General features: G+C 34.0%; 1 long non-coding RNA gene and 1 pseudogene across 1 annotated transcript; both read right to left on the bottom strand.

Moving 5' to 3' along the window:
• Positions 1-13,738: 13,738 nt before the first annotated feature.
• On the bottom strand, positions 13,739-15,692 carry LOC125752180 (elongation factor 1-alpha 1-like; annotated as a pseudogene).
• An 8,779-nt stretch (positions 15,693-24,471) lies between these two features.
• On the bottom strand, positions 24,472-46,941 carry LOC118350266 (uncharacterized). Its single transcript, XR_007414099.1, has 3 exons — positions 46,890-46,941; positions 27,420-27,566; positions 24,472-24,813 (listed from the first exon to the last, which is right to left on the bottom strand). It is a non-coding gene; the product is annotated as an uncharacterized LOC118350266 (long non-coding RNA).
• Positions 46,942-72,089: the final 25,148 nt, after the last annotated feature.

Genomic DNA, 72,089 nt, shown 5'->3' with positions numbered 1-72,089 from the left:
GTAGTTTTCCAATTACAACTACTATCCCAAATGTACTTTCCTTACTAAAGCAAATCAATACAGCCCCTGGCATCCATCTGGTAGGCTGTTATTGATTCAGAGATAACGTTTCCCCCTCTGAACCAGTAAACAGCAAACATAAAAAGCTTTCTGCTTTCACCTGGCAGGGACAGCAGCTCAGTAGGGTACTTCCAAATCTTAAGCCACCATCAAGTTTTTTTTAAAAATCTTGAAAACAGGAAATAGTTCTCTTTATTAAAGAAAAGTTCTTATCTAAGAATATGTGACAGGTGATGAAAATACAGAGATTTTCTCCCTGCCAAACTTTCTTCAAGTACAGTGATTTGCAGCATACTGGGATATCCCCTTCAAAGGTACAGATAAATGCATCGTAGAACCAGTTTCAGTAAAAATGAGTTATAACACCTGGTGAGTTTAGTAAACATTTGGATATAATGGGGATGCAATGTACAGCATGACAGCTATAGTTAATAATTCTGTATTGTATATGTGAAAGTTGTTAGGAGTAACAACTTAGAAGTTCTTAAAAGTTCTCATCACAGAAAAAAATTGTGACTATATATATGTTAACTAGACTTACGGCTTTGATCAATTTACAATATTTGTAAATATCAAATTGGGTTAGATACCCAAAACTAATGTATTGTTGCATTTTCTGTTATACTTTTATAAAACAAGAATGAAAAAAAAATAGATGCAATTCAAATTGCTTTCGAATATGCTACTCCATTTAGCTGTTATTGAAAAGCTTTAACATTTAATTCCTTTACCTGTTATGTTTCAGATTGAGCAATTTGGTGTTCAGCTTTATGATTCAGCAGATCTACTGATGCTCACAATTCCTGTAGCAGAAGGGGGTGTTTTATTTAAACTATGACAAAACCTAATCAGAGAGACTCACCTTAATGGCCCTAGTTTCTTTCTTTCATTAAAGTCATTCCCTCTTTAATAGTGATTCTCCTTTTAAGAAAGGCCTTTTATCTGCTACTAAACCCTTGAAGTTTGAACATCTGACCCTGGGACAAGAGAACCTTCCCCCTACCAAGCCATCCATTATCAAGGAGATGGTATCTGTCTGCTTGGCCTTAAGGCAGTTGTGCCTTGAAGCATTCCTTTCTTCAAGTGAGCGTACTTTTTATGACACCAGACCCAAGGATGTTCTGAAAGCATAAATTAGTTGAGGGTAAAAAAACTTCTTATATCTCCAACACTTTGCCTTCACTTTTCCTCTGCCCTTAACTTACAGTAAAGGATTCATGTGGATGACTTATAAATAATTGAATGAGTTAGAAAATATGAGCCTGATTTATAAATGACTTTATTGATTGTAACAGCAAAAAGTTCACTGCTGTGCCATTAGAATCTCATCCAGAAGTGTCCTAAACATATACAAGGAAGTTCTTTTATTTGTGAAAAAAAAAAAAAAAAAAAAAACAAACAAACAAAAAAACCTTTAAGCAGGAAATAGCATTGCCTCTGCCTAGAAGATGAGATGGCTTGTAATAAGAATCTTCAGGAATTCATGGACAATAAGTAGTTTTTTGAGCTGATGATCAGAGATTTGGGAGGAACAAAACTGGAGAATTAGTGATAAAGATGTTTCAAAAAAGAAGTCTTTGTGACTGGACCTCACAAAAATTGTAAAATATGTGTTTTATATACATATTCATTAAATGTCCTACTCTGGAAGTGGTTCTTAATGTTAGATGGATAAGAACATCTGCTTGTATAAATATCCATATCTGAGTAGCTTAAAATCAAGTATTGCTCCATATAACAGAAAAAAATAAAAGACCAGAAATTAAAAAAAAAAAAAAAGAATTGTATTTTTCTCAAACAGAAAACACCTTGAGCTATGCAGTCCATGACTTATGGGGGCTTCATTTTCATGAGTGAACTACTTTCCGTCTATTTTCTGCCTCACTGTCTTATTAATGTTTCTTCCACTTTAAGGTTCAGCTCATGGTGAAGAATTGTTACTTGAGGGATCCCTGGGTGGCGCAGTGGTTAGGCGCCTGCCTTTGGCCCAGGGTGCGATCCTGGAGACCCGGAATCGAATCCCACATCGGGCTCCCTGTGCATGGAGCCTGCTTCTCCCTCTGCCTGTGTCTCTGCCTCTCTCTCTCTCTCTCTCTATGTGACTATCATGAATAAATAAATTAAAAAAAAATTGTTACTTGAGCTCTCGCCATCAATTTTTGCATGCCAAGGGACAGGAATGAGGGTCAGCTGGAGTACAAAAGGACCCAAATATCAACTAAGGCATGTTTTGGAAATCTTTCACAGTACTTTTATTTTTATATTCCTGATCAGATATTAAGCATGTACTTTTACCTGGATGAGGGACAAAGAAAGTCTTTCAGCGAGTGTTTTGCTGCTCTAGATAAAATACGGATTCTATTCTTAAGGATGAAAAAGCAAAGGTATAGTCAGTGGAAAACAGCAGTCCTGTGACAACCTGTTTTGTTTGCCATCCTTTGGCTTGATTAGTACCTTGAAAAAAAAAAGAACTATTTTGGCAGAGACAGATATATGTGTAGAATCAACAACATGGATACACCCATTGCAAAGGCTTGCTTATCCTACACTATAGTTATGTCTTATAGCAGTTTGTAAGAATAAGATGATTAAGGTAACATCAGTATTAAGATATATGCTCTTATTCATCTGTTCATATATAACTTATTTCTTCCCTTAGCCAAAGTACTCAGGTCTGGGAACCATGAGGCTAACAGACTTGGATGACTTCTGTTACCATTGTATCCAATCACTTATACATAAGTTTCTAACCTATACTTTCTGGAGTCTATTTTTTTTCTTTTATTTAAATTCAATTTCCAACATATAGTATAACACCCAGGACTCATGTCATCGTGTGCCCTCCTTAGTGCCTGTCATCCACTTACCTCAGCTCCCACCCTCTTCCCCTTCTGCAACCCTTTGTTTGTTTCCCAGAGTTAGGAGTCTTTCATGGTTTGTCCTCTCTAATTTTTTGACACTTAGTCCCACCCTTCCCTTATGGCATCTTTTACTATTTCTTATATTGCACATATGAGTGAAATCGTAAGATAATTATCTTTTTCTGGTTGACTTATTTCACTCACCATAATACTCTCCAGTTCCAGCCACATCAATGTAAATAGTAGGTATTCATCCTTTCTGATGGCTGAGTAATATTCCATTGTATATATATACTACATCTTCTTTATCCATTCGTCTGTTGACAGACATCATGGCTCCTTCCACAGTTTGGCTATTGTGGACATTAGCTCTATGAACATTGGGATACAATGTTGTTGTTTCACTACCTCTGTATCTTTGGGGGTAAATACTCAATAGTGAAATTTCTGAGTCTCTTCAATAAATGGTGCTGGGAAAATTGGACAGCCACATGCAGAAGAATGAAACTGGACCATTCTCTTACACCATATAAAAATATAAACTCAAAATGATTGAAAGATCTAAATGTGAGAAAAGAACCCATCAAAATTCTAGAAGAGAGCACAGGCAGCAGCCTTTTTGAACTCAGCCACAGAAGCTTCTTGTAAGACATATCTGTAAAGGCAAGGGAAACAAAAGCAATGATGAACTATTGGGACTTCATCAAGATAAAAAGATTCTGCACAGCAAAGGAAACAGTCAACAAAACTCAAAGGAGTTTTACAGAATGGGATAAGATGTTTGCAAATAATATAACAGATAAAGGGCTAGTATCCAAGATCTACAAATAACTTAATCAAACTCAACACCCAAAAAACAAACAATCCAGTCAAGAAATGGGCAGAAGACATGAACAGACATTTCTCCAAGGAACACCTATACATGACCAATAGCATGTGAAAAAATGCTCCACATCACTTGCCATCAGGGAACAATAAATCAAAACCACAATGAGATATCACTTTACTCCAGTGAGAATGACTAAAATTGACAAGTCAGGAAACAATAAATTTTGAAGAGAATGTGGAGAAAGGGGAATCCTCTTTCACTATTGGTGGGGATGCAAACTGGTGCAGCCACTCTGGAAAACAGTGTGGAGGTTTCTCAAGAAGTTAAAAATAGAGCTACCCTATGACCCAGCAATTGCACTCTGGAGTCTATTGATTAACTTAACAGAAGAAATAATTCTACCAAGGGATACAAAAAAGTTTCAAATAAATTGGAGATGTTACTTCTATATATCAAACTGTGTGACTGGGCTTGATAGTGGGCCAGGGGCGGAGTAGAGATGGAACATAGAAAATCATTCCATGGTTTTCTTCTAATACTGCCACAGCTGAGGTAAATGTTAACAGAGACTACTAAAACTATTTTAAAATACAGGGACAAAAAAAAAATAGGTCTGTACACAGGAATGCAGATTTGGTTTAATCTTATGGAAGGTATAATAATGGTCCCCCCAATATGTCACATGCTAATTCTCAGACTCTGTAATTATTTACCTCCAAAAAGTACATTACAGGTGCTGTTAAGGTAAGGAATACCCAGGTTTTCCCAAGATAATCATGGGTGTCCTTTAAAAGAGAGGTAGGAGCGTAAGAGAGAGTTTTGAAGATGTTCTAAACCTGACTTTAAGATTGAAGAAAGGGAACACAAGCCAAGGAATCAAGATTCCTCTAGAAAATAAATAAAATAAATAAAATAAAATAAAATAAAATAAAATAAAATAAAATAATAAAAACAGAATTGGCTGTCTCCTAAAGTCTACCTAAGAAATGCACCTTGATTTTATTACAGTAAGACATATTTAAGGACTATAAAAGAATGTTTATGCGTGTTGTTTTAAGCCACAAAGTTATATCAACAATAGAAAACCAAAGCATGCTATTTGGTTGAAAACTTTAAAACTGATATTGGTTGAAGGGAAAGGAAACTTGGAATGCCAACAAAAAAAAGAAACGTTTGGAGGTGATGGGTATGTTTATGGCATAGGTTGTGGTGATGGTCTCACATTATGTACTTAACTCCAAACTCAACAGGTTGTATACATCAGATTTGTACAGCTTTTTATATTAAAAAAAAAAACAAATTGTTGGATTAAAAAAAAAGGAATTTGAAATACGAATTACAAGCATGTAGCTAGTTGTAAAAATGAATACTGCAGCCTCTATCTAGCTCTTTTTATTTGGGGAATCATACATATAATTTATTAGAACTGATTTTATGTCTAGTTTCCTATTCTTTTGCTTCTTTTTTAAATAGGGACTCGTGGTAGTGAAATGTGTGTGTGTGTGTGTGTGTGTGTGTGTGTGTGTGTGTCTATATGTCATGGGATATGAAAGTAGAAGGTGCTCAAACTAGAGAAAGTATTTATTTCACCTGGAGAGCTTGGCTTGGAACTGGTCAATGTAGTTAACAAACGAGATTTTGGGTAAGGTCTCCAGGAATATGGATGATTTCATTTTCTGTCTCCATGATGCTGTTTGAGGACAGACTAAATCAATAGAGGCAAATAACCACATGGGGCAAGGACATCTAAATTAAACTTGATCAATCTGAAGCTCCCATTTGGAATTTTTAACTTGGAGTGAAAGACACAAAAGAACCAGGGTGTTTGAGAGCTTATTCGTGTTGGAAAAGAAAGATATCACTACCAGAGGCAATATTCTTTCTTCCGCGGCAATAGTATCTTAACCACATTGTTTGTGTTCATGCTTGGCACCATACCTTCCTTTTAGGATTTTACATTTATATCAGTACTGTTTCTCCAGTCTTTCCATAGATGCTGTTAATCCTGTGGTATTCTTTCAATAAAATATGTGGGTTTTTTTTGTTTTATATTATGCAGAGTCTTTTATATGGGTAGAGGTAAATTTAATTTAAATAACATGACAATTGTTAGGTTATATTTTGCCCCAGGTCCATATTTCCAAAAGTTTTACCATGACTTAAGCAAAGCATATCATAATATATTTCAGATCACTTTGCTCTAATCCTGTGCACTTTGGATGAGCGGTATGGCTAAGATCGTCCTTCAGGTTCCTGAGTGTAGAAAAAGGAACTCCTCAGATAAATGGCATGGTTCATTCACAGGGATAGCCATCATAATTTACATAAAAATTGAGATTTTGATTTATTTTATTTTATGCACATTTCTGCATAGGTACATTTATCGGTAACTGAAACACTGTTCAGCTCTGAATCTACTGAAAGCAGTCACTTTCTAGAAAAGTAAGATGAGGACCATATTTAGGCTGTGATAGTTCAATCTGATAATTATTTCCTGGAAGGTTTTTAGATAGTTTTTGTCTTACTGAAATGTTTTCTTTCTCCTTTCTTTATGATTTCATTTATTTGAGAGAGAGAGAGAGCATGAGTGGGGAGAGGGGCAGAGGGTAAGGGAAAGGGGAGGGTGGGAGAGAGAATCTCAAGCAGACTGTGCTGAGCTTGGAACCTGTGGTGGGGCTTGATCTCACGACCCAGAGATCATGAGCTGAGCCAAAACCAAAAGTCAGTGCCTAACTGACTAAGCCACATAGGCACCCCTTGAAACGTTTGTTTTCAGATTTTAAGGGTAGAAGATTAAAATCATCTAGGATTTTATTTTTCTGAGATCATTATGGCCTAAATTACTGTGGTACTCAGTATATCTCTATGGCAACATTTCTCAAATTTTTGATATCAGGACATTTACAAATTATTGAGGAACACATGAGACTTTATATGTGTGGGTTATATCTATCAATATTTATCATATTAGAAGTTAAATCTGATAAATACTTAAAATACAATACTATACAAATAAATATTCCATTAGTTTCCAGGGTGATAATATCACATATCATATAACCTCTGGAAATCTCTTTTGTCCATGTATGAGAGAAAAAGATTAGAAAAGACAAACCATGCCTTAGTATTATGAAAAAAGTTTTAATGACAAGAACTTCTTTGTCCTAGACACTCACAAGAGTCTACAGACCACATTTTGAAAAATGGTATTGTAGGCATTTATAAATATGTCTGCATGTTTCCAAGATTTCATAGAGGCTCAATTTTTAAAAAGATTTCTATTTATTTATTTGACACAGAGAGAGAGCATGTGAGAGAGTTAGAGCACACAAACAGGTAGAGGGAGTAGGAGGCTTTGTGGGGAGCCCAGTGGGGGGCTCAGTCCCAGGACCCCAGGATCATGACCTGAGCCAAAGGTAAATGTTTAACCAACTGAGCCACCCAGGTGCCCCAAAGTTCAAATATTTTATTTAAGCATTGACACGCATCTGAGTGTACTTGCTATGTCTCAATTTTGTAATAAGTGCTTTTTGTATAATATTTAGCCTTATTTTATAGATAAAGGATTGAAACTCAGAAAGGCAAATAGTTGGTCTGGAATGATAGTGTTGGTGGATTTTATTTTATTTTTTTAATACTACATTTATTTTTTATTGGTGTTCAATTTGCCAATATACAGAATAACACCCAGTGCTCATCCCGTCAAGTGGCCCCCTCAGTGCCCAACACCCATTCCCCCCCACCCCCCACCCTCCTCCCCTTCCACCACCCCTAGTTCGTTTCCCAGAGTTAGGAGTCTTTATGTTCTATCTCCCTTTCTGATATTTCCCACACATTTCTTCTCCCTTCCCTTCTATTCCCTTTCACTATTATTTATATTCCCCAAATGAATGAGAACATACACTGTTTGTCCTTCTCCGATTGACTTACTTCACTCAGCATAATACTCTCCAGTTCCATCCACGTTGAAGCAAATGGTGGGTATTTGTCGTTTCTAATGGCTGAGGAATATTCCATTGTATACATAAACCACATCTTCTTTATCCATTCATCTTTCGATGGACACCGAGGCTCCTTCCACAGTTGGGCTATTGTGGACATTGCTGCCATAAACATCGGGGTGCAGGTGTCCCGGCGTTTCATTGCATCTGTATCTTTGGGGTAAATCCCCAACAGTGCAATTGCTGGGTCGTAGGGCAGGTCTATTTTTAACTCTTTGAGGAACCTCCACACAGTTTTCCAGAGTGGCTGCACCAGTTCACATTCCCACCAACAGTGTAAGAGGGTTCCCTTTTCTCCGCATCCTCTCCAACACTTGTTGTTTCCTGCCTTGTTAATTTTCCCCATTCTCACTGGTGTGAGGTGGGATCTCATTGTGGTTTTGATTTGTATTTCCCTGATGGCAAGTGATGCAGAGCATTTTCTCATGTGCATGTTGGCCATGTCTATGTCTTCCTCTGTGAGATTTCTGTTCATGTCTTTTGCCCATTTCATGATTGGATTGTTTGTTTCTTTGGTGTTGAGTTTAATAAGTTCTTTATAGATCTTGGAAACTAGCCCTTTATCTGATATGTCATTTGCAATTATCTTCTCCCATTCTGTAGGTTGTCTTTGAGTTTTGTTGACTGTATCCTTTGCTGTGCAAAAGCTTCTTATCTTGATGAAGTCCCAATAGTTCATTTTTGCTTTTGTTTCTTTTGCCTTCGTGGATGTATCTTGCAAGAAGTTACTGTGGCCGAGTTCAAAAAGGGTGTTGCCTGGTTCTCCTCTAGGATTTTGATGGAATCTTATATCAAATTTAGATCTTTCATCCATTTTGAGTTTATCTTTGTGTATGGTGCAAGAGAGTGGTCTAGTTTCATTCTTCTGCACGTGGATGTCCAATTTTCCCAGCACCATTTATTGAAGAGACTGCCTTTCTTCCAGTGGATAGTCTTTCCTCCTTTATCAAATATTAGTTGACCATAAAGTTCAGGGTCCACTTCTGGGTTCTCTATTCTGTTCCATTGATCTATGTGTCTGTTTTTGTGCCAGTACCACACGGTCTTGATGACCACAGCTTTGTAGTACAACCTGAAATCTGGCATTGTGATGCCCCCAGATATGGTTTTCTTTCTTAAAATTCCCCTGGCTATTCGGGATCTTTTCTGATTCCACACAAATCTTAAAATAATTTGTTCTAACTCTCTGAAGAAAGTCCATGGTATTTTGATAGGGATTGCATTAAACGTGTAAATTGCCCTGGGTAACATTGACATTTTCACAATATTAATTCTGCCAATCCATGAGCATGGAATATTTTTCCATCTCTTTGTGTCTTCCTCAATTTCTTTCAGAAGTGTTTGATAGTTTTTAGGGTATAGATCCTTTACCTCTAGGTTATAGATCCTAACCTCTTTGGTTAGGTTTATTCCTAGGTATCTTATGCTTTTGGGTGCAATTGTAAATGGGATTGACTCCTTAATTTCTCTTTCTTCAGTCTCATTGTTAGTGTATAGAAATGCCACTGATTTCTGGGTATTGATTTTGTATCCTGCCATGCTACCAAATTGCTGTATGAGTTCTAGCAATCTTGGGGTGGAGGCTTTTGGGTTTTCTATGTAGAGTATCATGTCATCGGCAAAGAGGGAGAGTTTGACTTCTTCTTTGCCAATTTGAATGCCTTTAATGTCTTTTTGTTGCCTGATTGCTGAGGCTAGGACTTCCAGTACTATGTTGAATAGTAGTGGTGATAGTGGACATCCCTGTCTTGTTGCTGATCTTAGGGGAAAGGCTCCCAGTGCTTCCCCATTGAGAATGACACTCGCTGTGTGCTTTTCGTAGATGGCTTCTAAGATGTTGAGGAATGTTCCCTCTATCCCTACACTCTGAAGAGTTTTGATCAGGAATGGATGCTGTTTTTTGTCAAAAGCTTTCTCTGCATCTAATGAGAGGATCATATGGTTCTTGGTTTTTCTCTTGCTGATATGATGAATCACATTGATTGTTTTACGAGTGTTGAACCAGCCTTGTTTCCCGGGGATAAATCCTACTTGGTCATGGTGAATAATTGTCTTAATGTATTGTTGGATCCTATTTGCTAGTATCTTGTTGAGAATTTTTGCATCCATGTTCATCAGGGATATTGGTCTGTAATTCTCCTTTTTTGTGGGATCTTTGTCTGGTTTTGGAATTAAGGTGATGCTGGCCTCATAGAATGAATTTGGAAGTACTCCATCTCTTTCTATCTTTCCAAACAGCTTTAGTAGAAAACGTTCTTTAAACGTTTGATAGAATTCCTCTGGGAAGCCATCTGGCCCTGGACTTTTGTGTCTTGGGAGGTTTTTGATGACTGCTTCAATTTCCTCCCTGGTTATTGGCCTGTTCAGGTTCTATTTCTTCCTGTTCCAGTTTTGGTAGTTTGTAGCTTTCCAGAAATACGTCCATTTCTTCAAGATTGCCTAATATATTGGCATAAAGTTGTTCATAATATGTTTTTAAAATCGTTTGTATTTCCTTGGTGTTGGCAGTGATCTCTCCTCTCTCATTCATGATTTTATTAATTTGAGTCTTCTCTCTCCTTTTTAATAAGGCTGGCTAGTGGTTTATCTATCTTATTAATTCTTTCAAAGAACCTGTTGGTGGATTTTATTTTTATTTTATTTTATTTTTTTTTAATTTTTATTTGTGATAGTCACAGAGACAGAGAGAATGAGGCAGAGACACAGGCAGAGGGAGAAGCAGGCTCCATGCACTGGGAGCCCGATGTGGGATTCAATCTCGGGTCTCCAGGATCGCGCCCTGGGCCAAAGGCAGGCGCCAAACCGCTGCGCCACCCAGGGATCCCTTTTTTTTTTTTTTTTTTTTTAATTTTTATCTGTTGGTGGATTTTAAATTTAATCTCCCTAATTCCTTCTAACAGAGGTATTGCTAGTTTCACTACATCATCCTTTACCATTCTTGAAGGAATAGGTGACATCTACAATTAAAGTTCAACAATGTGTACTGGATTATCATTTTCAAGAAATTTAATAATGATTTAAAATATATATTAAATTAGAATGTAGATTATTTTTGTTACCAACTCACTGTACCATCAAAAGCACTTTTTTTTTTATTTGTCTTTGAGAATTTTGACTGATGCCCTAAAAATTCTAGTGGCAAATTTTTGAATTTGTATTGTGTAGAATGATCTTTCCATGAATGATAGAATGAAATGAGCATTCCGGTTTTGATTTTCATTCTCTTATTTTATAATGAAATCTGAGGTTTATCTTTTTTAAAAGGATCATCTTTGGTAAAAAAGAGAGAGAGAGAGATTGAGAGAGAGAGGAAAGCTATTTTGTCCTTTAGGTGTGTTTGTTTGTTTGTGTGTTTTATCCTTTAGGTTTTTTGTAGAGTTATATAATCACCAAGGGTTTCTGTCAGGAAAAAAAAAAAATTCATGCAAATGGTCATTTAGATAAAAAGTTTCTACTTTCTCTGGATTTTTGAAGCATCTCTGACCCTCCAAGAAAATGGGAACATTATTGGCACCTGATATTTCCACTGTTACAGATCAAACCACTAAAACTTTTGACTTTATCACACTGTATGCTCACAGTGTGTGGTGCTTCTTGCTGAAAAGGTCACTTTGATTGCCTTTCTTTTTTGTTAGTGCAGTAAATAAATTCACATTGGAAATATCTTGAACTCAATCAGAACTGAAGTTAGAGGGGCGCCTAGGTGGCTCAGTCCGGACTTCGGTTCAGGTCAAGATCTCAGGGTCCGGTGATCAAGCCCCACTTCCAGCTACCTACTCAGCAAGGAGTCAGCTTCTCCCTCTCCCACTGCTCCTCCCCACCCCCACCTACACTCCTGCTTGTGCTCTCTTTCTCTTTTTCTCAAATAAATAAATAAAATCTTAAAAAAAAAAGAAGTCAGAATTCCACTTCTAATGCTTAATGGCTAGGTTATCTTGGTTGCATTTTCTTTGTAAAATTCAAGTCAATTCAACAAACACCAATTGGAGTGTTATCATGGTATTTTTGTGATTATAAGCACAGGATGTCCTCTTCTTTGTTGTTATTTTGGTTTCAGTGTTGCTGTTGTGGGTTCAAAGAAAGGACATACATAGAAAACCTTGCACCATAATTGCCTCATATTTTTAATTAGTCATCCGTAATAGTTAATTACATTTTCCTTTAGGAGCTAATGCATTTTTCATGGTTAATACATTGTTTTTCTGCATGTCTGTTAGGAAAATAGATATGATAACCACTAAAGTTCACTTTAACCTTACTATTTCATTTATGTTGAAAATTTGTTGTATGAAAATTCAAGATAATAATGAGCGCTATCTATATATATCATACTAGTGTGATTCTGTACGTCAACTTATTAGTAAAGTCTTAAATGTACAGAAAACATTGACTCGTTCCAGATAAACCAATTAGAAACATTTGCCTTTTTGTATTTTGTTCTAACTGTAAACATCCCTTACAAGTTATCTTTAATTTATATTTTATTACTTCTGTGGTAAAATGTGCTTTAAATCCTAGGATAACACAGTGGTTTTAGGAAAAAAGCTACTCTATTGTTTTATAGGATGGTCATAGAATGATAATACTGATTCCAATATAGGAAATATAATAACTCAGAGACTCTAAGTAATATATATATATGTTATATATATATTATACTATATATTATACAATATATAACTATATAAAATATATATAACTATGATATATATATCAGTTATGTATTTAGAAATGCTTATATCTATCCATCATCTATCAATTTATATATTTAGAAAATTTATATATCTATAAAAGATACACACACTCATATTTACATGTCCTGCTGCTACTGTGTTTTCAACCTGAGAATCATGTCTGCTTGTTTACCAATATACAGCTTGTCCTTAGAACTAACACATAGTAAGAATTCAATATATATTTGTTGAAAAAATTGATAGATGAATTAATAAGTGAATGTAGTTAGGAGAAAAAGAGTGTTTTGGATAGTGCAGAAAAGAAAGCAATTAATTCTTCCTGGAAATTTTTTTTTAGATTAGATGTTACTTGAACTGGTTCTTAAGGAATGAGAATGCATATATTAGGTAAAGCTGAAAGAGAAATTCTTCTGGGTAGAGGAAATAGACCAAGCAGATTTAAAAAATAGAACACATGTATTTTGGGGGATAGCATGGAGTCTAGTTGGGAAAGAATACAAAAGGAAGAGTGACAGATATGTTCATAAAATTATTGGAAAATATATTAGCTTAGTTTTGAATGTTTTCAAAGAGTGGGATTTTTTTCCATAAGTGATAAAAAATTAATTGGTAGCTGAAGACAAATACGAAGTTCAATATGCTTTTTTCTCATTAAACTTGTTTTAATGGGTCTCAAATTTCAGTGATATATTTAGTACTAATAAGTTAGTACTTTTTAATGGAAACAACTTGACCAAAATTATTTCACCCCTATGTGGAATTTAAGAGATGAACAGGTGAACATAGAAAAAAGAGAGAGAAATCATAAAAGAGACTCTTAAGCACAGAGAACATACTGAGAGTTGCTGGAGGGGAGGTGGGTGGGTGGATAGGTTAAATGGGTGATGGGTATTAAGCAAGGCACTTCTTTTTTTTTTTTTTTTTTAAGCAAGGCACTTCTGATGAGCGCTGGGTGTTGTATGAAAGTGATGAATCACTAAATTCTGTTTCTGAAACTAATATTATAATAAGTTAACTAGAACTTAAATAAAAACTTGAAACTACACAAAAAGGTACTGATTATAGAAATTAATAACCTAAAATCACTGATTATGCACGAAACCCCACAATGGTCCACACAATATTCTCCTTTTCTTCTGAATGTTTTGCAATGCATTAACCAGTCTTTTACAATAGTAAAAGTTTTATTAAGTTTAATAAAACTTAAATGGCCAATTGACACAAACAGTTCTTTTTTTTTTTTAAGATTTTATTTATTTATTCATGAGAGACACACACACACAGAGAGGCACAGAGACACAGGTAGAGGGAGAGGGAGAAGCAGGCTCCATGCAGGGAGCCAGACACAGGACCGAACCGGTCTCCAGGATCAGGCCATGGGCAGAAGGTGGCGCTAAACCGCTGAGCCCCCAGGCTGCCCAGACACAAACAGTTCGGACTGTTCTTCCACCACTGATTCTTCCACCACTGATTAACACTAGGATGTTCTTCCACCACTGATTAACACTGGGATGGCAGGTATTGGGGATAATATTCACTTAGGCTTCTGAACTTTCTGGGCAGATTTGGTGATCTTGCCACCTTCTTATCCACTGCTTTGATGATATCCAGAGCAACTGTCTGTCTCATGTCACAAACAGCAAAACAACCTGGAGGAGGATAGTCAGAGAAGCTCTCAATACAATAGGTGTGCGAGGAACCATATCAATTACGGCAACATCACCAGATTTCAAGAACTTGGGGCCATTCCACGTTTATCCAGAATGATGATTAATCTTTAGCTCAGCAAATTTACAAGCAATATGAATTCTGTGACAGTCCAGCACAGATGCATATCCAACACTGGTTTAGTCGGTTGGTTCAGGATAATCACCCGAGCTATGAAGCCAGCTACTTCCATTGGTGGGTCATTTTTGCTCTCACCAGTCACATTACCATGACAAATATCTTTGACAGATATGTTCTTGACATTGAAGACCCCATTGTCCCCAGGAAGAGTCTCACTCAAAGCTTCAAGGTGCATCTCAACAGACATTTCTTCAATTGTAACATTGGTGTAAAGGTGACCAACATGCTGAATTTAAGAACACCAGTCCTCAGTCGGCCCACAGGGACAGTACCAATGCCACCAATTTTGTGAATATCCCAAGGAGCGGAAGCAGTGGCTTGTAAGTTGAATGAGTTGGTAGCAGAATGCAGTGCAGAGCTTCAAGCAGCCTGGTTATACTGGCCTTGCCATCCTCGTGGGTGACCGTCCATCCCTTGAACCAAGGCATGTTAGCACTTGGGTCTAGCATGTTGTCACCATTCCAACCAGAAATAGGCATAAATGCTACTTTGTTGGGGTTCTAGCCAATTTTCTTAGCCTAGGGGCTGACTTCCTTAAGGATTTCTTTGTATCTCTTCTGGCTGTAGGACAGCCCAGTGAACTCCATTTTGTTAACACTGACAGTTAGTTGTTTCACACCCAGTGTGTAAACCAGAAGGGCATAGTCATGGGTCTGACCATTCTTGGAGATACCTGCTTAAAATTTACCATCAACAGGGATCCCTGGGTGGCTCAGCAGTTTGGCACCTGCCTTTGGTCCAGGGTATGATTCTGGAGTCCCAGGATCGAGTCCCGTCGGGCTCCCGGCATGAGCCTGCTTCTCTCTCTGCCTCTCTCTCTCTCTCTCTCTGTCTATCATGAATAAATAAATAAAATCTTAAAAAAAATTACCACCAACAGCAGCAACAATCAGGACAGCACAGTCAGCCTGAGATATGCCTGTAATCAAGTTTTTGATAAAGTCTCTGTGTATTGGGGTATCAGTGATTGTCACTTAATACTTGACGGTCTCAAATTTCCACAGGAAGAAATCAATGGTGATACTGTGTTCATCCTCAGCTTTCAGTTTATCAAGACCTAGGCATACCTGAAGGAGCCCTTTCTTATCTCAGCAATCTCTTTCTCAATTTTTCGATAGTTCTTTTGTTGATCTCTCCACATTTATAGATCAGATGACCAGTAGTGGTAGACTTGCCCAAATCTACATGTCCAATGATGACAATGTTCATATAAGTCTTTTCCTTTCCCATTTTGGTTTAGGTTTAGTGGTAGTTTTCATGACACCTGTGTTGGTGGCAAACCTGTTGTGAAAAAGTGAAATTTAGTATTCTGATAGAGAACCCATAATTGGTGTTTAGTTTCTGCACTTAAAGAGTGAAAAGATTGGTCTGGCTATGGTCATTCAAGCTTTAATGTAGTACTAATTTATCATTATCATTGGAACCAAAATCATATGATCTAAAATAATCATTCTTTTGCAAAATGTAAATGGTACTTGTATCTACTAAATGATTTCATAGAATATTCTTTAAGTCATTAGTATATGACCCAACTTAGCTTGACCCTTATTAGCTTGGAAGTAATATTTCCATAGATAATTCAATTTTGTCTTTCTCTTAGCTAAGAAATTTTCTCAGATCTATGGGAAAATTAAAAAATTAAATTTATGGTCCATTATTATTAATAGGTATGTTATTGCATATCTACTTTAAATCCTTTATGTAAAAAGGCAGATCATAAATGAAAGCATAACAGGGTTCCTGGGTGGCTCAGTCAGATTCTTAGTTTTGGCATAAGTCATGATCTCAGGATCCTGAGATCGAATGCCAAGTTAGGCTTGGAGCTCAGTGCAGAGTCTGTTTCTTCCTCTCCCTCTGTTCCTCCCCTTGATCTCTCTCTTTTTCTCTCAAATAAAATCTTTAAAAAATTATTGAAAGCATAATATTAGATGCATACTTGTATTTTAGCACATAGTTTTTGTGTAATATTCATAAATAAATGGTTCGGAAGACTTATCTAATGATGTTAATAGCTTAAAACTGCTTTACTATTTGAAAAAATATTTATATTCTAATAGTGTTAACTTTTTCCTGACTGAAACGTTTATATCCTCATTGATAGTTGCATGACTGAGTACAGCACAGTATTTGTATCAGATTCCACATAATTTTAGAAGCAATTTTGTTATTCTGATTTCTAATCAAGATTGAAGACTGCTTCAAAATTCAACACCTTATTTTACCAAAAAACAATGCCAACTTGGGGTCTTTTCTTAACCTCATATCAATTCCGCCCTAAAGTAAAATCAAAATCTTGGATACCCTTTATCCAGCTTCAAAGTTAACATCATGTGTAGTCATGATACTATTCTCAAAATTAAGATAATTGGGATAATGCTATTAACATTGGTAAAATACTATTAACCAAAATATGTAATTTATTTAGATTTCCTATCTTTCTTCTCTTTTATATATATATACACATATACATATATATGACTATATCATATATGTTATTATATCTGTATATATATATATAGTCTTACAGATTGTAAATCAGAAGACTGCATTATATTTAGTAGTCCTGTCTTAGTTGTCTCTGGTTGGAAACAGTTTTTCAGTCTTTGTCTCTCATGACGTTGACATTTCTGAAGAGCATTTGACATTTTTGAAACTATTTTGTAGAATATCATTCAATTTGGATCTGATGTCTGTCTAATGTTTTCTCATGACTATGTGGAAATTTTGAATTTTGGGAAAAAATACAAAGAAGAGATGGGCCCTGCTGATATGAATGAATCACATCAACAGCTACATGATGTCATTCTAGCTTATTACCCGGTTATTAACCTAGATCTTTTGGTTAAGGTGGTGTCTACCTGGTTTCTCCAGTGTATAGTTACAATTTTCCTTCAGGTAATTAAGTAGAACCTGAGGGAAAATAATTTGAAGTTCTACAAAATATTTTTGTCTTCATTGTTTTACCCACTAATTTTGGCCTACAACAATTATTACAGTGAGGTTCTAATCTTTCTCACTTAGTTATATTTATTAAATGAAATTCTTCTTTAATGAAGAGATTTCTTTATATCTATGGACTCATGAATATTTGTTCTAATCTCTGAGTTTTAATACAAAACTATTATTGTTTCTCAATTTGTGTTAGCTTTGGCCACTGGGAGCTCTTTCACATTGGCTTCTGTGAACCTTTAGTATGCCATCACCATTGCCATCAACTTCATCTCTTGGTATGTTGAGGTTATCCTGGTTTATATTGCATTTTCTTTATCTTTGCCTTGGATTCAACTACTTCTCCAAGAGTTCCTGGTCGTTCTTATTGAGGCTGGTATTTAGAAACTAAATCTGTGCACTAGTTCACTACTTTCCCAGGTACTACATGGGTATCACTGCTCTAGGTCCTCTCATTAGATATAAACAGGAAATGTTTCACATTTCTGTATTTCTTTTATATACACACATATTTTTAAAACCTGTGAAATCATACCGAACTCTGAATAACTAATAACTCAAAATACCTGATAGCTCCAAATCTAATCAAACATTTCAAGATATATTATATCATTCTCTCTTTATTTCTAACTTCTTCCATCAGCAAGAAACCTGGCTTTCATTTTCTACAATATATGTATTTATTTTTTATAAATGTAATGTACATTTGACCCTTGAACAATGCAGGGGTTTAGGGTATTGACCCCCATTCAGTCAAAAAATCTGTGTGTCACTTTTGACCCCCCCCTCCAGACTTAACTACTAATAGTCTATTGTTGAACAGGTTACTTATAATAAATAGTTGATCAAGACATTTTTTATTATATACCGTGTTCTTATAATAAAGTAAGCTAGAGAAAAATATTATTTTGAAATTCATAAGGAAAATAAATTTACAGTACTGTACTTCATTGAAAAACAAACCTGTGTATAAGTGGACCCATAAACTTCAAACCAGCGTTGTTCAAGGGTCAACTGTGTATCTCTATATATTCATTTTGTTAAGTTATGGCAGAAATGAGGGCAATAACTGCTAGCTGTATAACAGATGTCAACAGTAACAGGTGCGAAGTACATTGGAATTCTGGGTTGAGCCAGTGGGTTCAATTGAAAGATTATTTGACTTCATGACTTTTTTAGCTGTTTCTTAGCTCAGTAATTAAACAGAACATAATGCCTTTGATTTTTCAAAGTCCAATAAAAATGGAAACATGTACCATGGGTAACCAAATGCTAATATTTAATATCAATATAAATATACCTCTGATACAATTTGCATTTGAAAGCATGCTTTACCTATTCATCAGGCAAAATTTAATAATAATCTTGATAATAATAATAGCAATATTAACCTAAATTTGTATGATACCTCACAATTTCTTAAAGCACTTTAACATATTCGGTCAGTATGTTGGCAGTGGAAAGAGACAGAATAGTTGTGTTTAAAAACACCAGGTTCCAACACTGGCTAAGCCTTGAGCTGATATTCACCAAGTAAGCACCAGCATGGCACAGGGATTGACATCTACTGTTTGATAATTTTGCATCTGTATTAGTCAGGATTCTGTCAGAAAAGTAGAACCAGAAGAATTTGGACCTCCAAACACAAGATAGAGTCCGTGACTATGAATAGAAACTCATGTCAGTTTTTGTTGCCTCTGATCTTGATGATACCCCAGGACCTTTCTTATGGGGCTAAACCCATAGACCTGGCCCTGGAGTCAGAGAAGAGAAGAATCCAGAGGAAGGCTCTGCAACTACCTCCTGCCAAAAGGATGAGCCAGCAGGTATGCTAAAATGTGTGTGAGCTACTAAATGGCTGCTATTTCAATTCTGCCTTCCATAGAAACCTCCCATAGATGGAAACATACAGAAAAAGGCATTTGGGGAAATGCAATTCAGTCTAATCTAGCTAATACTTTACAGAGCCACCACACAGTATCTATTTGTCCTTTAGCAACTTCTAAGATTTATTTATTTTTAGTTCATATAAAATTTAAAGCTAATAAAATTAGAGTGCCATTAAAAGCACAAAATTTGTGCAATATGCAAAGTATATACTTAAGTATTTCAGTAATTGTTTTAGTAATAATAAATCTTTTCCTTCTATCTACAGATACTAATACTTTATGTGATAATTTCCTCCTATCTTATATCAGTCATTTCATTGACTGCCTTTACTAAGAGTCAAAAAAATGATAGCAATTAAAAGCTTTTAATTACTACCAAAAATAAATATATACAATGAGTATATTTGAAAGATGAAGTCAAGAAAGACTTCTATGGAATTATTAAGAATAAGAAAGAAAAAAAAGTTGATTCAGTTTGCATACATAATTACATAATTTCTAAAACAAATTGTGTGTGTGTATATATATATATATATGTAATTCTTAATTTTAGGTTCTGTGCTTATGAGATTAAAGATTAAAAATATGTAATACCTATTTTGAATACTAGTTGGAAACCAGATAATATCCTCCATTTCTTCCCTCCTCCTCCTCCTTTCCCCTTCCCACAGAAACTTGATATTCTGGATGTGAATAAATATACTAAATGAAGTTACTAACTAGTTCAGTTGCTTTGGTTTTGCACCAAGGTTATTTTGAGTTAAGATAATGCTAATAAATGATAAATGTATGCACTTAAGCTTTTCATATGCAACTCCTGGTATTTTTATTCAAAATAAAACATTATCAGTTATCTCTGTTTACCTTAACAATATCATTTATATATCTACATGTGTTTCTATGGTTGATTGTCTTTAGATAATATCAAAATAACTCTACAACATTAATCTTTTATATTGAAATATTGACCATAATGTGGTTACGTTTTATTTTAATACCCTTGTTTGTTCATCAAATTATTAGGTTGAAAAGTTAATGTTCTTACGTGCAAAGCTCATACAAATTGATAGGAATACTACTTTGGCATTATCAGGAAAAACAACTTCAGTAGAAAATTCACAGGGGATTTTAAAATATTAAAGATGGGAAAATATTTCAACCTTATTTATAGTAACTCGAATCATATCAAATTGCCATTCTTGTGTATAAAAATCAGTCTATATTGATAATTTAATATGTTTTAACCTAGTAATTTAAGATGTTTAAGTGGAATGGAGAGGAATTTTATTTGATGTTTTAAATTAACCAAATATAAAAAGTAACGTAACTAATTCTGAAAAGGTCGGGGAGTGGTAATGCATTGAGTATAGTGAACATAAACAACACTACTCCTCCGAAAGGAAATTTGTTACGTGGTACCAACAAATTAAAAGTAAAATTATTTAGTCAGAGAACAAGACACAATATGGTATGTATAGAAAGCCTGAATTCAGATATTTAGTTGGCCATTTATTTTCTATTTATCTTGTATAGGTTTCTTAACCTCTGTGTGCTTCCATTTTCTCATTTGTAAAAAAGAAATAATTATGAGAATTATATATGACCATGAATATGAAAAAAGTGCCTCACATATAAATGACAGATTATTGGAAACATTCTAAATGAGCAACAATAAAAGAATATTTAACTAAACCCACTTTTTTACACTAAATGGATTAATAAGCAGCCTTGTGTACTTAGATCATCATATATTTCTAAAGAAACAGAATAATACTTTATGTGAAGCAGAGTTAAAGTGTGATATAATATTGCATATATAATATGATTTCAATATGGAACTCATTCTTTTTTTTCTTTTTTGGAACTCTTATTCTAAAGTTTGATAGTGATTTAAAAAGACTCAAAAATTTACTTGACTCAGACCACTTTGAAATGCTACAAAAATATTCATATACCAAAAATTTTTAGATATACTAAAAAGATAAATATTAAAACATGAAGTCTAACTAGAAGAAACTCTAGTAAATATTTCTATTATAGTGATATGTTAGTCTGAGAAACAGAACCAATAAGAGCCAATATGTCCTATTATATGTATATACTTATAAAGAATTGACTCTCTTGATTATGGAGGCCAAAAAGTCCCAAGATCTGAAGTCAGCAAGCTGGAGTACCGGGAGACATGGTGATAGAATCAGTCTGGGTTTGAAGGCCTGAGAACGAAGAACACTGATCATGTAAGATTCAGTTCAGGTTGTTGTTAGAGACTAAGTCTGTAAGAGAAAAGGAAAAGCTGTACTCTTGGTGTAAAGTGTACATTTTTTTTCCATAAGAATAGCATGGGCTAAAATATTTTTAAACCCTGGATCTCTGGATCCTATTAATTAGCATATATATATATATATATATATATATATTTCATTTATGAATAATACCTAATAGTGTCTATCTAGTCTTAGATTTTGAAGGAAACAAGACATGATTTATAGGAAAGCATGACCTAAAATTCTCTTGAGTTTAGATTATCTGGCATTTCAATTTGGTTTTTACCCTGATCTCAAGGTAACCATATTTAGTTAGTGCTCATAAATCAGATTAATAAGGTAGTCTGTTATTCTTATTACATAGTGGGTGAGGTTTTTCTACCACTTTTTTGGTACATGATTTCAATAAAGAAGTACACACTGAAATAATTTATTAACAAACACCTTACATTATACAGGGTTAGTTTATCAGATGAACAAGTTTAACATTGTAACTGGGTGATGGGCATTAAGGAGGGCACATGATGAGATGAGCACTGGGTGTTCTACACAATTGATGGATTATTGAAAACTACATCTGAAACCTAAGGATGCACTATATGTTAATTAATTAAAGTTAAATTTAAAAAACTGTAAAAAAATATACCTTGTGGATATTTGATTTCTGGGAAAGTCCCTAATTTGTGGTAAAAATGATATTAAAATATGATTTTTGAGGTTTCAATTTATTTTGCAATTCAGAATATACTACTCTTTTAAACCAATAGTATATAAATGAATTTAATGGGGTTATTTTTTTTAAATTTATTTTTTATTGGTGTTCAATTTACTAACATACAGAATAACCCCCCGTGCCCATCACCCATTCACTCCCACCCCCCGCCCTTCTCCCCTTCCACCACCCCTAGTTCGTTTCCCAGAGTTAGCAGTCTTTACGTTCTGTCTCCCTTTCTGATATTTCCCACACATTTCTTCTCCCTTCCCTTATATTCCCTTTCACTATTATTTATATTCCCCAAATGAATGAGAACATATAATGTTTGTCCTTCACCGACTGACTTACTTCACTCAGCATAATACCCTCCAGTTCCATCCACGTTGAAGCAAATGGTGGGTATTCGTCATTTCTAATAGCTGAGTAATATTCCATTGTATACATAAACCACATCTTCTTTATCCATTCATCTTTCGTTGGACACCGAGGCTCCTTCCACAGTTTGGCTATCGTGGCCATTGCTGCTATAAACATCGGGGTGCAGGTGTCCCGGCGTTTCATTGCATCTGTATCATTGGGGTAAATCCCCAGCAGTGCAATTGCTGGGTCGTAGGGCAGGTATATTTTTAACTGTTTGAGGAACCTCCACACAGTTTTCCAGAGTGGCTGCACCAGTTCACATTCCCACCAACAGTGTAAGAGGGTTCCCTTTTCTCCGCATCCTCTCCAACAATTGTTTAATGGGGTTATTTAACTGGTGTTAAAAGTCAGTTTAGAGTATTATGGAACTAGATGCTATGTGGAAGAACATAGTAGGGAGTTATCTTTGCTTTTTCATAATTTCCGTATCATCATATTCATTTAAGTATGTGGAATGCATAAAACACTTTGATTTAATAAATAGTAGTAATTCTTCAAATAAAGTAATTGAGTAGGATTTGGTCCTCACTTAGCTATTGTCCAGGAATACCTGATTGATCATTCTAGTAGAACTGACCACCAGAAATCTGTGTACCCCCCTCTATCACACAGTGTTATTACTGGATGGATGCCTATGTTCTGTCTCTCTTGTACTTAGAAATTTTCATGTGACTGAGTTATAGTGAATGGAATCTAAATAGTAGTAATGTGCATCAATTACAGTCTTGGAACAAACAATTCCTTTTCATTCTCCCATGAACATTTTCTTTCTGGCCAATGTCAGTGTGCACTCCCCAATTGATCTTGAAATCTGTGCATTGAAGATGGCAGAGTGTGTCAACTTAGATGCCTGAATGAAAATGTGGATGTATGGAGTCCAAACTTGGTTATTTTCTCAGTAGGGTTTTATTAGAAGAAATGATTTTGTTGTATCTGTACATGTATGAGATGTTAGGCCACTGAAGTTCAGTGACTACACAGATTCTGCTTGTATTTTACAGGCATCAGACAATATTTACTACTGTTTCAGATATTGGAAAGACTGAACAAAGGATCTATGCATCATTATAACTACTTCTGATGATGTACGTGTGCTCACGTGTGCATGTGTACATGCATGTGCACCTGCATGTGCACACTTGAAATGAAGTTATTTTGAATCCCCCCAAATCTGAGAAAAAAGTTCTAAACCATAGGTAAATCTGCTGTAGAACAAAATCCCAGAGCTTTAGGGAGAGTCAAGCTATGTTATCTTGTGACCAGATATTTAAGCAGATGACTACCTAAAATTTTAATTGTTATGTTATACTATATTATACTGTAATAAACTCTGGAGATTCAGGTAATACTTCATCTCTGCTCCACCATCGAAAAATGAATCTTATGTGGGAAAGTCTAACGTGAGAACCAAAATATAGCGAGTACTATTTTCAATATAGAGATAAAGTGAAAGATTTTTCATAAAGAGAGATTAGCGAAAGGATCGATAATGAGACAAGTTTGTCTTATGTTTAGAGAACACTACTTAGATGACCTTGAAACATAAGGAAGTTGGTGAAAGCCAAGTTTGGAAGGATAATTCAACTAAAAGTATGGAGAACTTTCTAAAAAAAAATCTTTAATTCGGTTTCAGGTTTTAAACTTGCAAATTATCCTTTGGGAAGCAGCTCTTAAAGTAAACTATACCTCTTGAGAGGTAAAGATGATTGTAGCTTAGGAGCATAAACTTCTGGGAAGCAAAACAGATTTATAAAGGAAACAGCAGAAAAGGGAGTCCCTGTAAATCATAAGGATTTGAAGGTACCTGGTTTAAAAAATACACATATTTTTACAGAATCTTGTCTAAATTAAAAATATGCAGAATAGCTAAAATTAATATTTTAGTGAATTCTATAATATATAAGTGACTGTAGTCCTTTACTTCTTATTTGTCAACCTAGATCCAAACATATTAGAGGGAAGAGGAAATACACAGGTGAGAGATTGTATTTTTCAAAATGGCTGTAGAAATATTTATGGTCCTACTTGCTCTTCTGGAACAATGGCAGTCCTCCATCAATAGATTGAGTCTCCTTTTCCTCCCCTGTGAATTGGGTAAGTTTGTGATTCTTCCACACAATCGAGTGTGGTGAACATTAGGTTACATGTTATGAGGCTACATTTTAAAGGGAAAACAGCATAAGGCTTCTCCCTTGCATGATTGTGTATTCTTGCATGTTCTCACACTCACGCTCGTGATATTCACACTTGGAACCCAGCCATCAGATCCTGAAGAAGTCCATACTGTATTATGTGGAGAGACAAAATGGAAAAACTCATTTTTAGAACTGAGGAACCCATCTAATACTTAACATCATCCTCCAATCACATAAGGGAATTCTCTTTACATTACTCTAGCCCCTATTCTTTGAGTCCTTTCCTTGCTATTTCTCTGGGTTCTCTGCTAATGGTATCAGTGCTGAAACCAGGCTGTATATTCATCTGGAAGCTGGTGTAGGGAAGAACCTATTCCAGGCATCCTGAGACATAGCCAGAATCTATTTCTTTGGAGTTGTCGGATGCATTTCAACTTGTATATTCTAAGCCAGCAACAAAGAAAACAGGTGTTTATCCCTGCTGATTTGAGTCTCTGTTCTCTACACCCTGTTTTGAGGGGCTTCTCTGATTGGGTGACATCCACCAAGAACAATCTATCTCCCTTTTGAATAACTTGAAGTTACATGGCCTACCCAAACTCAAGGAAAAGAAATTACACAAAGGCAGGGATACTAGGGTGTGGAAAAAAAAGAAAAAAAAAAAAAAACAACTAGAAATCAGGGCATCTGGGTGACTCAGCTAAATGTCTATCTTTGACTCAGGTCAAGAGCCCTGGGTCTTGTGACACAGCCCCACATCGGGCTCCCTGCTCACTGGGTCACCTGCTTCTCCTTCTCCATCTGCCACTTTCCCCACCTCCCTCCCTCTCTCTCTCTCTCTCTCATAAATAAATCTTTTAAAAAATCTAAATTCAAAGTCTAGCTTTAGATCTACCCACTGTGTGTCTTTGTACAGTGTTTTACCTCTCAGAATCTCAGATTTCTTTTCCGTAATCAGGAGATTTCATTTCTGTGTTTGTATAGATAAATTTAGAGCAATTAAATTATTATTTCAGGCTACTTAAACTGTGATGTATGTAGCATACTTCAAATTTCCCCTGCCTGTATTTGTTTGTAAATGCACTAGAATTTTGTGAACTCCTGTTGGCACTAAGAGAATTATTTTATAAGTATAGCAAAGGGGAGAGCTACCCATTATCTGCTGACTGGGGCAAATCTATAGGGTTTTTATATATCTGTGTAATTTAGTTATCAACAATTTCAATGAACTCTGAGAAGCTAAATGGAAAAATTTTGCATTTCTTCACCATTGACCTTAGTCATGATGAGTAGATACTTTTTTTTTCCTTAAAGCATACCATCATTTTATTTGGTCTTGCTTCGATGTACAAAAATGACAGAAATATATATCCTCATGAAAATACCCAGGAACGTACAGAGGCTTAGGATGCATGTGGTAAACTTAATTAGTAGTCAGGAAACTTCATGAGAGGAAAGGATGGAGAAATGGTAAAAGGGAGACAGATTTAAAGTTAAAATGAGATAAAATATTCTAAAAATTAAATCTGCCTCACAGTAGTAATCTGTAATCTGAAAAGTTACAGGTCTCTTCTTATCATAAAAATTGTATCTGTGATATATTGGGGAAAGAGCCATTTCCACCCCAGAATTCCTGCTTGTTTCTAAGATCTTTCATGAATCATAAATGCCAAGTTTATCTAAGCCTTTTTGAGGAATAAATCTTGCACTAACCTTCAAAAGGACAGTTGGCATAACCTAGAAGTCCTCCCATAGACTGTGTTTCATTTATCCCTGCTAACTCTGACTTCCATTCAGCCCACCATGGACGGTTTTATAGAAACACATCACAAACATTATATGTGCTTTTTATCACTAATGTTCTCTCTCTCTTGGCATAATGAGGTAGTGTTCTATTATTTTATTCAGTGTTCTCAGTATTGATGATTCTAAAGTCAGAAGTGACTCTAGAAACTTCAGTTGTAGTCTGAGGACCTTCATTCATGTGTTTTGCCATTGACATGATTCAGCTACATTTTGTGTGCTTTCCTGGCATGTTGTCAACAAGCAAGTCCTATCTATCCTCCCAATTCAAACCCAGCAAAAGTATAGCACTAGTAACTATTAGCCAGGCATTGCCTTTTATTCTAGGCCACATTGTATGTCACCGATCATCATTCAGTCACCCTTGATGTGCTCTGCTGCTGTGGTCTAAAGTCAACATCCCCTTCTCTACACTGATTCCTTTAGTGGATGTCTGTTATTGAAACATCTTACACAAGAAAAAGCTGTATAAGAAATAATTGCATATGTTCAGTTGAGTGAGCTCTTCTTTACCATACATGATAATTATTAATTTAATAAGCAATGACTTCTACCAGAGCCAGGATCTGTATAGGTGTCCCCAAAAATCTTTTACCCTTTAATATCAAAGTAATAGAAATTGTGGTCAATAATCATATGATACAGACACCACAGAGATCGTTTTCTACAGTATATTTCAATCCTCAGCTGTATCCCAACAATGTGTCTCAGTGTACTGACCATAATTCCAAGAAGTAAAATACATACCCCCTGAAACTTGTGCTCAGTAAATAATTTGACTCAAAAACATAAAGGGAAATATCTGAGTACATGGATAGAAAGGTAGTATATTGAAGTCCAATATTATGCATTCTTAAAGAATTTTTAATAACAGGTTTGACAGTAGGTGGTTATTGCTTTGTGTGTTTATTTTAGAATTTAATCTTAATATAAAATTTAATTTTGACTAACCCAGTAATAGGATGTTCCAGTATATTCTTTATCCAGACACTTAGTACATGGCAGATTTTTTTTTTTATATAAGGAGAAAAGCTTCCAGCTGCTTCTTCTACCTGGTGGGTATTAAAACTTGTCACGATTTTCCAGATGATTAAAGACCTAAATGTGAAATAATACTTTATTGTAAAACTATAAGAGAATGTAAATGCCTTAAAGTAGAAAACTTTTAAAGATGTTTTATAAAAAGCATGATTTAAGAAATAAAATACTGGCATGTTTTACTATATCAAAAACAATTTCTGTAGGGTGCCATATAACAATGCTAAAGGACAAGTCATAAAGTGGGAGGTGATAATGTATATTAACATATATATGACTGTAGATGATATATATTGAGAATAGTTTTTTGAAACTACATGAGAAGAAAATTAATATAAAAAAGGAAAAATATAAGAATTATGGAGAAAGAGGAAGCCAGAAGGATCAATAAACATTTTAAAAATACTCAACTCACGAAATATGAACAAGAAAAATTAAAACCACAATAAGCTACTATTTCAAATCTATCAGAGAGCAAAAAAATTAGAAAGTTTGGCAATATCAACTGGGGAAAAAAAGCCATTCCTGTGAGTGTCTACATTGGAAAAATCATGCTGCAGAGCATTTAACAATATCTTATGAAGGTGAAAGTGTGAATTATTTATGACTCAATAAATCCACTTCTAGTTAGATACCCTAGAGAAAGTCTGATACACGGGCACCAGGATTCATTGCAGAACTGAATTTAATATCAAGAATAATGGAAATAACCTATATACCCCATCAGTAGTAAATTGAATAAAGATGTTGTGGAATTTTAACAAATTGAACATTGCATAAAATTAGAATGCATTATATACATCAAGCGACTAACGTACTTTGAAAAATGATATATGACTATCATTAAAACAATACTATATTTTTGTGAACTTGTATTTAATAGAAAATAATAAAAATATGTTCCTGAAAAATACTATAGAAAAGGAATGGAAATAACAAAATAAAATAGAACAAAGGAGGTTTTAATTATATCTGTGGTGGTAGCGGTGGTATTTGGGTGTGTGTGATGTGAAGCACATGTGATAACATCTAATTAGTAGTCAAATCATAGGTGATTTGGAATTTCTCTCCCTTTATTTAAAAAAAAATTGAAGTTTTTATTTAAATTCCAATTAATTAACATACTGTGTAATATTAGTTCTAGTGTACAATATAGTGATTCAACACTTCCATACATCACCTGGTGCTCATCACAAGCACACTCATTAGTCCCAATCACCTATTTAATCCATTCTCCCACCCACCTCCTCTCTGGTTGTAACCATCTGTTTGTTCTCTATAGTTAAGAGTTTGTTTTTTGGTTTGCCTCTCCTTTTTTCCCCCTATTCTTACATGTTTTCTTAAATTCCACGTTACTCTCTCGAATTCTGCATATTCAATTTTAAAAATTACCTTTCAAAAAGATATTTTTTGCTCCAGGAAGAATTAATTATGAAATGTAGGAGAGATAGGCATCACTCTTCTTGAATAAATGTGTATGAATGGGCCCAGTAGTGAGCAGAGATGGGGTTTAGGAAGAATGTAGTGAAAAATTACTTTGGGGTCAAGAAGATTTTTAAGAGAAAAAGTTATAAACAGGTACTTTTTTGTTTCTCAAGTGATATGCTATTTTTAAAAGAACTTCCACTGGTTAGAAAGAGAAAGAAAGAAAAGAAAGAAAGAAAGAAAGAAAGAAAGAAAGAAAGAAAGAAAGAAAGAAAGAAAGAAAGAAAGAAAGAAAGAAGAAAGAAAGAAAATAAAAATCCCTTTATTCATCAATAGGAATTGCAATGTAGGGCTTAGGAGTCTAGACTTATGTCTTTACTCCACCTGAGAGCCTGAGAATAGTTGAAGTGGGTCTGTTCTGACCCAGCCTATGGCTGAGGGTCAAAGTTACTTCACAAAAGCTTTTTTGTATAGTGTCATAGGTTTGGAAAATTAGCTGGTTTATGAAGGTAAAGATAGAACTCAAAAACAAAACAAAATACAAAAGAAGCACAGATAAGAGGCACTTCTGTAACCAGTGTGGAAAGATTAAGATTAGTTAAACCATTTTCTTATACCAAAGTAATGGCATTCATTCTGTCAGAATTATATTGTTCTTGAATTTATAAAAGAAATCTGCTAATGGGAACTATTTTAAGATCTTCACTTCTGACTCCTTCATTTTAAAGATAGCATATTGCTTCTCATCTGAGATTTGGACTTTTAAAAAATATTTTATTTATTTATTCATGAGAGACACACACAGAGAGGCAGAGACATAGGCAGAGGGAGAAAAAGGCTCCCAATGGGGAGCCTGATACGGTACTCGATCCCAGGACATTGGGATCACTGAGCTGAAGGCAGATGCTCAACAACTGAGCCACCGTGCACCTGAGATTTGGACATTTGATCACATATTTAAAGAGAAGTAGAGATCTTATACTCATTTTGTTTGCCCTTTTACGAGTATTAATATAGGTTTCACAATCATCCTGAAGATAGATAATATTAATATTATTTTTGAGTAATGAAATGAAACTTGCAGAAGTCAAACTATTAAACCATCTACCTATAGTTTTGCAGCAAATTAGGCGGGACATATTTACTGAATGAATGAACAAATATTTATGAGCCAAAGTAATGGTTTAAAGCATGGTCTGTGTATATGATTCATGTTCTTCAACTATCTCACAGTTGACATTTTATATATATATTCCAAAAAACTGACTATATTCCCTTAAAATCAATAACTACCATTAGGAATGTTTTTCCATTTAATTTACAAGATGTTCAGGTGTTGGGTATTTTTCCCTCCACAATAATATATAGTATAAGGAATTTTTCTGAATAAAGCTATGAATTGCATTTCAAAGCTTACCTAATAATGATTTTGAAATTATGTATAACAGCCAGACTTTTGGAGCAAAATTTCTGAAATGAGGAAAATATTGAAAAGCTTGCTCTCTAGTTTATGAATTATTAGGATTATCTTGGACTTCCAGAACTTGTTTTGTGTATTCTGTATTCATTTAAATCATGTCAAACAATTGGAGAGAACTGTAGTAATAATTTACTTTTGGTTCCCACATATTAATCTTTAGTTTAGAGCTTATCTGCCGAATCAGTGATTTTGGAGTCACCTTGACATTTGCAGAGATTAGAAAATGCAATAGAGATTTGTGCAAATGAATGCACTGAAAGTTTCATGTGGTGGTCATTATAGCCATACATCATTCCACTTTTCTTGACTACACTTGAAGGTGGGAACCAGACTCATGTCTTCACAGTAGCAAAAGAGGCACTTCTGAGAGAGGCCATTTTGTGCTAGCTGGAATCCGAAAATCTTTTGGTAAGACCAAACAATATTTTTTTTTTTTGAAGGAAAGGATTCAGGGTTTAAAATGTGAAAATGAGCTCTGGTAGGACCTCACTAATATTTTTTTCCTTTTCTTTTAAATGAAGTATAATTGACATACAATATTAGATTAATTTCAGATATAAAGCATAGTGATTTGACAACTCTATAGTTATGCTATGCCACCACAAGTATAACTATTATCTATTACCATACAACACTATTACAGTACCATTGACTATATTCCCTTGTTGTGTCTTCATCCTTGGGACTTACTCATTTTATAACTGGAAGCCTCCATCTCCCACTCCCCTTCATATTTTTTGCCCATCCTGTTATTCCCCTCTCCTCTGGCAACCACCAGTTTGTTTATGTGTATGTTTCTGCTTTTGTTTGTTTTGTTTTTTAGATTCCACATATAAGCGAAATCATATGGTATTTGTCTTTCTCTGACTTGTTTCACTTAGTGTGATGTCTTCAAGGTCCATCCATGTTGTCACAAATGGCAAGTCTCGTCCTTTTTTTATGGCTATATAGTGTGTGTGTGTGTGTGTGTGTGTGTTTGTGTGTGTGTGTGTGTGTGTACACCATGTCTTCTTTATCCATTCGTCTATGGATGGACATTAAATTGCTTTGATATCTTGGCTAGAGTAAATAATGCTGCAGAAACATCTTTTCAAATTACTTTTTTTATTTCCTTTGAGTAAATACCCAGTAATGGAATTACTGGGTTGTATGGTATTTCTATTTTTAATTTTTTAAGGACTTCCATAATGTTTTCCATAGTGGCTGTACCAATTAACATTCCCTTCAACACTGTACAAGAGTTCCTCTTCCTCCACATCCTTGCCAACACTTGTTACTTATCTTTTTGATACTAGGCATTCTGACATGTATAAGATGATATCTCACTGTAGTTTTGATTTTCATTGCCCTGATGATAATTGATGTTAAAGATCTTTTCATGTATCTGTTGGCCATTGGTGTGTCTTCTTTGGAAAAAGAAATATCTATTCAGAACCATTTTTAAAAATCAGATTATTTGTATTTTTGATAGTGAATTATATGAGTTCTTTATATATTTTGGATATTAACCACTTGATGGGAATATCATTTATAAATGTCTTTTCCCATTGAATAGGTTACTTTTTCATTTTGTTGATGGCTTTTTTTCACTGTGAGAAAGCTTTTTATTTTGTTCTTGTCCCAATAGTTTATTTTGTCTTTCTTCCCCTTGCCTTAAAATGTTGCTAAGGCTGATGTAAAAGAGATTATTTCCCATGTTTTCTCTTAGGAGTTTTGTGGTTTCAGGTCTTACTTTGGGCCTTTAGTTTATTTTGAGTTTATGTATGGTGTAAAAAGTGGTCCACTAAGCCATATTTTTTGAAACATTGTATCTTTTTGGTTAATAACAAAAAGAGCTCTGATTTTGTAATTGTAGTTTATTTTCCTTCTAACAAGTAAATAAAGAGTAAAGTTGAATGCACATATACACATGGAAAAACTAATTAAGATAATTAAGATGATAATACTGAAGCCAAATCCTTTGGTACTTGGGCAGAGATTATAAGTGAAAGATTATACTTTTGATGAGCAACTCTTCCATGCACATCCCATGACAGATTCAATTCTCACTGAATATTTTACCAGTTTGTTTACTAAATAATCACCAACCATTATTCCTCTTTCTTCTTGGACTATAGCTAGGCTACCTTTATCTTCCTTTCTTTCATTTTTGAGGGGTTATATGATTGGATTTCATGCTATGCAATATGAGTTGGCCTGGCCAACAAAATGGATTGTAGAAAAGTGGGAAGTAGAACAGGTTCTAAGGGTCTCTTACCTCATTGCTGTATAGATGTTTCATCAGTGCCAATAATATTTGATTTCTCTGTTGGCAGTGATTAAACAGAAACAAGGGATCCACTATACACAAGAGGAAGAAAAGAATCAATGTTCCAAGGAGTAGAGTTTGAGTTTGGATGTGACTAAAGAAATGGTTTTACATTATCTGGAGTGCTGCTTAAGGCAATTAACCATAGAGAAAACACATTCTAGCCCAGATTTCTGGTGCCACATTACAGGACATTGGAACAATCACAAAACATGCTTGAGGTTTAGAAATGGGATACACAATGAGGAAAGTGAATCATTATCTATCCCATCTCACCAACTATTTTTCTCCTTTGGTGCTACTCCTGCCAGCCTCTAATTCTCTACCTTCCCTGTGCCTTTTTTCTCAAGTCTATCCTTTCTTTGTACATTACAACGTTTTTGTACTGTTCTGTTTATTTCATTCTAATGAGGAAATATTTGTTAGCTACTCTACTGATGCAATAATTTTATTGTCCTTGAAAATGCATTTTTTCCCCAAGAAAATTTGCTAACATATTGATTTCTGCCTGGAGCCTCCTCTGCTCTCTACTCTAGCTTCCCCACATAATGTTTTGTTTTGACATGCATCAACTTAGATCAGTTTCTAAACATTGTCACTATTGATGCTTTGGATTGGTTACATATTGCTTTTTGCTTCAGGACTGTTTTTGCAAAATATAGTATGTTTAGCCTCATCTCTGGTTTCTACACACTAGATAACAGGCACACCTCCCTTCTTCCCTAAAACAACCATCAGAATCTTAAAATACTGTCAGATGTTTTTGGATGGCAAAATCATGATTGTTTCAGAACACTTGACTTAGATCTAGATACCTGTCCCCTATGCAATACTGCCCAAAATATCTTTAAAAATACCTTAAAAGTGATACTATCAGGGTTGCTTTGATTACTGCTGATTTTCGCCTAGTGTAAGCAGTTTGACTAAGTGACTAAGGGAGGCATAAAAGACTCCATGGAACAATACTTCTGTATCGAGCCCTTATGAAGCCAAGATTCATTTTATGGATCTTGGTGGTTCAAATGGAGGAAGCAGAAAAGAGATACAAGGGTTTAGAGAAGAAACATGCTAAAATAAACAATATTACAGCATTGTGAATCTAAACCAAGAGACTAAGAAAGCACTTATTTTCTGGTTTAGAAATTGCTACTAGTAGTAGTGGTTGTAATAGCAGCAGCAACACTACCACCAGCAGCATTACTGATAGTTAGAATACTAATAGCTTACTTCTAGTGGATTCTTCTTATATTGCAAGTACTTGTCTAAGTATTCGTATAGAAAGTGTAATTTAATCCTTATAGCAACCTTGTTATATATAGATGAAATAGCTGGTATTAAAAGAGATTAAAATTTTTGCCCAAGTAGAAGGAAGAATCCAACACAATAAAATTCCACACAGAATTAACTGATAATGGGTATAGGCTCAGGTTGTAGACACCTGCATGAGTCATGGTTGGGGAGTTAGTTGGGGAGCAAAGGAAAGAAAGAATGTAATACCAAACACTTTCTTGTTTGTGTTAAACTTAGGAAACTTTACTGTATTACTCATTTCAGCATGCAACTGATATGAAATAGACTAAATAATAAATTTATTGGATTTTAGCAAAAATTCACTGGTTATCTAAAACTTTGAGATTCCTTGACATTTTAAGATAGAACATCTAATGGGAGGGATGAGTCAGGTAAGTTTGGTACCAGAAAAGTAGTGCAATAAAATCCTCTTAATTCTCATAACTATCAGTTTTCCCATATCTGTCAAAATGTCTTACAATCAAGTTGCATGTGTTTCTTCAGAGGTCTTTTGGTGCCTGTGGCATTCCCAGCATTGCTCTGCTCTTTATACTTTATGCTGTGAGGATGGTGCCTTATTATATGAAATGAGGTTCCTATACTTACTGATCCATTGAAGGAGTCAAACCCAGACACAAATCACAACTATACAGAAACAGAGGCATCATGAATTTGAATAGTACAACATAAGAATTTTAAAAATTATGAATTTTACCCTTCAAACTGGAAGGATTGTCATACAAATCTTCCAGGTGAATGTGATATTTACTGATTTTCCTTCCCTTGTAGCTTCTCCTCTATTACCACCACCACTCCAAAAATAAGTAAATGAACAATATATATAAGTCACCCACAGGAGCAAGGTGTGTAACATGGGTATTTTCTTTGAGGTTTTCAAATCATTCCCTCTTAATTGTGTGGTAGCTGCTTCTCAAGGATTCTTGTCTTTCTCTTTTTATCGTTGTCCTTTTCTGTATACCAGCATCTCTCTGTAGTTTTAGATGTGAGAGGAATGCTGTGATCCTGTCCCAGCCTGCACAGATTAAAAGTTTTTGTGAAAGTTTCTCCACTTTTATTGTTATAAACAGGACCTTTCTTAGAGCCTTAACTATTTTTCTCTTGAAATTACATCTGCAGGGGGTGGGAGTGAATGGGTGACAGGCACTGGGGGTTATTCTGTATGTTGGTAAATTCAACACCAATAAAAAATAAATTAAAAAAAAAGAAATTACATCTGCTATAATGGTCACACCTTACAATCAAGTATCCAATTCATGCTTCACACAGTTGGTTTAAGTAGGTAACCATTAAGGCTCCTTCTAACCCCAATATTATTTAATTCTAAATGATTTTCTCTGAAAGGGAGGAACTCCAGGGACTGGGGCAGTCAGTGGGTGGACAGGCAAGCTTTTACATTTAATTCCCCATAATTTTCTCCGGGTAAGTGCAATGTCAAAAAATGATGATTGAACTAATCTGTATCCTAAAGGAAGGAAAAAGAAGTAATGCTTTCATTCCTTAGTGAAAAATTATGACCCAGTTTTAAAATGGATATAATAGAATGTTACCAAGATAATTACAGTATTTATAATCAAAGTATCTCTCTAAATATCTTATTTGCATTTACAATTTTTCCCTAGATTATTAACTAATGTTAACTATTTACATGCTTTTTTGAATGCCGTCTAAATAAAGAATTTGTTACCTTGGAGAAAGTGTAACAATTTAGGATTTGACCTTCTTGTAATTAGTATTGGTTCACTTGTTTCTGAGATCTAAGGAGAGCTGTTTCTTCCCACCCATACCTTATTCAATTTCCTAATCTTTTTTTTTTTTTTAAAGGTTAGTAATTAGAACCTATAATTCTCAGAAATTTTTTAAGGTAAGAATGCTATGTGTCCTTTTACATTCCAAACATACAGGCAGACACATACCTACCCACCTCTAAAATATTATTTTTGAGACAATTTTAAAAATTGCTTAAAATCTGAGAAATAAGGTACATTAGAATCTGAGGTTCTATTTTTAAATCCTTTGCAGCTAAGAAAATTTTGAAGAACAAGGTATATTTCAAGGGGTCTTAGAGAGTTTAACTTAATAGGCCCATGTGCCTTCTGATGCATTGTAACTGTGGCCTGGCAGCCTAGGATGTAGATGCAGGTAATATATTTTAGGTGCATGTTTATATCCATCTCTCCTAAGTTAACATAAATTCTGATCAAGCTCTAGGGAACAAGTTATCCTTCATAATGTTGTTGAGAATTACTACTATAATGTTCTACTTTTGGCTTCACAGACTACCCTCAGAAGTTTAAGAGGAGTCTTGTTAGTATGTTTTTCTATGGACTATAACTTTTGTGATATTCTCAAGTCATCTTGAAAATGTCTAGATATTTAAAAATCATTCCTCTAGTGAAAACTATATGGCCTTTGAGATCATATTTAGCTGGATTTGTGTCCTGGATCTGCCATTTACTGCTTGTGTGGGTTTAGGAAATTTGTTTAACCTATCTAGGACTCTTTTTCATTAGACTATGGTATAAACTAGATGATAGAGCCTAAGTAAAATGCACATATAGCATCTTTCTTATTGGTCCATTACCCAATTTCATGTCTTTCTTTCTGCAATAGTTACAGAATTTATGTCTTTCACCTAGACATGTATTGCTTTGAGTAAAGACTTTATTTGCCAGCTTTCTTGGTTGTGGTCATGGAAAAATCAAAGCGTTATATATAGGATATGGGAAGTTTTATGAATTACATTAATAAATAAGTTTATTTGGTTAAACAGGTACAGAATGTGTCAAGCCCTCAAACATATAGAAACACGCTTATTAAGCAGAATAATTTAAGGGTTCAGAAATTATCTCCTAGGCCTGGCCAAAGAGTAGTCTAGCTTTTAAATATTCAAAGATTGAATAACTCAGGCCAACTGAGTCAACTCTCCTACTTATCTCTGCATCTTCTTCCTTATGGAATCAGTGGAAGTTCTACTGGTGTGTGACCTAATTCTCCATCTATATTCTCTCTTGCTTTCTTCTCATCACAGACTTCATTTGTCCATGATATCTCTGTTCCTTTAACTTCTCTTTCTTCACTACTTCTTCTCAAGTCCAATTCAGAAACAAAACAAAACAAAATACCCCCAAAAAACTGAGAAAATTCTCTATTTTCTTCCTTCAACCACAATCCTATTTCCATCTTCTTTATTTATTGTCAAATTGCTCTAAATATGTTTTTATACAGGTTTCTCTCTATCCATATCTCACTAATTCATACTCACCTATTACTGAATTGATGATATTCTATAAAATCACCAGTGACTTAAAGTCTTGGTTAAAGTCTTTGGTTTCTTAAACCAAAAAATAATATTTCAGGATTGTTCTTGTATGGATGCAATTAAAAGTCATAGCATCCCACTAAACCAAAATCTTTTTTCCCCCTTTGGATTCTGTGATAATTCAAATAACATTCATGCATTCAGAAACATTAATTAGTGACTTACTGTGTGTCAGATTCTGTTCTAAAAACTAAGCATGCATTGCCCAATAGGTCAGTTTTTTGTGCTTGGGTACCTCATAACAACCACTACCACCATTTTTTTTTTTCATCTAGCACTTACTCTGAGCAAGAAGCTGAGAATTAATTATATGATTCCCTGTAATTCCTGTAATGTTCCTTGTGAAAGCCACTATTATTATCTACATTTCACAGAGGAAAAAACTTTAGTCAAAAGAAGTCAATGAACTTTACTAAGGCTTAACAACTATTTATTAAATCTTAGGACTTGAGCCACTATATATTAAATACCAGAGTCCATGACCCTTACTTTTCTTTGGAAAAAAGTAATCTGTATTCTTTATTCTCAGTTTTCTGGGCATTTGGAAGGACTTGAATGCAGCATGATTGTTGTTAGTTTCTATGTTTTGCATGTGCTATTTCTGCTCTTTTGAATACTGCTTCCCCAGCTATTAACCAGCTTAGTCTTAACTTATTTAACCTCTGGGTAACTTACAATGGTGACTCTACTATGTGTTTGTGTGTCCTCCCAAATAACTTACCCTTAATGTGGAATTTACCAGAGTAAAATTTAATGCCCTGTTTATTAGTCTACATTTCCCAATAAACTATAGTTTTCTTGGTAACTTCAATGGCTCACACTTGCCGAGACAACTATTTTTTCATGAAGGAATGAATGATTATAATTTTTGCATTATTTGTTCCCCAAAGAATGCTACCTGTTCATGTTTTCAAAATAACTTCTTAGTTGATTTTTCTTCCTTTCCAACCATTTCTTCAATAATATTCAAATATTTCTATGCTCCTACATGTACACAATGCTCTCTTTTTTTTTCTTGTCCACAAAATGTTCTACTCATACCTAGTGCCACTCTTGAAATTCTTAGCCTTTAAGACTTGTCTCAGACATGAATTCTCCTAGGATTCCTTTAATAATTTTATTTGTTTATGTAAGCAATAATAAGTTGTTTTGTCTTATATTTTATTTCCTCTGCTTCTTTTTCTAAAAAGTGAGATCTTATATTATTAATTCTTAATAACCAAAATCCTTAGCATAATCAGTGAAATAACTTCTTAATAAATTATAGCCATTATTATTTCTCAGAACCTTTATAATATAGATGAGTATAATCTACAAATTATTTAATTTTATCTTTTAAAATCTATTTTTATAATATGTTTAAAATTTTATCAAGGACTAGTTTAGGAAAAAATTAAATACCAATCGAAGTAGAACTGAGATTGAGATGCTTTTATAATGCAGTTGCCTTCTACCATATGTTCCATATGTTCATGTACCTTATTGAAGAATCAACAACATTTATATCCCTAAGATACTTCCTTTGACAATTACACTCATAATGTCTTTTAATGAGGCTGGTTTTATTTTATAAATTACAGAAATTAATTATTTTTATTAGATAGTTGAGGATTTGAAACTCATTTTTTTTTGGATTTGAAACTCTTTTTTTTTTTTTTTGGATTTGAAACTCTTACATAAACTCTTATTTTAATTTTGTGACTGAAAAAATTTTCCCTAAAATATTTTTACATGCTCTCCAGACTCCAGTTTGCTAGCCTACAAATTAAAAAACAGTTATCATTTTTCTCCTTATGTTGTTAAAAGGTGTTTTAAATTATTTATAGACATATGATAAGAAAAGACAATTCATCATGCTGCAGAAACCCAACACTAATTACTAAAGATTAGCCACTTTTTCTGAGACTGATAAATTATTTTCAGTTGTTTACAGACAAACAATACAAGCAGTCATGTCTGGGCAGCTGAAATAAATGACCTGTATATAAACAAATGGTGTTTTCTGTTGTGGAAGATTTCATCCTTTCTAGCACAGGCATACATCCACTATAATTTTATAAACAATTTTAAGTGATTTTAAAAAAAAGATAAATTCACAGTAAATGAGGATCAAGGATGGTGTGCTTGACATATGCTCTCTCTAAAGTTCCATTAATATGGAAAGTAAACAATATTTAGTAGCCAGTGAATAACATTCTGCATTCATTTTGCTCATTTAAAGTCTTTATTATTCAATATTATCACATTTCTTTCACAAGTTATAAAAAGTAAACTTTTAGTGCATTTTCTGTTTTCAGAATTTAGAAAGTTTGTAGGGAGTGGATACAAGGGAAATAGCAAGTATAAATTTGTGGTTATAGTATAATGGTCTTTGGAATCACATGGTTTTATTTCAAATCCCAATTCTGCAGTATACTAGCTGTGTGATGCTCACGCTCTTTTACTTAATACCTGTAAGTATGATTTTATTTATCTATAAAATAGAGTAACAAATGCTATTTCTTTATGATACTAAGAGACTCAAATAAAGCAATGTGTATAAAGTACAAGTAGCTGGTAACAAGTAAGTTCTCAAAAAATTAGGTACAATTATTATTAGGTCTATAGTTATTTTTTAAATTACTGTTATTACAAATGCTATGATTTGCATTTTTGTTTTAATGAATGGCCACTGATTAGATTTTGCCTTGGCTTATTTAATACACTTAATATAGTGGCAAAATAGTTTATATTCATTAATTGATTGTAATTATTGCACTAAAATGTATAAATAATCTACTGATTTATTTATATGGATATCTTAAGAATGGGATTATTTTTCCATGGCAGAGAGAGGTTAAAAGACATCCCTGCCATAGACAGATGTACAACCAAAGCTGTATCTATAAATTTTTTGGCTTTTTTAAAATATTCTTTTTTTTTTTTTTAATTTTTTTTCTTTTTTTTTTAAATTTATTTATTCATGATAGTCACACAGAGAGAGAGAGAGAGGCAGAGACACAGGCAGAGGGAGAAGCAGGCTCCATGCACCGGGAGCCCGACGTGGGATTCGATCCCAGGTCTCCAGGATCGCGCCCTGGGCCAAAGGCAGGCGCCAAACCACTGCGCCACCCAGGGATCCCTTTTTTAAAATATTCTAATGTACAAATCAATAGTAGGAATGAACTGCAGTTGACAAGATTAAAACAACAGTAGTTCATTAATTGTATCAAATATAAGGTATTAATAGTATTAATACAAAATGTATTAGTCAAATACAAGATGTTGTTACTAGGGGAAATGTATATGAGGGAAGAACAATACATAGCAATCTCTGTACTATGTACTAAGTTTTTCTGTAAATTTAAAACTGTTCTAAATACAAATATATTAATTTATTTAAAAATGATTGTTTAAAATCTTTATGTTTAAATTTGATGATATATAGGAAGAACATTGAATGCATCTGTATGCTTTATCGCAAGTCAACTTCTGGTGAATTCCTCTTTTTTAGAAAAAAGTTCAAAAAAATGAAAAAAAATCAGAAATATTTATTATATAATTTTAATGGATAAGTTAAATGCACACCATCATTTATATATTTAGTGATATTATTTACCCAGTAGAGACTGTTAGCCAGATAACCAAATTGTGTTTAAGGAAGTTTTTAATGATTCAGGAATGTATCTATGATGAAATGTTAAGAATAATTTTACTGCAATATTAAGTATGTAACACATGCTGAAATAAGTATAGGATTAAAACCCTTTTTAGATAAATGGATGATATGTACAATAGCCATAATGTATTATGGACTTCATATTTTCTAGCTTTTATTCTAAAGCCCATGTCATTTCCAATATTTCTTTTTTGTCTCAAGTAATCATTTGTATATAAAATATAATATCCCATATTTAGAAATTGGATTTCTATTTACAATTTGGATATTAAATAAATATAAGTTAATGTCCAAATCATGGCTTTAAGTGCCAGAGTCAGTATTTAATCCTTTTTGACTCCAAACTCCATGTTCTTAAAAATGTTAATTAAAATAATTACAATGTCTGCTTCTAGGTTGTGCTATTAAGAGAAATTTAAAGATTTTTGTAAGCAAACACTATGAAATTTCTATACTGACATGGTAGTTAATAAATAGAGAAAAAAGGATCCTAGGAAGAGTATAACTAATTCTTTCTTCTCTGTGTATGATTATTTCTGAGAAAAATCCAAGTATAAAAATATAACCTAAATGTTTTTATAGTGTTTAGATTTTTATAATTTTATTCATTGAAAAAAGTAAATTTTTTCAGATTATCTTTGTGTTTGGAAAATATGCTTACCAAATTGGGAGGCAAATGTAATATAATAGTAATTACCTAATCAATTACTACTAGGAATCCACAATTTCTAGTGTTTTAAGTCTGGCTTTTCTATTCTCTATTTTATGTCATTGCCTTTCAGTCATCATTCTTCACTTTTATCAAATACCCATCAATCTATCACAAAGCTCCTTCTGTTAGAATTAAAGTTCACGTCTGCCACAAAGTTTCTGTATGGAAATGGCTAATAGCAAGTGATGGTAAAGATGTGGAGAAATTGGAAACTTCATGCATTACTGATGGGAATGTAAAATGATACAGCTGCTATGGAAAACAGTTTGGTAGCTCTTCAAATGTTAAACAACTGAGTTACCATACGACCCAGTGATTCCACTCTTAGATATATTACCAAAAGAATGAAAAAATATGTCCTCAGAAAAACATGTTCATTGTAGCATGATTTGTAAATGCCAAAGTACGGAAATAACCCAAATGCTAATCATCTCATGAATGGATAAACATGATATATATGTTTAATGGAATATTAGACATAAAAAGGAGTAAAAAACATATGTTAAACATGAATGAACTTTGAAAAAATTATGTTAAGTATAATAAACCAGGTCACTTATTGTATGATTCCAATCATATAAAATCTTCATATTAAATAAATTCATGGAGACAGAAACTAGATTATTGGTTATTAGCAAGATACGAAGAAAGAGGGAAATGGGAAGTGACTTTTAATGGGTGCAGGGTTTCTTTTTGGGGTGATGATATTCTGGAATTAGTAGTGATGGTTGTGCAACTTTGTGAATATACTAAAAAATCTACACTGTCCATGTTAATGTGTATTAATATGTTAAGAACCAAATTATGCTGTAAGCTTATCATATGACTCCCTAAACAAACAGATCCTGAGATTTGAGGAAGCTACTAACTCTGGGCAACCATTAGATTTATCATGATATAGGAGTAATATTACTAACATCCCTGGCCACCAAGAAACACTAGAACACATTGCTAAAACCTCTGTAACCAGTAATAATAACCAGAAAACAGCAACATTATTTGCTTCTCATTTCTTCTCTGTAAGTTTCAAAAGAGTTTTTCTATTAGCAGAATATTCAGATTAATAGTTGCAAAGGAATCTGGGAAGTGTGGTTTGTAATTTTCTAAAATCTCAACTAGATGCTATATGAGAATTTGAGAAAGACCATTTCAATGTCTAACATTAGCTATTATAAGTATTTTGAACCTTCAAAATAGAAAGGTTGAAATGCTTTAAATAGGAGTCTCATCTATCACAATACTTTAATAATAATAATAATAATAATAATAATAATAATTAGAGTTGGAATTACAAATTTTATGGAGGTGTACTTGATAAAGCAATATGAAAATAAGGACCTGGCAGTCATTACCAAACTTTTGGAGAATTATTCTTCCCTTTTATTCTAAAATTCTCTCTGTGAAAGTTCTTTGAGCCATCTGGTTATTTTAATTCTAACTACTCCAGTATTTATTAAGATTATTTTAAGAGGGGCACCTGGGTGGCTCAGTGGGCGAGTGTCTACCTTTGGTTCAGGTCGTGATCCTGGAGTCCTGGGATAGACTCCCACATCTCCCTCTTCTTGTATCTCTGCCAATCTATGTCTCTCCTGAATAAATAAATAGATCTTAAAAAAAATAAAAATAAAAATAAATAAATAAATAAATAAATAAATAAATAAATGATTTTTAAAAAGATTGTTTTAAGATCCTTCTAATTGATCTGATTTAGCTTCTTCTTGCACTCAGTCCTGCAGGTATAATTATTTTCCTTCAATACTCTAAACTTCCCTAATTTGAAAAGGTCAAAATACTGTAATATCTATACTAATCTTGCATTATTTGATTCCAACTTAATTCTCCTCCATAAATTCTATCCCTCTGTACTTATTTCTCCACAACTCATATAGACTGTGCCTGGAATTCTTCTCTAACCATAGGGTAAAATTTTCCACTACTGCATATTTCTTTTGCTTGGCATCCATTCCCTTTCTTCAGAAATGTTAATCTACGCATTTTTCAGGCCAACTAAAATATATGCTTACTTAATGAATCTTTCTCTGATGCCTCCAGAGAGTTGGATCCCATCCCTCCATCTTCTGATTCTGTGAGACTGTTTTGCACAGCATTTCTAAACTATCTTCAAAGCAGGGACAACATATTACTTTTATTTTTATTTCCACATTCCAATATTTAGCTTGACACAAAACAGTTACCCAATAATTGTCTCAATGAGAGTAATGTAAACATAAGGGTAAACAAATGGAGGGGTGCTTGGGTGGCTCAGGTGGGTAAGTGTCCAACTCTTGATTTCAATCAGGTCACGATCTCATGGGTCATGAGATCCAGCCTACATCAGCTCCATGTTCAGCAGGGAGCTTGCTTGAGGATTCTCTTCCTCTGCCCCTCCCTCTGACTCACATAAACCCCCTCTCTCTCTCTCTCACTCTCAAATACATAAATACATAATTTAGCTGTCCCTTCTCAGGTTTATAGGTAAATCTGTTTTCAAGCATTAGACTACAATCCAATGTTATACTCCCCATTTGTTAATTTTGGCAAAGTTCAAGCCTCAATTTTTAAAGTTTATATTAAGAGCCTGATTATCAGTTCTGCTCAACTTGATTTGGGTTTCAGCCTAGTAAAAATGACAATACTGCAATCATGAGGCTTCAATTAGACTTAAACACATTCTTAGAAATATTAGTAAAAGTACATTTAAAATATTGTGAGAGGGGATTAGTGTCTGACTTGTATTATTTCACATCAATAGGTGAAATGAAAGACACTGAAGATAATTTTTTTTTCTCATGAACTTCTGTGACCTACTATTAGGAATAAAAGTTAAAGAATTACTTCTTATTTAAAGAAGCATTACTAAATGAAAAATGCACACACTAAAACATATATGCACAGGAACTCACTTGGCAGTACTTACTATTTATTTTTAACCTCAGAAATGAGTCTTTATGCTATACATGCCCTTGGTGACTTTACATCATCTTAAATGAGGTTATAAAGAAAGAAAGTGCCTACAGCAGGAGACTATAAATTAGTGCTTGTAGGGTCTACAGAAGGACCAACTTTAAACATCTTAAACTGCAAAACTTGAACTTCATTTTTCTAATTATTATCAGGTATTATCAACAAAAACATAATAAAAATCCTGCTATGCATCTTAAAGTTTTATCTCAGAAGCCCAATAACAGGGTTACTGAATTTTTCTAGTCAAAATTGCTGCTACTAACAATCTAATTAGAGATGGCCATGCATACCTGTAGGTGACTAGTCACAACTAAAGTCCCAATTAAGTGATTTGTATCATCGTCTTTGAAAACGGTAGTCCTGTTTGACTTATCTGTGTATACTTTGGATTTTTCTTAAGAGTTTTTAAATAGAAGAATAAATGAGCTATATGTGTGGTATTAATTGATAAACTTACATTGGTAAATATAAAAAAATATCCAAATATCCATCAACTGGGCATTAAGAAAATCCCGCCTAATGCACTATTATACCTACTTTTTTAAAAAGTAATTTTTAAAATAAGTATAATCGTTAGTTCTCAAATACAAAATGAACAAGTGCTAGTTATTTGATTTGACCTATTAATTAATAAAGGAGGCAATAATGGGTTAAAAAATAATTCAGAGGAGGGATGCCTGGGTGGCTCAGTGGCTGAGCATCTGCCTTCGGCTCAGGGTGTGATCCTGGGTTCAGGGATTGAGTCCCATACCAGGCTTGCTGGATGGAGCCTGCTTCTCCCTCTGCCTGTGTCTCTGCCTCTCTCTCTGTTTCTCTCATGAATAAATAAATAAAATCTTTAAAAAAATAATTCAGAGGGGAATCCAAGAAATAGACACATACATGGACAGTCACAAATGCTGAAATAAATTTGTTGATAAAAATTCCAGGGTGGTTGGGGTGGAATTGAATCGGTTTTACCTTTACCAGAAAATCATGTGTTCACATCTTTAGGACTGTATAGGCTTCCTGATTGGAGGGGATTCCTAAGCTACATTATAGAGATAGAAAAATCTGGCGAAATCCAGGACTTGTTGAGTTAAGGTAATGGTTGGGAATGCAGTGATCCATGGCAGTTAGAGATTGCAAAACAGAATACCTGAGAGGAGAAACCTCCTCAGAGAGAACTTCAGAGACCTGCAAGGGCCCCATCCTATTTTTCAGCTGAGTATTAATCAATGGATATAAGTAGGAAAACTTTCTGAGACTGGGAAAAGAAGTGGGCAAAAGGAACAGAGAACAATCCCAAAGCTCAAACAGAGATAGGAGAACTTCATTTCCCACTAATTAGAGTGGAAAATATCATTATTCATGGGACATTGAGTAGAATAATTGGCCAATTTTACCTAAAATTATCCAAAGACCATTGGTCTCAACAGTAAAACCAGAAAAGGAATTTCTAAGCAATTTAACTTAACTTCAAACTAAAGGTAAAGATTATTTATAAAAATACAATATAACTAGCTTCCAAGAAGATAAAATTCTTAGTATCAAATATTAAGAAATTAAGAAAAATATCAGGAATTCAAAGATACAGGAAAGTTGGATGCATTATGGGTAAAAAAACTATATTAATAATCCTTCAAGTGCATTCATAATATAACTAGTTCACAAGGCACCAGAATGTTATAAAAATATAGTTTCTATGTTCACAAAGGTTGAGAGAGGATTGTATATCAAGTAGAAATATGGGAGAAATAAAAAGGCCCAAATAAACACCTAGAGATGAAAACAAAAATATTTGAGATAAAAAACATGCTAGATGGAACTAAGAGATTGGACATTGCAGCAGGAAAAGTTAATTTGAAGGCATTGCAATGGAACCTATCCAAAATGAAACACACCGAGGGAAAAGAACTCCAACAACAAAAAAGTGAACTGAGTATCAGTAAATTGTGAGGCAATTTCAAATTGTCTAATATAAGTGTTACTGGAGTTCCTTTAGGAAAGGGAAGACAGGGAAAAACTATTTGAATAACTGATGAAAAATTTTTCCCAATTTTATTAAAGGCATAAATCTACAGGTATACAAAGGTCAAAATACTCCAACCAAAAATAAACAAGAATACTATTTAAATTTGTTTCAAAAGATCTTTAAATATTAATGAGAATATACATCAGGGATAAGAAGGCTAAAAGATTTTATCTCCAGCAGCCTCTTACTTACAGATATGTGAAAAGAAGTCTTTTAGGCAAATAATGTAGGGACATCTGGATCTACACAAAGGAATGAAGAAGAGGAAAAATGATGAATATCTGTGGAAATGTTTTCTAGCAATCTATTTTTCCAATTTTAAAAATCTTTTGAAGATAATTAGCTACTTAAAGCAAAATCAATAACAATATAATGTGGGGTTCTGTTATTTATCTAGAAATAAAATAAATGAAAAAATAGAAATAAAATAAATGAAAATAATAGATCAAAGGCCAAGAAAGGGCCAGGAGTTTTAGTGTAGAAGTATATTATTTTAAGTTTTGTATATAACACATAAAGTAGTATAAGGTGACTCAAAATGTCCTAAAGTAGGTTAAAGGTGTTTGCCGTAAACTGAGTAAAAACAAAGAATCAAAAAAAAAAAAAAACAAAAAAAACAAAAAAACTAGCTAATAGACAACAAAGGAGATAAAGTATTTTTTAAAAAATATAATTAGTTTTTTAGAAGAGGTAAACAAAAAAAGAGGAAGGTAACAAGATCAGATGGAACAAATAGAAAAGTTGACAATTTAGGGAATTTAAAAATATGTCACTGATCATATTAAAAAGGTCAATGGACCAAACATCATAACTGAAAAAGAGATTATATTGGGTTGAGTAAAAGTGCAAGCTCCAAATAAATGGTGCTTACAAAAAACCTTTATTAAATATAAAGAAACAAATGAATTAAAGGAAATAGATTTTTTAACTGTACCATGCTGATATTAATCAAATGAAAGCTAAGGTGGCTATATTAACAATAGATTAAAGTAGATTTAAGAGAAAGATTATTACCAAGGTCATTTCTTATTGAAAAAAAAGGTCAATTCATGAAGACGACATAAAACTCCTAAGCATTAATGCACCTCATCAGAGAATTTCAATATACGTGTAACAAAACTGATTTCAAAGAGCAATAGACAAATCCATCACCATTGTAGATTTCAGCATTCCTCTTGAAAAAATATAGAACTGGGGACAGAATATCAATAAGGTTTGTAAGGGAAAATACAAATTAAAAATGAGAGGTTTAATTCTCACTGTTAAAAATAAGGGAAAAGATTCCCTGCCTCTTTCCTTTTCTTAGAACATCTATTTTAGAAAACTTGCAAACTCTTTGATTTTTGAAATGTATATAAATCTTTTTAAAGGCTAAATAAGCCTTTTGCCAGAGACTCTAGATTTCACTACCAAACCACAGTGAGCCCCTGTCTAGGGAAAAGGTCCTCAGCTTGATCTCTTCCTGCTGGAAGGTTGGTAGCATTTTAACAGCCCCATAATGTCTTTCTGTAGGACCAGAGAACCATCTCTTTGAAATGTAATCATCAAAAAGATAGTGCCCCTATCTCTCAGTTTCTGTGAAAGACAAGGAATCTAATTAGGTAGGTACTTCACCAGAACTTGCAAAACTACATCTTATCCTAAAGATATGAGAAGTTTATTTTTCCTTTGGAGAGTCAATTAGCAAACATACATGACCACCCCAATTGCCAGATGAAATTAGGATAAACTCTATGTAACAAAACAGAGCTGTCAAGTTCTCTTACCTGAGGACTAGCTATCATGTACTTTTTGAATATGTGTGTAATGAGTTGTATCTGCTTGGCAATATACAAGGATAAGGTTTCTTTGTCATTGCAATCTCTTAGGGGATTGCCAGAATTGTACATCACACTCTAATGCCTACTCTAAGATAAAACTGAACTTCGACCACACCATGCAGCATATACTAAGATCAGCTCAAAATGGTTCATAGATCTAAATATTAAAGATATCCATTGTAAAAGAAATCACAGAAATAAATCATTGAGACCTTGGATAGGCAAAGATTTCTTAGATATGATACCAACTCCATGTACCATACAAGAGAAATACAATGATAAACAGAATTTCATCAAGATTAAAATCTTCTGCTCTTTGTAAGTCACCATTAGAGAATGCAAGACAAACAACAGACTAGGAGAAAATATTTACAAATCATGTATCTTACAAATGATTTGTATTGAGAATATGTAAGGACCTCAAAATAGAAAATACATATCTTTGAGTCTGTGCTAATATAAATCTATGATTTGCTGCTTATTCAAAATAGAGGGAAACAGACAAATCTCCATGCAAAGAATCCTAAATAATTTGTTGATATCTCTTCCTCAGAGAGGCGGAATTTAATTCCCCATTCCTCAAATGTGGGTAGTACTATATTGACTTCATTCTATTTTTTTATGATTTTCTTATTTATTCATGAAACACACACACATACACACAGAAAGAGAGAGAGAGAGAGGCCAAGAAATAGACAGAGGGAGAAGTGGGCTCCCTGCATAACTTGATCTCAGAACCCCAGATTCATGCCTGAGCTGAAGGCAGATGCTCAACCACTGAGCTACCCAGGCATCTCTACTGACTTTGTTCTAAAGAGTGCAGTAGGGAAAGGGAAGAAAGTGTAACCTCACAGACAGACATTACCTCAATCAGGTGATTAGGGTCAGCGTAAAGATAAATCATGGTGACGGAATGTGCTTCTGATATGTTTTTAAACAGCAGTTTAATTATCTGCTTTTCCTTCTCAAAATATAAAACCCAGGCTAGTTATGAGATAGCGTAAGAAAAATCCCAATAGAGGGCATGCTGCAAAATATCTGACTGGTACCCTTCCATAGTCTTAAAGCCATCAAAAGCAAAGGAATATTGTATTGTATACCTGAAATTTGCTAAGATGATAGATCTTAAGTTTTATTACTATAAAACAATAAAAAGAAATAGTAACTATGTGAGGTGATGTATATGTTAATTAGATTGTGCTCAATATTTTTCAACATATACGTATATCAAAATATCAAGTTGTACACCTTAAATATGTGACAACTAAATGTAGAATCTTGGCTAGAGATCTGGAACAGAAAAATGGCATTAGGTTAAAAAGTAAAGAAATATGGATAAAGTTTGGATTTTAGTCTCTGATAATATATCAGTATGGGTTCTTTAATTTTGGCAAATGTACCACACTAACGTAAGATGTTAAGAATAGAGGAATCAGAGTGTGAGATATATGAGAACTCTCTGTATCATCTTTGCAATTTTTCTGTGTTTCTAAAACTTTATATTTTTAAGGTGTTTAGATACTTTCCACATGCTACAAACATTATTACTAGGTAATTCACCCAATATTAATTAAAGCATTATGTTCCTACCAAAAGTTTTACACATATTTTTAGCAGCTTTATTTGAAATAGACAAAAACTAAAAAACAATACAAATGTTCATCAACAAATGAATGGTTATATAAAATGTGGTCTATCCATACAATGCAGTACAAGTCAGCCAAAGGAATCAACTATAGATACATGCAACAAGATGAATGAAAATTAAAATAATTCTGCTGAATGAGAGAGTCAGAAAAATGTTTTACATACTATGTGTTCCTATTTTGGAGAAATTCTGTAAGATACAAACTAATCTGTAGTGACAAAGCAAAACAGTAAATGCCAGAGGACAGTGGATAGGGTTAAGAAGGAAGAGGAAAGGTTGTAGTGGTAATGAGGATATTGCAGCACCAGCCAAGAGGGTCCTTGGCTTCATGCAGGAAAAGAATCAAATGAAATTCAGAGAACGTGAAAAGAGTTTATTGAATAGTGTAAGTGACAGGTAGAGAATAACAGAGTGTCTAGCAGACTCAGGAAGGGAGAAGGAGTCTTCATTGGTAAATATCCTTTTTGGAATCTAAGATAGGGTCCAATAAAAGGTGGCTGACAGGTGAATAGTAGGTGTTATTTTAGAAATCATGAGGCTAAGGGCTATTGATACCAGTGTTGGCTGTTTTGCTTGAAGCTAATGAACTGGCACATGTTTGGGATCTAGCACTTCTTAGATGTTATCTGATGTTTGGGGGACTGGGACAAAGCTCAGAGAATGATTTACTTTCTTGCTTCCCCCTTGAAGTGGGAACATAGCTTCTTTGGCTGGTTCAGAGGCAAAATATAAAACATGAGTAAATAGGCCTAGCAGAAAAACAACAGAGTCAAAGCCTTTCTAAAATGGAGTCCCCTCAGCCTTCCTACATCAGTTGCATGGAAATTTCAGCAAGTTACAAATATGTTGTTTATGGTAATAGTTACAAAGGTTGAGATATATATATATATATATACCTTATCAAACTATACTCTTTAAATATGTGAAATTTATTTTTTTATTTTTTTTAAATTTTTATTTATTTATGATAGTCACAGAGAGAGAGAGAGAGAGAGAGTGGCAGAGACATAGGCAGAGGGAGAAGCAGGCTCCATGCACCGGGAGCCCGACATGGGATTCGATCCCGGGTCTCCAGGATCACGCCCTGGGCCAAAGGCAGGCGCTAAACCGCTGCGCCACCCAGAGATCCCTAAATATGTGAAATTTATTATGTTAGTTATACTCCTCATAAATCTATGAAAAGTAAAACTAAGGAGCTGATAAAACTCAAAGAGCTAAAGATCTAACTGTATAACTCATAATTTCATCTCAATAGTAATTGTTTAAAGTTTTATTCCCCCCAATTTTTACTTACTGTATATTATTTCACCCAGATTTTAAATGGACAATCTTTGCCTACTTGTTTGGACTACATTTTTTATTAAAATGGCTGAACAAAGGAATTGATTTCCCCAAACATATTTTTGAAATAGTTTTCAGTTACATTTTCCTGTTCAACAAACACAATCATCTTTCCAGGGAACTTCACTTAAAGTACATTAATATTCATAATCTATCTGGAAATCGTCACAGTAGTCATTCCTTCCACTTAGACATTTTATTTTCCTGTTAAAATGCAAATATATTATCTGGGAGGATGAGCACATTAAATCATTAGCAACCATTAGAAATATGGTTCAATTAGCTCAATAGTCTCTCTCTACTTCTTGAAAGAATTAGGAGGAGTTAATGGTATTAGGGAGTTGATACTCAGGACAGGAAGTAATTGACTTTGAAGAATCCGCTCTCTTTAAGCATCTTGGTAAACAACCAAATGAGAGGCATCAGAGAACCTGATTACTTAGGGAGTTTACCAAGCAATGAGGAACTAGTCATAATCTTAACTAAAACATCCTTGTCCTTGGTCTTAAGCTGTTTTTGGTATGTGAAGATATTTAGACATTCAGACAATCTCATGCTTAGTCTTCTTAAAAGTATACACTTAAAAATTATATAATTTTTAAACATTGGAAAACATGGTTGTTATTTCAAATCTCTTAGTATAAAATTGGCATTTGTTTTTGATCTTCTATTAATATAAATATTATAGCTGCTAGGCTGGAAATATTCTGGTAATTTTATGTTATAGGGCTGAAAAATGTTATGACATTTTAGATTTGAGGTATTATCATCATTCTTTTAGTCAATATATTTATGGAATGCCTGTTCTGCTTCAGGACTAATAATAGGGAAATAAACTTAAATCGCAAAATTTCTATTTCAATATATTTGATTGGGGAGTGTATAATTTAGGAATTCTTTTTTTAAATTTTATTTATTCACGTGAAACACAGAGAGGCAGAGACATAGGCAGAGGGAGAAGCTGGCTCCCCACAGGGAGCCAAATGTGGGACTCCATCCCAGGACCCTGGGTTTATGACCTGAGCCAAAGGCAGACACTTAACCACTGAGTCACTCAGGTAAGCCCTAGTTTAGGAGTTCTAATCACGTATCAGACCCGAATTACAAAATGACCTTAAAATATATTCGTTATTAATATATGAGATGTGTTATTCTGTTAATTTTCAAACAAATATAATATTTGATAGAGGAAAGATCCACAAAAAACTGACAAAGCAATAAGGAATAAAACCTCTAGCAAAGGAAAGGTAGGATTCCTAAAGGTAAGGATAATTGGATAATTGGCTCTAGTTTTTTGTTGTTGTTGTTTTTGTTTTTTGTTTTTCTGTTTGTTTTTTACCTCAGCCTTCTGTACTTACTCTGGGATGGAAAATTACATTTTGAGAAGCATAAGAAGTTAGTTTGTAGGAGGTGATTGTCTTCTCATTAATTAACAGCATGTGATTACACATAAATACTGCTAAATGTGGATTTATTCCTAGCCAGATTTTTAGGAGAGACAGGATCCCTGAAATCAACAAGATCATGTATAAACTTCAGATAATGGCAATAAAAGGGTTTATTTTAAGATGTTTTTAAAATTTCTAAGTATTTATGGGGCACCTGGATGACTCAGTCGGGTAAGCCTCTGATTCTTGGTTTCGTCTCAGGTCCTGATCTCATGGGTCATAAACTCAAGCCGTCAGTGTGGCTCTGGGCTCAGCAGTGAGTTGGCTTGAAGATTTTCTCTCTCTGCCCCTCCCCTCATTCATGCTCTCTAATATAAATAAATCTTTAATTAAAAAAATAAAATCCAGGATCCCTGGGTGGCGCAGCGGTTTAGCGCCTGCCTTTGGCCCAGGGCGTGATCCTGGAGACCTGGGATCGAATCCCACGTCGGGCTCCCGGTGCATGGAGCCTGCTTCTCCCTCTGCCTGTGTCTCTGCCTCTCTCTCTCTCTCTCTCTCTCTCTCTGTGACTATCATAAATAAATAAAAATTAAAAAAAATAAAATAAAATCCCTAAATATTTATTTATGATAGCATGTGTAAAATTTATTCATCGACTTTATTAATATGTGACTTAATAAGCTGAATCACTTAAGTCAGCACATTTCATTTAAAGCAAAGGAAATTTTATATATATATATTGATGTCGACAGTAGAAGAGAAGATGTGAGGGCAGCCCCGGTGGCTCAGTGGTTTAGCATCGCCTTCAGCTTTTATAAATTAAAAATAAGTTAAATTTCCCTGTTGAAAAAGAAAGGAGATTTTCCCCCACCCATTTTCTTAGACCATTTACTGTAGAAAACTTATAATTCTAGTACTTTTCCCTCTTCAAATTCAATGTAAGTCCCTTTGAAAACCAAATAGGCATTTTGTCAGCTTTATGACCCAGAAATGTCTTTCTCAGGGCCTAAGAACTACTTCTTTGAATGTAAATATCTTTACGTTATTTTTTACCTGTAAACATCAAGGGAGATAGCACACCTATCTCACAGTTTCTGCAGCAAGGCCCAAGCCTAACTTCGGTAGACACCATGCTTCAAGTTGTAAAACTACCTCTGGAAATAAAGACACAAGTTTTTTCTCTCCTGGGTAAAGTGACTTAGCTAAGAGATGGTGCCCAAATTTTTGTTCTGATATCACAATTATACATTATAATATAATCATAAAGATTCTGATTAAATTGTAAGATTTCTAGCACTTTACTGTTATCCTTCAAAAACTCTGCTTAAGAACTGTATTTGGGGGTACCTGGCTAGCCCAGCCAGAGGAGTATGTGACTCTTGATCTCTTGATTATGGGTTTGAGCCCCAGGTTGGGTATAGAGATTACTAAAATAAATACATTTTTAGAAACTTAAAAAACGAACTACATTTTTTATAGTCCTGAAGCATCATGAAGATTACTAAAAACTAAATATAAAAACTATTTGACATTATTTTAAATGTCTGTAATTAGAAATGTATATTGTATTGTATAATTATATATGCATATTTAGAGCTACATAATGTTAGATCTAGTGATAGAATTTTAATATATAAAAAGGAGGATCTGGGGACAGTACTGTAAATTGTTTGGTACTATTTCAGGTGATTTTTTTGGTTGTATCACATTTAAGAACTAATAGGGATAAATGACACATTTTCCCATTGTTTTCGTGTATAAAAAGAATTATGAAAATATACTGTATATTTACAAGAAATCTAGAGATGTTTTATTCTGTGGAAGGAGTCTCATGCTTCTTAGAATTTTTCTGTTTTTGAACACAAATTCATACAAACTTTATCCTAAAAGTTCAATTTCATGTGTGTATATATAGACTATTTGTGTGTGTATGCGTGTGTGTGTGTGTGTGTGTGTATTTTCTAGTAAATGTACCTGGAGCCTACAGAATCCTTACAGTTTTGGCATTGAGATCTTTCTTCATCTCAATGAATTTTTATTTTTCTTTTAGACATTAATTTATTATTGTTGTGCCCATTATCTACAAGTTATTTTCCAATTCAAGTTTTGTTATGATTTTTTTTTATTTTTTTTTATTTATTTATGATAGTCACAGAGAGAGAGAGAGAGAGAGAGAGAGAGAGGCAGAGACATAGGCAGAGGGAGAAGCAGGCTCCATGCACCGAGAGCCCGATGTGGGATTTGATCCCGGGTCTCCAGGATCGCGCCCGGGGCCAAAGGCAGGCGCTAAACCGCTGCGCCACCCAGGGATCCCAGTTATGATTTTTAAAATTGTGTCTGTACTTTCATATATATCCAGATCAGTCTCCTTTCATTTATCTACAGAATGCAGAGTTGGAAAGTCATACATTTTTCTCCAGAGAGTGTTTCATTTAAAGCTCCCAAAGCATATCTTTTTATTATTATTATTTTTAAAGTTTTAAAATTCTGTTTCTTGAACATGTATTACAACCATTGTGTCTAACTACCTGTTTGTATTAATTTTGATTGATATTCTCTCCAGACATGGGCCTACATGGATGGTTTGGCCTACTACCCCTCCTTCCTTCCTCCCTTTCTACCATTCTTCCTGCTTTCCTGCCAGCTCACTTCATCTCGGTATCCTAAGAGGCAAATGGAATCAATCCTTTGCTTAGTGAAACACATAACACAATGTCCACACCTATGGACCTACAGTATAATAGTAGACACAATACCTATCCTTTGCAGAGGCATCTGGAAACATCCTCCCTGCTCTCAGATCTCTTTCTGATCCCCTTGCATGAGTGTCATGGAGAATTTTGCCCAACTCCTTAATCTCTTGGCACTTTAGAGGTCCTGACTTTCACACAGGACCAATGTGGACTAACTCCCAATACTTTTACAGGATCCACAGATCTCTGAGAAGCAAGGTCCCTCCAGAATTCAGAGATTTTTGTTGTTTCATTGCCTACTTTTCTCAAAGGGGGAAGTAATTCTATAGCAGTTTTATAATTAGATCATATTTTTAAAATTCACTCTACCAAAAACTGACTTTTAATTGGAGTATTTAGGCCAGTTACATATAGTATAATTATTGATATGTTAGGGATTTAGTCTGACATTTTATTTTCTGTTTTCTCTCTGTTCTCTCTGCCTTTGATTTCTGTGTTTTCTTTTTTTTTTTTAAGAATTTTATTTATTTATTTGAGAGAGAGAGAGAATAAGCAGGAAGAGTTGCAGAGGGTGAGGCAGAAGCAGACTCTGAACAAGGAGCCCGACTTGGGTCTCGATCCCAGGACACTGCAATCGCGATCTGAGCCAAAGGCAGGCGCTTGACCAACTGAGCCATCGAGGCTTCCTGATTTCTGTTTTCTTTTTCATGCCTTTGTTGGGTTACTTTGGATTTGATGTTTTTTTGTTTTTTGTTTTTTTTTCTGTTTTAAGTGCATATCTTTGTATTTTTTTTAATGTAATTGCTCTTGTTGTTACATTCAATATATGTGACTTCTCACAGTCTGTTGGTGTTAACATTTTACCAGAAGGAACAAAATATACAGTGTACAAAGCTTATTTCCTTTTATGCCTTTTTACCTTCCTCATTTATTATATAATTGCTTTAAATATTTTCTCTACATTAATTGAGAAGCATATCAGATAGTATTACAATTTTTGCTTTGACCATCAAACATAATTTAGAAAATTCAAAAGGAAAAGAATAATCTATATATTTACCTACTTACCCAGACTTCTACTCTTCTTTTTGTTCTTTCTTAATGCCTTGTGTTCCAGGATTCTGTACTAATTAGATAATTCCTTTTAGCCATCATTTTAGGTAGGTCTGCTACAACAAATTCAATTAGTTTTATGTCATCCCTATAGGATATTTGTACTGGATATAGAATTCTGATTTGAGAGTTTTTTTTTTCTTTCAGCATTTAAAACATGTAGTGACACTTTATTGTGGCTTCCATAGTTTCCTATGAGAAATCCACTGTCATTTGTTTCATTCCAGGTTAGGTATTAATCTTCTCTGGCTGTTTTTGAGGTATTTTCTTTTGCTTTCATTTCCCAACTGTAACTATAATTTGCTTTGCAGTGACTCTTATTGTATTTATCTTAATTAAGGTTTATTTAACTTCTTAAATCTATAGATTTTTTAACCAAATTTGGGAAGTTTTATTCTTTTATTCCTTCAATTACTTTTTCAACTTTACCTTGCTTTTCTTAATTTTTTGCTGGGCTCCAATAGCATAAGTATAGATCTTTTATACTTTTCACAGGCCCCTAAGAATTTGTTCTTGTCTTCTTTTTTCTGACTCTTATTCAGATTGGGTAATCCCTTGTTCTATCTTTCAGTTCACTGATTTATTCCTCTGTATACTCCATTCTGCTGTTAAAGCCAAAACTGAATTTGTGTGTGAGGGGAAGGGGTATTTTTTAGTTCTAAAATTTCTATTTGGTTCTTCATATCTTATACTTTTACTGACACCATTTCCTTACTGAAACTTTATTTTTTATCTGTATCAGGTATGTTGATAATTGCTTGTTGAAGCATTATTATGATGACTGCTTTACAATGTTTGTTAGATAATTCTACCATCTTTGTTATATAGGTTTTGGGCCTTTCTCATTCAAGTTGCAGTTTTCCTTATTTTCAGTGTTACAGGTGATTTTTTACATGTGGTTATTATAAGATTCTGGAACTTATTCAAAGATTCTTTGAACTTTTTCAAAGATACCTTGAATCTGGCTTTCTCTGATACTATTTTTGCCAAGGAGAGGGAGGAGGGTAGAAGTCCAGGCTCCCCACTCTCCCTTTGTTGACACTGGTATGGGTGAGGGCTCCTCATTATTGCTATGGTAGATCTGGCTTCTCTCTATAACTCTGTAGATATTACCCTACTGGGAAGGATAGGAATGCCTTGTTAATGTTTCTCTTATGACCTCAGCTGATCCCATAGGGACCTTGTTACTGCTTGGTAGTGGTGGTGAAAATCCTGACTCTAATAGGTCTCCTCTGAAACCAACTCATCAAACACATAAAAATATTGTAAAGACACAAATGTATGATTTCTTCTGTACTTTTTAAGCTGGCAAATTATTTTCTTTATTAAAGTTTCAGCTATTCCTATTTCCATTTTTATATACCTTATATATTGGTTTCCATTTGATATGCCTTATATAAAGATATTTTAACTGTTTCACCTACAATATATTTTAGTTAAAGTTGAGGTATGAGATTCTAAACTAAGTTTTATTTGCAAGCTATTAACTACTTACCCCAACACATTTTATGGAATAACCCTTTTCCAGTTAGTTTATAATGCTTTTTGAATTAGGATTAAAATCCTCATGTGTGTCTTATTCTGTTTTTCTGTTCTGTCTAGTACATTGTAGACATTTGTTTTAATCTTTCTACTTCATAATTTATATGGTGATCTTACTCTCACAATTCTTGTCTAATAATTGTTTTTCTTCTGAAAAATATTTTCTAATTTGCTTTTTAGCTGTATTTGTAACAGTAGGAATTCAAGTTCTACCTATGATATTGACTAATATGAAGAGAGGAGATTGTAACTCCTCAGTGGGAATGAGAATTCTGGCTTCCTATCAGGTCTTCTCTGACACTACCCCAGTGGGGAAGTAAGTGACTCAATACAGCCAAGAAAAGGTAGAAGTCCAAACTCCCTAGTTCTTTGCTGAGAATGGTGGAATTGAACCCTATTTGTGTATAGAGGTTATACTCTAAAATTTTTGTCTTGTTAAGTTATCCCTTTCCTGGTCTTTTGGTTAGAAAGAATTTTATTGGGGCTTTTGTTTGTTTGTGTTCACTCATGTTTCTGGTTTGTCAGCTTCTTCAGGTCTAAGCCTGGGATATATGAGGCAAAATGAAAATCCAGGAAACTCACCATTGTGCTGTTTCTTGGGTTCCACAGTTCTTAGCCTTGTTTTTCCTTTGTCTTTCCAACTTTCAGAGCCTTCTTATTATTGACTTATATAATATGCAGGGATTTAAGTTGTACTTATGTATGAAGAATAGGGAAATAGAAGTCTCATCTAACTTTCTGTCAGAGGAAGTTGATTGTTCTCTTCAAAATAGAATTTTTATAGTGCTTAGTGTTTTTAAATATGCTGGAAATTATCTTAGTGTACTTGGTATTTATACTTAATAAAAACCCTTTTATAAACTTTCGAATCCTTTGTGTGTGTGTAGTATGTGAGCTGTGGGGAAATAGAATCCAAATTTCTGACCAAATGATTTGCCATCACCTAAAACTTTTTGATACATCTGAAAAATGTTTTTTCCCCCTAATTATAACTATGCTACCATTATCTCAGCTTTCAACAATATATTGAAGTGATTTCTGAAGAAATGTCTTTTTGATCATTATTTCTTTTAAGCTGGGATTTGGGATCATAATGAGTAAATTTTTGTTATTTTAAATTCATTTTTACACTTTTTCTAGTCCTTTCTTCTTTTTGACACAGCCAGCATACCAATTACAATGTAGAAACTCCGTGAAAAAGACTTGTTTTATTTGCCAGCTAACAGGATGCCTCAGTTGGTACAAGGTTATTCTCCTTTCTTTTTTAAAGAATCAATATATGGTTTATGATGCTTTTAATAGGGAACAAGTAAACTGAAGGAGATTTCATATTAATATAGGGTTATGGTATTTTCAATATTCTATGCCAGAAAATTTCATTGGTAATAGCTGTAACTCAAATTTTAAAAAAAGCATTTATTGGATTATTTTAAAAGTTACATGGTTAAAAAATAAATATATGAACAATATTTGAGTAAAAGTAGTTCTCCAAAAGTGACATGCTTGGGCAATGACCAAGGCTTTCTCATTCAGTCACTATTGATTCAAAAAACATCTACTGAGCACCAGCTATACATTCACCATTAAGTTAAACATGTATAAACTTATAAATTACAAGGAGATCTTGTCACTATTCAGATATGTAAAGGGGAACTATCATACCTTAAAGAAGTTGGGAATAAAATCTATCTATCTAACCACTGGTGTTAGGTTTTATATATCTATTATAAGGATATATTAAAAAGCAAGTGTATGCTTATTTTCATGAAGTTTAATTTTAATTACATTTTGAAAGATGAAATTGGAGCATCTTTCTTTTCTACCTGCCATCCTTCTTACTAAATTGAACAATTATATTCTCACTTATTTGCGTGATTTTATAATGAAATATAAAGTGCTATTATCAACTTAATAGGAAAATGATTTTAAGAATCATTAAATGCATTTAGTGACTTTAAGATATAATTAAATATAGTTTCTGACTTAATAACACATATTTATTGATTAGTTTTATACATCAGTTATTTTCTTAAATGTCTTAAATCACACTTAATTTTTGCTATTAAATTTCTTTTTGCAGCAATACTACAATATAGGACCATGGTTGCCTCAGTTTTACAGAAAATACATCATTCTTATAGATTAAGTAACTTGACCAATCTTCAACAGATGGTTAATATTTCAAAGGCAACCCATGTTTGTCTTATCCTAAGGTTTAAATTTTTAAAAGCCATAATAGACATCTAAGTACCAATCCAAAGGAATTATCACAGGATTTTGTTAAGGCATTTTTAAAGTATTCACTTTAAAGTGGGAAAATGAAGTTCTAGGGTATTAGGCATACTTCTAGTTTGTCCTTCAGTACAGGTTAGATTCTAATTTACCACAGGTCATGTAAAATATCTAGAAATAAAAACCAACCTAGAGCTATAAAATAAAAAGTGACCTTTAAAATCCAATATTCCAGGCAAACAACTTTTGCCTCTGGAAGTTGTTGAAGGACGAAATAGGAAGAGGAACATTCACTCTCATTTCCTAGTACACATATCACTTTTTCTCGCCAGGGCAGCAGCCACTAGAATTAAAGGCTTAGGGCTGCTGAAATGTGAGTGCATTTTCAACATTTCCGAGGCTTTGGAAAACCTCTACACCTCCGAACAAACAACCCAAGTAGAAACCAGCAGCTGCGAATAGTGGTCTTATGATGAAGAGGGTCAATATGAGATTCCCTAATATGCTGTTATGTCCATTCTTTCTGCAATCCTTTTATACCCTCTGAAACAAAAACTAAAGCTTTAGGTTTCAAGAATAAAAACCTTAGCATTACAAGAAATGCAATTGGAATAAGTATTGTGAGCAGCATGATTAGAACATAGGGAGGAGCTGCTGCCTATACTTTGAATCCTAGTGTAATTAATGCAGTTAAGGCATTTCCTGTATTACCACTGAATCATTAACAGAGGAACCACTGCACATTTGCTTTAGTTACCTAAACATATTGAGTCAAGATTTTCAAATTGTCCAACAGCCTGGGTGGCTCAGTCGTTTAGTGCCATCTTCAGCCCAGGGCGTGATCCTGGAGACCCGGGATCGAGTCCCGTTTTACCCTCTGCCTGTGTCTCTGCCCCTCTCTCTCTGTGTCTTATGAATAAATAAATAAGATCTTTAAAAAAAAAAAGATTTTCAAATTGTCTAGCTCATAAAATGTCAAATGGACATTTGAAAATAATCATACTTGAAATTTTAGTTTCAGAAAGTCTGGAATGACTCCCAGGAATGAGCATATTTAACAAGCACAACAGCTGGTTCTTATGCAGATGTTAGAGAACCACACTTCCTGGAGCAGGGAATAGGCAGGTAACTTCGCTTTGGTAAGTGTGGCCAGATATATTTTCGTAATTTCAGCATCTGATTTTTACAAATTAGAGGTTTGGGGCCATTAGATAAAATTTTATGTCATAATCATAAAATCCCATCTAGAGACCATCAATACCCCTTTCACTAAAATGGTTGTCCTATGCACCAAACTTAATCAGATTAAGTTAAATAATCATAGACCTATTTGATAATTCCAATTAATTGCAGATATGTTTACATTGTAACCCTGGAAGTGTCTAGAAGTTATCCCACACAACCCCATTAAAATAGAATGTCATTATTATAGATAATCTGATTAATGTGTTCAGCATACCTTCCACTCTGTCACTTGAAGTAAGTACTGGTGCTAAATCAGTATGTTAAAATATTTTATTGAAAACTTCCACTAGACTGAGAGAAAGCATGAAGGCATAAGACCTGGGTCCAAACAGTATTTGTGAAATACTTGAAGATTCTATGATTTCTCTATAGAGAAACCCTGCTGTACACTGCCTGACCACACCAGATTTCATTATGAGACTTATTTGCACTTTTTCTTCTGAAGTACTGGGTCTGCGTATTTAACAAAATCAAACTGTAACCAGCTTTCTCTAGCTATAATAACTCTTGTTATTGACTCCATCAACATTGACAAATGTCATAAATATAATATTTAACAAAACAGACAAGTTACAGAAGAATACCTACATAGTGTGAAAAGATAAATGTAAGCATAAATAAAAGGTCAAAACTGAATCTTCTATTGACATATGATTAATATGGACAGTTGATTCCCATTACAATAAAGTTCCCTGCAAAGAGTGGATTAATAAATACTGAACCATTGCTCCTAGGAGAAATACAAAGTTAGGTTCCTGTGAGTCTCTTGTCCTGACATTTTGTCAGCCAGGCAATACCATAATCTTGTTTTGTGTTTGTTTCTGTTTAAAGATACCTTATTTAATATACATTGTTGATTCATTAACATTGAATTCACTATTAACAGCACTGAAACTCATGTGGAAAGAAGCTTATCTAACACACGTATTTTCTCCATAAGATATTTCACCACCTTCTTTTGCTTTGAAACACCACTAAATGCTACATCAGCACTGTTCTTGGGGGTCATTTTTAAAAGTGAAATCAGTACCAAAAATACAGAAATATGAGAAAATGTGGCACTAAATAAATAGTGAAAAAGACACATTTACAGTATGAGAGCTGAAATCCCAAACAAAATATCATCCTGCTCTACCTCACTTGGGAATGTACGCATCAGGAGACTCAACTTTTTCACCAGTTTGCCTTTGGCTGGAATCAATCATGAAAGTGCTATGATATTTGATTTGGGGATCACAAATACATTTTAGCAAATATATAAATTTGCAAATTTAAAATCTGTGAATAGTTAGGATCAGTTATATGTGTAAAAAACATTGAGGAATGCAAGGCTATAATTATTGAAAAGTTAGGGCTCTTTTCTCTAATGAGACTGTGAGATCTGAGAAAGCATCCAAGGGGTTATGAGGTTCTGGCAATACTCTATTAAGTTGTGGTAAGTTATTTTTTTAAAGATTTTATTTATTTATGAGAGACACAGAGAGACACAGGCAGAGGGAGAAGCAGGCTCCATGCAGGGAGCCCGATGTGGGACTCCATCCTGGGCCTCCAGGGTCACGCCCTGGGCCGAAGGCAGATGCTCAACTGCTGAGCCACCCAGGGATCCCCCAAGTTGTGGTAAGTTACATGATTTCTTCATTATTACTGTGTACTCGGTACAAATATATTTTTTAGTTTTGTGTATGTGTAAAAGTTGCATAGTAGAAAAGAATAAATCAAGCACACTAGTACATTGTAAATAGACAAAGCTATCATACCTTTCGTGTGTAATTTTTCTTAAAAATGGATCTAGATGTAGCACATTTTTATGAATATTATTGCTGTGTATTTTATGACTTTTGTTCTGTACTTTTAAGGTTTAGTGCGTTTTCATTATATTCTTATTCTTTTCTGGTGCATAAGGATGCTATTGATTTTCTAATTTTATCATATACTCCAATTTGTTGGGTTGTTTTGTAACTCTTTTATGTTTCCCTTTATTCTTTTGTTATTTATATGATGCTATTATCTGAAAATAATGATAAATCTCATTTCTTCCTTACATTTATGGTGTTTTTTAATGTTGTAGTTCAGTGCATTTATTACCAGATAAATTCATTTAGTTTTTTAAAGCATTTATTATTCATTTATTTCTGACCATGAAACTAACACGTTTACTGGTAATTTGGAAAAGATGCAAAGAAGAAAATAAAAATTATTTATCAATTGTATTATCCAGGGACAGTTGTATACTTTTTATAAAATGAAATCATACTGAATACGCTATTTTGTAATGTGCTTTCTTCACCAAATATAAAAATTTATCCATATAAATAAATAATCTTCAATGATATTATTTAAAATCAAAATTTAACCAATCTTTTTTTTGGACATTTGATTTGTTAGATTAGATTTTTTTGTTTGTTTGTTTGAGTATAGTTGACCCTCAGTGTGACATTTGTTTCATTTGTTTCAGGTGTCCAACATAGTGATTCAATAATTTTATACATTATGCTATGTTCACCAGAGGTGTAGCTACCACCTCTGTCCCAATACAGCTCTATAATGATATCATTCACTACTTTAGAAAATATAAGTACCCCATGTTTATTGCAGCATTATTTACAATAGCCAAGATATGGGAGGAACCTAAAAGCTCATCAAAAGACAAATAGATAAGGAAGATATGATATTTATATAAATAATTTTTTTAAAGATTTTATTTATTTATTCATGATAGACATAGAGGGAGAAAGAGGCAGAGACACAGGCAGAGGGAGAAGCAGGCTCCATGCAGGGAGCCGGATGTGGGATTGATCCCAGGACTCCAGGATCGCGTCCTGGGCCAAAGGCAGGCGCTAAACCGCTGAGCCACCCAGGGATCCCCTAAATAAAATTGTTCAGCCATAAATTCACTTAGTGTTGTCTTTTTCAGAGTCATTAGTTATTCTTTAATGTTTATCAAATTAAGTGCTAGCACTTTCTAATACTTGGTAACACTTAGAGTTACCAACTAAGAGAGATGGTGTATTTTTCACTGATATGTGCATTCTCTTGTCCAATTCTGTAATGATAAAAGATGTACTTTTGCAAATTATAGGCTGTCATTCTCCAAAATTTTCCTCCCAAATTGTTTGAGGCTTGTAAGAAATTTTCAATTTATTTTTCAGCTACTAATTCATTGTAAACTTTCATTCTTTATTTTTTAAACTTTCATTCTTTCATTCTTTAAAATCACTAAAGAAATCATGAATACCTGTATGAATTGGATAAAGAACAGTAAGTAGCACAGAATCAAATTTGGTAGTAACTTTATAGATTCCAATTTGTTTACTTGGTGACATTTTTAGTAGGTGGAAACAATTTCTATGGAGTGGAAATTTTTAGTTCTTGAAATGGAATTTTAGATAAGAAAGACCCAGATAAGCGAGTGGGCCAAAATTCTGAGTAAACTTCACAACTTCATCTTCAAATGTATCTACACTTATACATATTCCTAAAGTGTCAAATTTAATTTTTTAATTAAATTTTTAATTTTTACTAGAGTTTATTTTTCAAAACGTGATATTTAGAAATAATTCTGGTCCCAGGATCCAGATGAAAATAATGAGAGAACCCACAATAATATTCACTATATGTTGATCAGTATCTGTGATAATAGACAATATATTTAGAAGCTGAAACATAAAATACTCTCCATACCATACTGAAATGCTCTTTTTGAAATCAAAGAATCATAACTTGCTACTGTTTATGGGATTCTTTCTTGTTTGGATTTCTTTCTCTTTAGTTCTAAAAAAATCAACTTGAATTTTTAATTAAGTAATATCTTTCAAAAGTTTGATATGAACTATCCCACAAAATTTCCTATATAATTAGCTATCTTATCTTTAGTGTCATATTTCAAGTTTTTATTTAAATCCAGTTATACATGTTTACCTAAACCCAATTTTCCTGAGAGCACAGGGCTCTGTGTCCTTGATTCTTTTGTGTGTGTGTGTGTGTGTGTGTGTGTCCTTGATTCTTATTCTCAGCTAGTCATCTACCATTCCTTGATGTTCCCCAGGGAAGCATATCCATATAAATCAAGTTTGGAAAAGGGACCACTCTACAGTGTTAGGAGATCTGATCCAAACTCTAATGCAGTCCCTCACAAACTCCTGGACTACCATGAATTACTAATGGCTGTATTACAGACAACTCCAGAGCCTGGAACCAGCTCTGAATGACTATAAATGACTCTATAGTCTATTTTCTCCAGCTGCACATCGATGCTCAATCTTCTCTGTCTTCAGCACTCTAGTGGCAAGAGTAGAATAGTCCCAATATACAAATATATTAGCAAGAGGCAAAAATGTCAAGAACAAAATGCTTTTTAAAAATTTATTTTTAATTAATTTAAATTCAATTTGCCAACCAGTATAATACCCAGTGCTCATCTCATCATATGCTCTCCTTAATGCCCATCACCCAGTTATCTCATCCCCTCGTCCCCCATCACCTCCCCTTCTGCAGTCCTTTCCCAGAGTTGGGAGTCTCTCATGGTTTGAAAATACTACTTTTTAAAATTTCTTGGCCCTGAATTTACCTAGGCCTTTCCAGGAAAAGTAAATGCTTATCTTATTTTTCTAGAATCATGGAAAAATATTTCCAGGGAATACAAAGAACAGAATCAAGAAAGAGAGATAGTGAAGACAAAATGGCCTGGAAATTTTCTAAGAGTATGCATGTTTCTACTTATTTCATCAGAATTCATGGAGAAAGGAATCAAATGGCTATTTGATTTTAAAAAATATTTTTATACTTCTTCTAAAAAATATACATATTAATGTCTTCAAAAATGCTTTTTGTTGAGTTCTAGTTGTTAGTACTGTGGAGGAGAGGCTAGCTGTGATACTCTCCTTATTAGCTACTTTCTGGTTTTGTCCTTACTGTTCTTCTTGAAGTAGTTAGTTCTCATCTTTACCCAGAACATTTTATAGTCCATTCACAGTCAACTGTGGATTCTTTGTTTTCTGTCAAAGGAAAGAATAAGCAAAGGATAAGAGAATCTCTGCCCATACTTTTTCAGCTCATTACTTCTGTCCTCAATCAAGTTCCTCAACCACATCGGACAACTGATGGAAGTAGCTGAAAGATTTTATGGAGGGACTATGATGTTTCCCTCAAAGTTACTGAAATTTGAGAATCTATGCATTAATTAAATGAGGACACATTGTGCCCCAGGTTCAGGATTCAGTCTAATTTAAGATACTTATTGATCATGCTCATTTTTGGTGCCCCAAATTCAAGTAAGATTATGTAATGTGCATTAGAAACCACCACCACCAACTACAACAAAAACCCCAAAGTAGGAGATGGTGAAGTAGTCTACTACACAGTAACAAATAGTAAACAGACATCTTTCTGTTTCTACATAGAGAAATTTTGGTTTCCTTTTTGGAGTCTGTTTCCCCTTTGGCAGTTGTGGTTGTCCTCCAGTAGAAATTCTGCAGCTTTTTCAATGTTTTTCATATGAAAATACTCTAGAAGAACAACGGAACACATATTATCAAAGCACCAGCTCAGCTATGTATCTATAAAATTTAGGAAATGCAAACATATCTGGAATCAAATATGGCCACTGTAGCTTCCTATACATGAGGGCCAAGTTTCTCATAAAATGGTATTTCCCAAGCCAAAGTATTCTCCTAGAGATAATAATATGCACTATAATCTAGTTTCACATTTTTATTAACAACTAGGATTGATAATAAAGAATTTGTAATATTTGGGAGAAAGAGAGAAAATGAGAACTGAAAGATAAGATTTTCTTGTTTTGTAATTTTGGCAGAATGCCTACCAATTGCTGCTGGTTGTCTGGAGTTTATAACCTGTGAAATTAAAAGTAAATTGGGTTTGGGAGTTGGGGAGCTGTACTATTTAGAGGTTTAAAATATACACATGCATTATTTTCATTTAAAACTATTCTACATTTTAGAAGCAGTTGTATTAATAGAAATTAGTGTTTATCATTGTGTCTTAACTAGACTGACAGTAACCACAACTCTATCAGGTAAGAGAATTGCATAGCACTTTGGGTCTACATTTCTTCATGATAGTATCTGCTAGGCCAAAGACAGGGCATCAGCTCAGATGTTCTCATGAGGACACTTCAAAATCTAAATCTTATCTGTTAATTGCAGCATTATGTATTCATAAAAGTGGTATAACCCAAATGTTTTCAAATAGGAATTGATTAAATAATTCATGTCTATGCAGTTAGCAAAATGAATGAACTTACTGTGTATATTTTAACATCAGAAGGAAAACATATCAAATTGTTAATATTAGCTACCATTTAGGATTGGGACTTAGGAATGAGAAGAGCTTTTCTTTTATAAATCTGGTGCTACATATATATACTTTAATAAAATTCATGGTGTAAAATATATGATCATATAATTAAAATATGGTAAAATGATACAATATAAATGTAAAGGCTCAATTTGAGGAAACTTACATCACCTCTATTATACTTCTTTGGACTTAGCTCCCGAGAACTTTATCATGAACCAAATGATGCATCCATTAGCCTTTCCCATCATTTTACTCTCAAAGAAAAATAAACTAACAGACAAACTTACAATAAGAATGTGTTTCCAGGGATGGCTGGGTGGCTCAGCAGTTGAGCATCTGCCTTTGGCTCGGGTCGTGATCTCACGGTCCCGCCATCGGGTCCCACATCAGGCTCTTTGCATGGAGCCTGCTTCTCCCTCTGCCTATGTCTCTGCCTGCCGCTCTCTCTGTGTCTCTCATGACTAAATAAATACGATCTTTTTTTTAAAATAAATTTATATTTTATTGGTGTTCAATTTGCCAACATATAGAATAACACCCAGTGCTCATCCTGTCAAGTGCCCACCTCAGTGCCCGGCACCCAGTCACCCCCACCCCCTGCCCACCTCCCCTTCCACCACTCCTAGTTCATTTCCCAGAGTTAGGAATCTTTCATGTTCTCTCTCCCTTTCTGATATTTCCCACTCATTTTTTCTCCTTTCCCCTTTATTCCCTTTCACTATTTTTTGTATTCCCCAAATGAATGAGACCATATAATATTTGTCCTTCTCCGATTGAGTTATTTCACTCAGCATGATACCCTCCAGTTCCATAAAAAAAAAAATGTGTTTCCCTTTATACTTCACTTTTTCCTAGCTTTTGCATCTCTTAGCATTTAATTAACCTTCACAATTGCAAAATAAAATGCCTTTGTTTGATAATTTTTCTGCTGCATTTGGAATTTGCTGAGAAATACTTGTAAAATATGGTTGAGAAACAGAATAAAGGGAAAAATAATCTGGGTAGCAAATATTTTCCCACCTACTATGATGGACATCATTAAAGGAAAGACTGTAAGTCAGATTTACTGTTTGGAGTGACTCCTACCCCAGTGCCCTGGGGGGATGGGGAGATACTGAAGTCTCTCTAACCAGAAAAAAAAAGAGTGATCAAGATCAAAGAACTTTTCCCTCTACACATAGGCTTTTGCTTATCAAAAGTTCATCTGACAGTGCATGCTGAATTTTTTTTAGGTAGCCTATGCTGAGAAATCTTAAAAGACATATGATTAGTTTTGCATTCAGAGATCATTGACCATGTTATGACCATCCTCTCTCTTAAGGCTGCCCACCTAAATGTACCTGTTCTAGTAGTTTGTTAAGCATTCTGTGGTCCTCAGTATTTGTTATTAATCCCACTAATAGAAGCTGTACTTGCAGTCATCTGTATAAGCTTTGTTGTTCTAAGTGACTTTCTTCTCCCTAGTTCCTGATGGACTTTCCTAAAGGTTTGCAGAATTAAGGAAACTTCATAATTAAGAAAGAGTCACTCACTGAGCAGGAGAACAGAGACAGAGAATGTCAAATTGATAGATGGATGGGGCCTATTTGGCTCTGGCCTATTTTACCTTGCCAAATTACTAGAAAGCGGTGATATTTGTTTCAGTACCCTTTAAAGCATTCTCCCATTATGCTCTCTTCTCTCAAAATGCATCCTGATTAACATTGTTTTACTTATAAACCCAGTATAGCTCTACTCTTCTTTGAATGCAAAAGTCCAAAGTTACTTATTTTTCTTTTTTTTTTTTTTTTAATTTTTTTTTTTAATTTATTTATGATAGTCACAGAGAGAGAGAGAGGCAGAGACACAGGCAGAGGGAGAAGCAGGCTCCATGCACCGGGAGCCTGACGTGGGATTCGATCCCGGGTCTCCAGGATCGCGCCCCGGGCCAAAGGCAGGCGCTAAACCGCTGCGCCACCCAGGGATCCCTATTTTTCTTTATTAATCCAATAATTATTGAGGGCTAAAGAACAGTGTGCTACAGATGACTTTAGAGAATGGGGAAAAAAGAGGAGCTGAAGCTCTGCTGGAAAATAGCTTAATTTCCAAGAACAAGTTATGATATTAACATGATTTCCTTGTTGTACTTCCATTGATTTGTTTGAATACCTGGTTTTACTTTCTATTACATTGTATGACAAATAGCTCTTGAATTATCAACAATTGTCTTCTGTAATTTAGATTCTGAGTGAAGAGTTTTAAAACTATTATTTCTAAATGTAAAAGAGGAAACTTGTTATTAGATTTTTAACACGATTTCTAAAGATTTAAAAACCCTTATGAAAGCGCTTTAAAATAATGCTAGACTAAATGCTATCCTAAAATGATATTGAATTAGTAGAGACTGACAAAGTAAACTAGTTTTGTATAAGAGCATGTGCCATTTAAGAGTAATTTCAAATCACTGGCACTAAAAAGAGTTGTTTAAAAATACTAGTGTGGCTGTGATTTGACACCTGATTAATTTACCCTTGAATTGTAATGTCCAGTTTTAACAGGAATGACTTATGATTATGACTGAACATGAGAGATTATAAATCTTTTAATATAATGGATTTTGCCTTATAGTTTTAGAAACAACCCTGGATTATTTATTTTCTCTGAAGAGATGGATGCAGTTTGAAATTAATGAGTTGTCCAATATCTGACCTATTTGTAGGCACCAGGGGAGATGTATATTTTTGTCCCTTAAAGAAGAGCTGATATTAAAAGGCTATATTTTAAAATTTGGCATTGGATGGGGTTGGTTGGCAGATGCAAGAAACTAAGGTAAAAAATTTCACGTGTGCAATTGCTTAAATAATAACAGAATGGAAACTTATAGTTTATAAAGGTACTTCCTTATACATTACATTTTATATTCACTATAACCATAATGGTAAAATAAGTGTCATTACTACTGTGCAAATTAGGAGATAAAAGAAATGAGTCTCACAAAGGTTAAATGATTTATCAAAGCACGGATAGGTTAGTCTCAAATATATGATTCAAACTCAACTATTCTGACTCCAAATTCCATCTCTCTTTCTGTCAATGGGTATATATGAGTTTTACACAAAAAAATCACATCTTTGTTGCTCTTGTTTACTTACCCAGTGTCAATAAAGATCTAATTTATGAAAATAGAAAGTATGGCATGATTCATATAATATTATATCCTAATCAGAATATAAGATCATTTGGGAAAAATTAATAAGACATTTTTAAAGTATAACAATACTTTTAATATTTTAAACTCACGTTTGAGAAATAATTAAAAATGTATCATTGTGTGAATTGTACAGTGGAAAATAACAAAGAGGCATAGTCCTTGCGAGTAGGAAATTGAAAATGTAGTCAGGAATGTTAAACTGAAATGCATGAAACATTAAAAATGAACCTTATTCACCAAAATATTTCAATGTTTTCAGAGAAGGATGATAAATATGGACTACAGGACAGGCATCAGAATTCTTTTTCATTTTTGTTCCCCTTCTTATTCTATTTGACCATGGGTTAGGATATCTTCAGACAAAACTGAAGAGATATGTAGTCCTCTCCTTTAAGAATCTGGGACTTATATTTCTTATTGCTTTTGACTAACTCATATTACAGCTCTCCACCTTGTGTTTTCTTAACATCAAAATATCATGCAGAAATTCATACAGAAGTTAATTTTCTCTTGATCAATTTTGTCTTGACATACATCACATAAAATTTATAAAACTAGGAAAATAGTCTCTAAGAAACAATAAGCTAGTTGAAGCTCTAAATCTACAGGGGCATTTCTTTCCCCCTTGTATATGTCATCTTAAGAGCAAGTGTGGAGGAACAGAATGGTCAAGGTCAAAAATCCAGTGTCATAATGACTTTCTGTGTATAAAACTAGATTGGAGACTATTCTCTCTGTAAGAGAAATAAAATCAGTAATTCTCTGTTTTACTAAATGAGATAACACATGCAGGGATATCAATATAAATAGTGATATTATCACTGTCATTATTGAAATACCTTTCAATATTGAGGCCACCCTT

Source organism: Canis lupus, chromosome 11 (assembly GCF_003254725.2).
Source record: "Canis lupus dingo isolate Sandy chromosome 11, ASM325472v2, whole genome shotgun sequence".
Lineage (NCBI taxonomy): Eukaryota > Metazoa > Chordata > Mammalia > Carnivora > Canidae > Canis > Canis lupus.
The sequence above is the reverse complement of the archived record's forward strand: the minus strand, read 5'-3'. Positions and strand labels throughout refer to the sequence as shown.